This window comes from Microtus oregoni, unplaced genomic scaffold (assembly GCF_018167655.1).
Source record: "Microtus oregoni isolate MIOR12 unplaced genomic scaffold, Mior012 000020F_ref0000438, whole genome shotgun sequence".
In the NCBI taxonomy this organism is placed as follows: Eukaryota; Metazoa; Chordata; class Mammalia; order Rodentia; family Cricetidae; genus Microtus; species Microtus oregoni.
In genome coordinates this window covers 34,442,699-34,514,787 of record NW_024543079.1, presented here as the reverse complement: position 1 = coordinate 34,514,787, position 72,089 = coordinate 34,442,699, and the positions used below count along the sequence as shown (strand labels likewise).

The 72,089-nt window shown below is 44.1% G+C and overlaps 1 protein-coding gene and 1 pseudogene across 1 annotated transcript; one reads left to right on the top strand and one right to left on the bottom strand.

The window, feature by feature from the left end:
* The first annotated feature begins 6,288 nt into the window (after nt 1–6,288).
* On the top strand, nt 6,289–6,432 carry LOC121460567 (annotated as a pseudogene).
* A 9,052-nt stretch (nt 6,433–15,484) lies between these two features.
* On the bottom strand, nt 15,485–54,217 carry Fermt1 (FERM domain containing kindlin 1). The gene is made up of 15 exons (XM_041670433.1): nt 54,079–54,217; nt 50,966–51,137; nt 48,676–48,909; nt 45,210–45,356; nt 43,610–43,823; nt 42,500–42,602; nt 32,297–32,404; nt 31,317–31,448; nt 29,545–29,594; nt 24,937–25,061; nt 23,993–24,099; nt 22,433–22,654; nt 21,740–21,864; nt 20,471–20,612; nt 15,485–18,188 (listed from the first exon to the last, which is right to left on the bottom strand). The coding sequence occupies exons 2-15, from the start codon at nt 51,117–51,119 to the stop codon at nt 18,015–18,017; spliced, it is 2,037 nt and encodes a 678-aa protein (XP_041526367.1). The 5' UTR covers nt 51,120–51,137; nt 54,079–54,217; the 3' UTR covers nt 15,485–18,014.
* Between the last annotated feature and the right edge of the window lie 17,872 nt (nt 54,218–72,089).

The window sequence follows — 72,089 nt, the reverse complement described above, 5'->3', positions numbered from 1 at the left end:
CAGGCTTGCAGATGACTGCTCTATAGGACCCATGGGCATCCCTCATGGATACTGAAGAACCCTCTGGCAGTCCTTTCTCCTCTTCTAGCATTTTGAAAACATAGGAAAAGATGGCATAAATGTTTTACTCCACCAGAAAGGATGCTAGAATTCTGTGACAAAATCTTGGGACAAAGAAGTTCATGATTTTCAAATCCCTACTACATCCTTCCCCCGACGTGGCACCTCCTGAACTCTTCCCCTACTGGGGTGTCTCTCCTTTGACCGACTCAGTCTCTTAACAACCTTCTCTATACCTAGAGTTTCCCTCCGGAGACCTTTAACTCGGGACTCGGGTGCAGGGAACTTATTTGGGAGATGATCTGAGGAAGCACAGAGAGTCTGACGGTAACGAGCTGCCTCTGCGGAGAGAACTAGAGGCTTAGTTGTGCGGCTCTCGGCGGACTGTGTCTATCAACTGTTGAGGAGGTACAGCGTTCATTCCCACCTTCTGTATCCTGCTGGCCCCAGGGTTCTGACTGCTGCTGCAGCTCCCAGACATACCTGGCTTTCCCTGAGCATGGGCGGAGTCACTCCAAGGAGGCCCACTTGCTATGGGTGAGCGCCAAGAGCATTACTCTAGCTCCTTGCTCTAAGTTGTATTAAATGCCCTTCCTGGGTGCTCATTCCCAGGTGGCACAGCCTGCATGCCAGAGATGACTGATAGAGTACCTCTATCTGTAAGACTGAATGTCCTGAGAATTAGCCACGTTGGCAGCTCTAGAGTGCGGGGCAGAATCTGGCACCTGGGGAAAATGCTTGACAAATGAACAGGGAAAGGCATGCCGGGATCATAGTGGGTCCTGGTGTTGAGATTGCTAAAGAGAGGTAGAGATTGGGGGAGGAAACTGAAGCAGAAATAGAAATTGAATCACCATGGGGCTGGAGAGCTTGCTCAGTGATTAAGAGCACGTATTGTTCTTGCAGAGGACCTGGGTTTGGCTCCTCACGTCTGTATGATGCCCCAAGACCATAACTCCAATTCCAAGGGATCTGTTGCTGTCTTCTGACTTTTCTGGGTTCCTAAAGGCAAAAGAGGCACATACATACACTTAGGCACACATATAGATCAAATATTTTTAACAAAATTTAAATCAAGGATTTTGCAATCCCAGGTTTCCAACACATTCTAGGGATTTGGGGTGGGGGAATTTCTCCTGGAAGATCCCGTGATTAGAGGGTTAGATCATGGCCCCGGGTGTGGGGGAACAACGAGTAATTATACTTTTTCTCTGGTGGTGTGTAAAAGTCAGGGTCAAAGATCATTGCTTTGAGAGAGGGCTTGCTCATTGTCTGGCCCTCCCTGCACCCTGCTCATTTTGGAGGTAGAAAACAGTTCCAGAGAGGACAAAGGTGTGGCTGGGGTCACAGAGGTGTGAGTTTCTGTTTAGTAAGGGAAAGGGTGACCTTACTCTCATAAATCCTCCCGGGCCATTTGTTCACAGTCCACTAGGTCTCTCCTGCCCTGGTGTAGGAGTGATAACCTGACCTGCACAGACGGCTCAGTCACTCACTTCCCGAATGCCAAGCATGGGGGAGAGCTCGGGGGTTTTGACCTGTGCGGTTCCGTCCCATTCCCAGGCGTGTCAGAATATATACCTCAGATACAGGTTGCCCCAGAGATCTCCCGAGGGGGTCTTGTCTGGCGGTGTTCACAGCTCTGGCAGCCTGGTTGATAGGGACTGGCCAGGTGACTGACTGCTCAGCCGATGGGTCAGCCTGGCTTTCCAGATGTCAGCTGACTCTGTTGTGGACTTCCCCTCCAGTTGCTGGAGTTGGAATGTCCAAGAGCAAAGCTTCATTCTTCTCTGACACCTGAGATAAGCTTCTGGGACAGGAGGGTGAGTGTGGGAGGGCGCGGTACCAGGTTGTCAAGTCTCCGGAAAGGGCCTGCTCTCATGGAATGGTATGCGGCACAAAGGCTTCCAGAGCTCACGGCCTCCCTGTGAACTCACTGACGACCTGCCAGTGAGTAAGTGGTCTTAAGGAATAAGAGAGTGGCTGCCGAAAGCCAGGCTTAACTACTCAGTGTCAGTGAGACTTCAACACAGGGATCTGTGGGAGGCTTGGGAAGGAAAAACACACCACTTAAGAAACAAATCCATCATGGAAAAGATTCAGACTTAACCGAGGAGCCAGGCACAAATGTGTGTAGATATAGGAAATGAGATGAAGACATAGGCTGTATTATAGACTGATTTCTAGAGTTCTCCACAGCTAGGGATACACTAGAAAGCAAAGAACTTTAAAGTGGGACGTAGGATGTGGATTGTCATCTTAGAGCGGCTCCCGCCTTACTGAGGACAATGTGAAGCCCTGGAGGAGATAGAGCTATGTCACGTAGAGGGTCACAGGCGTTGTGATCTATGGGATGGTGAGAAAGATCCTTCTGTGCCTGAGTCACAGGTCTTTGTAGCTAGCAGATAGTGAGTGAAGAGAGACGTGGGCAGGGATGCTATCATGGGAGTAAGATGGACAGGACATGCATCAGGTGTTCAAAGGCCAAAGATTGCCATGGTGACTGAAGGAAAGAGCAAAGGTAAACATGTTGTGAATGTCCTGGGTCAACACGCTGCTGCTGGCCCGAGAGGGATGAGAGCAAAGAGAACACAAATAATCTCGAAGTGTTTGGCAATTAGAATGGACAAGAGTTGTTAATAGTTTGGAATTGAGTGTGGTGGGCTGAATAATAGTCTGAGAGATGCTTATTGCTTACTTCCAGAAGGGGTAAGTGTTACCTTATTTAGCAAAGAGAACATGGCACCCTCTCCAGTGGCAAATCTTCTCGAGGCATTTTCCTACCTGAGCCCTTCTTCCCAAATGACTCTAGATTATGTTAAGTTGACATAAAACTAACCAACACTACACCTAAAGCACTTTCATCAATTCCAACAAACCCTGCATCCATTAGACAATAGCTCCCTCTGCCCCTTCTACCCAGCTCCTAATAGCTTCTACTATATTTTCTTTTCCTTCATTGGCCTATTTAAAGTACTTCATGTAAATGGAATTATATGCATTTGTCCTTTGTTCTGAATTATTTCATTAAACACAAATTTTCAAGGCCCACTCACATTAGAGTGGGTATTAAAATTTAATCCCCTTTTGCGAGTGGATAGCATTGCTTGTTATTTTAAGCAACCAAATCTGTGTACTTCTTTACAGTTGCCATGGGAAAGTAACTGATGTGATGAGGGAAAAGAAGGTGTCAAGGTGACTTGGTGTTTGGCGGAGAGTTGGACAGACCTAGACAGGAATCTACAAACACAGCAAATTAGGAGCAGGCTCCTTTCTGGGCCATGTTAAATTTCAAATGGCTGTTCTGCCTTCCTTCAAAGGACATGCTGAGGAGGCAATTGACTGAGTAACTCTGGAATTCTCCCTTGTGCTGGGGAGTTGCATTTGGGAGGGAGGCATCAGCAGATAAATGATTCTTAGGGAAAATTGATGGGTTGTGTCCACCCAAGGAATGTGAGTATGCAGAGAAGAGGAAAAGGTCAAGCCAGCATTGAAAGCAGAATAAGTCAGAGTGGCTGGGAAGGAGCAATTAGGGAGGTGGCAGAAAACTCAGGGAAACCTGGCTCAGGAAATTGAGAACACTTTCACCTAGAAAAGCGTGGCCAGTCAGGTTTTGAGCAAAGAGAAGACCAGAAGAGGTTGTTGGATTCCCTGGGACTGGAGTTACAGGTGGTTGTGAGCTGCAGTGTAGGTGTTAGGAATTGAACCCAGGTCCTTTGGAAGAACAGCCAGTGCTCTTACCACTCAACCAATTCCCCAGCCCCACTGGGGCAAGTTCTGGATAACCAGACCCCAAGCCTTAATATCGTTAGACAAGTCCTTGTGGTCTGTTCCACAATTTTCTGGTGAAGAATTTAGTCAGAGCTTGGCTATGTGGCTATTTACTTCAGGTAGTGTTGGCTGAGGGCATAGGTAAGATTCAGCTCTGAATGGGCTGCCCTTGAAAACTCAGGTGATTTCACTCAGTGATTGGCTCTGTCCTGAGGATGGCTAGAAGGTCTGTTCTATCGGATCAGTTCACCTGGCTGGGGCTCCTTAGGAGAATCTTCAGCCAATTAGACATGTCACATGGTCTGTTGTCATCTATGTCTGGAAGTTGCTGACATTACTTCTGCCGTGTTCCGAGGTCAATTCAACCACAAGCCCACCGGGATCTCTTAGGAGATGGTATTATCCCACCTCTTAATGGGAACACTATTAAATAATTTACAGCCATGATTAATATCCCTACTGAGGCAGAATACATTTACCAGCTGGGTGGGAATGAGCCAAGAAGCTGGGAAAATCCAGTCATACTTAGGGGAGAGGAGCTTGCAGGAGTGAAGCCCTCCAGAAGCCTTAAGGGGACACTCAGAAGGCTGGAGATGGGTACTCTTCTCACTGAGACAAGAGGGAAGAAAATCAAAGAGAGGGCAGACACAGTGGCAGGATGATGCCACGCCACACTGCTCAACACAAAACGTCCAAATGACACTGGCCGAGGTCACCTGATGAGAGCCAAGGAGGCACGGCCTGGAAACTCAGGGCTGGGGTGCCAGATTTTTTTTTTAAAGCAGATTTAAATAGGGATGGCATTCTGTCATTACTGAAAATAACATCAATTAGAAATACGTAATTACTAATCCCCAAATAACATATTGGTAATCCTGCAACTTTGTGGCTAATTATTACTTTCCTAAAGTCTTTACAGAACCTGTGAGAGATAGCCCATATTTTAGGAGTTGCTGCTGCGTGTCCGTCAGCTTGACACAAACTAGAGTCACCTGGGAAGAGGGACCCTAAACCGAGGAATTGATTCCATCAGATTGACCTGTGGCACACAGACACAAAGACATATATACACACATGAATTTTTTTAAAAAATTCAAAATCATTAAAAGTTGTTCATTTTATATGTATGAGAATTTTGCCTGTGTATTGTAGGGGCCAGCCATGATAAGCTCAATAGGAACAGACCACCCAAAAGAAGTACTTAACTTCCAACCATTACCACCTGCCAGTGTAGGACCTAGCCAAGATAAGCTTAATGGAGGCCTGAGTCTCAGTAGTTTACCCTGAAGCAATACCTGGTTGCAGGAAGAACCACAAACTGACATTATCCAGGCACCCCAAAACAGACCATCCAAAGGAAATTCCTAAAGTTCCAACCTTTGTAGATAGGATCACCTGCCAGCTCACATTCACCAGGACACCCCTAGACAAATGTCAGCCAATCAGGGATCCTGAACCTCAGAAACCCCTCACCCCCACCTTTACTACTATAAAAACCCAACTCTAACTGAGCTCGGAGCTTTCCGATTATTCCAATCTATTGGACCCATGGAGAGACCAAGTTTGCAAACTTGTATAAAATAAAGGCTCTTTGCTTTTACATACGGGACTCGGTCTCCTTTTTGGTTTTTGGGGTGTTGGACCCTAGTGTCCAATCACCGAGGAGGAGGAGTTGCCCCAAGAGACCATCTCTCATATCACAGCTGATGTAAAAGCATGAGGATTTTATTAATTCTGTCATGACAGGGTCTTCCAGCAGTCGGGAGGCTAGAAGACCCTGAATGTCTGGTACAGGCTATTTTTAAAGGGAAAAACCACAGAAGGAAGGGGTGTCTGGGGGTTGTTCTTTAACTATTATGATTGGCTTATTCAAAACAGCTATTACCAATAATTGGCTGGAGAGTGGTTGCCAGATCAGATGAGGTCAAGGGAAACTTCTGAGGGTCACTTTGCCCCTTCCCAGGGACTAAGTCAAAACATCAGCCATTGAGTCAACACCCAAGGGTTATCATGCCCCTATTCAGGGAGATGGAAAGTTTTCAACATTTCAGTACGTACATGCATAGCTCTTATGTCCTTGGCTCCCAGGGGAGGAGGGGAAGTACTGAGAGTTGTCAGAAATGACTTTAGAATTGTCTTAAAGTTCTATAGGGGGACTTTGTGGATCTGGGCATAATATGTATGTGTGTGTGTGTGTGTGTGTGTGTGTGTGTGTGTGTCTGTGGTGTGTGTGTGTCTGTGGTGTGTGTGTGTGTGTGTGTACCATGGCTATACATGTGTGACTGATGTGTATGGAGGTTAGAAGAGGATGTCAGATCTCCTGGAACTGGAATTACAGATGGTTGTGAATCAGCATGTGGGTGTTAGGAACCAAACCCAGGTCTTCTGAAACAGTGTCAAGTGCCCTTAACCACTGAGCATCTGTGGTCACAATAAAAATTCTTTTTAAACAAGTCTGGCATTGCTTCTCAGCCCTTTGGCTAAGATCAAGTGTAGTATCCATTCTTATCAGTTTAAAAAATCAGGCAAGAATTAGTCTTCAGAAATTTACTTTATAGGCAATGTCTTTTTGCAAGTGATGCAAAACCATGCTTATAATTCTTTTTTTTACATGTATATATTTATGTGAGGTGGGGAGTGGGGCACTATGGTATGTACGTGGAAATCAGAGGACATCTTTTAGTGATCAGACTCAGGTCATCAGACTTAGTGACAAGCACCCACTGAGCCATCCTGCTGACTATGTACTTGTAATTGTTGCTCTGAAATTTCCTTCAGGAGTCTCTCTCTCTCTGTCTCTCTCTGTCTCTCTCTGTCTCTCTCTGTCTCTCTCTCTCTCTCTCTCTCTCTCTCTCTCTCACACACACACACACACACACACACAGAGTCTTTTTCAATCACCCATTAAAACTACTTTATCGTAATCTCATTTCTCACCTTTGTCTTGGGTATTTCCAAAGACTGGGTCATCATGCTAATGATACGATTTTGCTGACGGTGAGGACATTCTAACAGTAGATAAGACATTGCTGAGGCTTCCCCAGGGGAATTCCAAGAATGTTTTGGGCAGCACCAGTGTAAAAGTTCACAGCGTCCATAGCATTGCGTCATGATTGTCACGAGTGGGTTCTGATCCCCACACCAGCAGCACACTGGGGGCTCATTGACTGTGTATGGGACCCTTGGTGGCTGTTTACTGGGTTTCCACCTACTCAGCTCACCAAGCAAGAAATTTTAGGTTCAAGCTTGACTCTGTTTCCCTTCATTGAGCAAATTCACGCGATCAGTGTTCGAACAATCAGGAGTGTGTTGAGTCATAGGTTCAAGAACACCTACTTAATAATGGCAGCAATTCATGGCTGTATAATGAAGCCCCTAGAAATAGCCTCTCTCCCTTGCCAGTCCAAACTGACAGAAATGAATGGCATCACAAACGTACAAGCAGGTGCGAGCTACTGTTTTCCCTTCAGCTGTTCCATGTTGCCACAGGAGTTTTCTGGGTGAGAGGTGTGTTGTCTCAGCGTTTGTCTCATTTTTGTGCTTATTGCTCATCCCTCTGGCAGCAGGTGACTGCGGGGCTTCCAGCATTGCATCCAAATTCCAGACAGGATGAACTAGAAAGGTGAAGTTTAGACAAGCGGCATTGTCTTTTCATCGAGATAGGAGATGCTCACAGGCATCTGCACAGCACACTCAAGCCTCACTGGTCAGAACTAGGTCATATGTGCACCCTTCTCTGCAAAACAAGATGGGAGGTTGGGAAATAGGATCGTCATGGTTGGTTTGGTATAGAGCAGTAAACATCCACCACCGGGGCCGGACACGTTGACTCCGCCAAAAACCAAGTTCTGTTACAGAGGAAGAGAGGAAAATGTTCATAGATAATAGTCTGGGCCACAGCAGCAAAGTCTGTTTGGCTCTGGGATGGCTTGCCAGTGTGCTCCTGCCCCGTGTGCTGGCTTAACTCTGCCTGCCCCTGTACCCTCCAGTGTGGCCTGCCTTCCCTTGCTCCACCATCAGCGGCCACACTTGCATTTCTGCACGCCAAGCTGACGGTGGGCCATCGTGGAGATGAGCATTGCTGAGTTTTCTCCACGGACAATGTCTGCCAAGCTTGACTGAATTCCTGTCCCTCTTTCTACTTGGCAAACCTCTTGTTGACCTTTAAGGCCGGGTCTAAAATACTCGCCCTGGAGAAACTTCTTTGACAGGCCCTTGACTCCACTGTCACAAACTATCCTCTCCTTGGTTTTGTGTGTTTTTATTGATTGTGTTAACATGTCTTACACTGTCTTGCTTTGCCTTATCGTCTGTCTCCCACTTGTTTGTGCACGTTGTGTAACCTGAGCAGCTAGCACAGTTCCTGGCACCTCATACGTGCCCACGGAGAGGCAGTCGCTTGTCTCCTAATATCCATTCTCACCATTTTTATCAGTAAAATAACCTTGATTTCTGGTTCAGTTTGTGGCCACTTTGAATAAAGAGCAAATACTCCAAACTCCCTTGAGGACAAGGCCATGTGACATGCCTGGAGCTGGAGCTGCCTTGTTGGATCAAGGGTTGTCTTTGGACCTACAAGCTGAATATGGCAGAGTAAAAAGATGCAGGTATGTGGACTTCCTGGCTTGTATCATGATTTGTAGTCTAGCCTTGCCTGCCTGAGGAGGGTTATGAGGAAGAAGGAAGTTTCCCCAAACAGGGATTTGTTGTGGAATATTAGTTTAAGATGTGTTCCATTTGTTTATGCTGTGGAACATTTGTTTAATGATGCAAAGATGTGTCACATTCTTTTATGTTGCATTTGTTTAATTCTGTGAAGCTGTGTTACATTGCCTGCCTAAAATACATGATTGGTCTAATAAAAAGTTGAAGAGTCAATAGCTAGGCAGGAGAGCAATAGGCAGGGCTGCCAGGCAGAGAAAAAATAGGAGGAGAAATCTAGGTTTGAGAGAAGAAGAAAAGGGAGGAGTGAGAAAGTGGTGTAGGAGGTCCTTCTGTATTTGTGTTGCTTTCATTGTTAATAAAGAAACTGCTTTGGGCCTGGTGATAGGGCAGAGCTTAGGTAGGTGAGGAGACAGAACTGAATTCTGGGAGAAAGAAAGCAGAGTCAGAGAGCCACCATGAAGCTGCCAGGTCAGACATGCTGAATCTTTCCGGGTAAGCCACGACCTTGTGGTGAAGACAGATTATTAGAAATGGGTTAAATTAAGATGTGAGAGTTAACCAATAGGAGGCTAGAGCTAAGGGCTAAACAGTGTTTAAATGAATACAGTTTCTGTGTAATTATTTCGGGTGTAAGCTAGCTGGGCGGCCGGGATGAAAAGCAGGCCCGCTCGTTCCTGTTACAAAAAAGGGAGGAGAGGAGGATGCCAGGGCCAGCACCCAGCCACACAGACAGCCACAGAGTAAGAAGGAAAGAAAGATATATAGAATAAAGACAGGTGAAAAACCCAAAGGCAATATGTAGTCAAAGAGAAATGGGATAATTTAATTTAGAAAAGCTGGCTAGAAACAAGTCAGACATTCATAAGCAAGAATACATCTCTGGATATTTATTTGGGTGCTGGGTGGCAGGCCCCAAAGAGTTAAAAATACAAACAAACAACTACAGGGATTTAACTGAGAAAATTTTCTGATAGGAAAAAGTCCATATGTATGCTTTAAAATAAAATGATTTAGACCAGACATGGTGTTGTGTATCAGTTACCGCAGCACTCAAGAGGCTCAGGCAGGAGGATCTTGAGTTTGATGCCAGCTTGGGTGGAACAGTAAGAGTCGGAAAATGAAAAAGGGCCGGGAGGCTGAGGCTGGGGGATACATTTGGTGATGGTTTTCCTCCACAAGCAAAGCCTAGGTTCCACCTTCAGCACTGCTAGAGGCAAAACTGATTTGGTTGAATTATAATAGCCGAGACCTGCCCCAGGTTGAAAATGATTGTTTGCTAGATGCATTAGGTCCTGACATATTTGTCATGTGGTATTTAAAAAATAAAGATTCAAAAATTTTTTTAATTATGTATTTTTATGTGTCTCTGAAGCACGAATCTACTTAGTCTTAATAAAAACCCAGAGTCAGATGTCGAGGTAAATGCTGAAAGATCAGAGACGCAAAGAGCAGCCACAGTTACTTCTTACCTCTAGGAATTCCCAGATTGAATGAGTCCTCCTGTCTCTATGAATGCTCAGACTGAATGGGGGTGATACCCTGTCTCTTCCCACCTTATATTTCTGTCTCCATTTCCACTTTGCTGGGTTCAAAGGCTTGAGCCTCCTAAGTACTGGGATCAAAGGCTTGAGATCCCAAGTGCTTGAGTCTTTAAAGTGGAATTTTGTTCAGAGAGCTGGCCATCTGAGAGGACAGTGGATTAACATGCACATCTTGCATCTCACTGCCAGAAGGCACATTATATGTAGGGATCGGGAAGTCAGTCTGGTCAGGAGGTCAGCCTTGTTTTTGAGAGTTATGATGGCTAAACTCTCATTACCATTCCTTGCCCTCTTTCTTCCTCCTGTGGACGTTTGGGCCCAGGCACTTCTCAAAATGCTGAGTCTAGTTAATTTAATGTCTGTGGTGACAACTTTGTACTTTTCCAGAGTCATCTGGACTAGAGGTAGCAGTAACTCAAAACACATAGACCGTTAACACAGGCTAAGCTACTACTAACATGTGCAGATTCTTTTTTTATGATATGTAGTATGAAAGCATCTTTAAAACAGAATACAAATGTATCTCCCTCAGTCCCTCTTCTCCTCTATAAATAGGAGGCAGGGGATGGCTCACAGATGGCCTCATATCTGACTGACCACACACCTGTTCATTTCCTGCCTCCCAGTGATTTTGTGTCTGTGATTCTATTTTACTGGTTATAGGAGGGGGTTATTTAACAGCCCTTTCCCAAGCATCCCACTGGTCATTTGTCTTCCTTGATTTCCAAAGTCAGCTATAGAGGGAGGAAAAGGTTAGAACAACATCATTCCCCAAAGGGGCTTGGTCCCCGAGGGAGAGCTGTTGCTCTCTGGTGTGATTTGGCATCAACCCTTTGCAAGCAACAGCCAGGTTTGGGCCAACCAAGGGTTTGTTGTAGGTCTCTGGTTGGGGTTTGGTATCCCTTCCCCCATGAGCCAGGCTTGCAAATGAGCGCCGTGCTGGACAAGTGCAGTGATCCTTGGCGTCTGAGGAGTTGTTTAGTAGAAAATTTGGCATTTTAAGTCTAATATAATGTAACTGGAGGGGGAAATTCCATGACTTTATGAATTTCATCTCAATGTATGCCGCAAAAAAAAAAAATTAACTCAAGTATTCCCTAGCCGTGGTCAGTGCCTGAGTTAGGTGTTTTCAGGTGACTTATGGGTTCCTATTGCTGTGAGAAAGACCGTGACAGCCTTAGTTACAGTTATTATTACAGTGATGAAACACCATGACCAAAAGTAACTTGGAAAGGAAGTAGTTTATTGGGCTTACACATCCACAACACTGTTCATCATTGAAGGAAGTCAGGTCAGGAGCTCAAAGGGGGCAGGAACCTTGAGGCAGGAATTGATGCAGAGGCTATGGAGGGGTGCTGCTTTCTTATAGCATACAGGACCACCAGCCCAGAGATGGCACCATCCACAGTGGACTGGGACCTTCCCTATCAATCACTAATAAGAAAGTGATCTACAGCAGATCTTATGGAAGCATTTCTCAACTGAAGCTCCCTCCTCTCTGATGATTCTAGCTTATGTCAAGCGGACAGAAAGTTAGCCAACACAATGACCATGAGCAACTTGGGAGGAAAGAGTTTATTTCATCTTACAGGACGGAAGGCAGGGCAGAAAGGACTCTACCGTCAGGATTGACAGCAAATCATGACGACTGACAATACTCGAGGTCCCTGACTAGTGTTTGGGGCTTCCTTTTATGGAGTTCAAGAGGAGAAGGCATTGGTTGCTGAGAAGCATAGAGTGGGCGGGCTCTCTGTTTTAAGGAATAGATTTGGATTATGGAAGCCTTTGCATGGTGCCCAGTGCCTTTCCATAGTGCACCTGCTATAAACACGTGCTTCCAACTATACTGAGGCATAAGATAATAAGAAGGAAATTTCCCCTACAACTTCATATGAGGACATATGTTGAAATAGGAGCGGCGGGGCTGCGTCCCTGGCACCCGGCCGCCCATAGCTCTAGCTTATGCCCCGAAATAATTACACGGAAACTGTATTCTTTTAAACACCGCTTGGCCCATTAGTTTCAGTTTCTTATTGGCTAGCTCTTACATATCGATCTAACCCATTTCTATTAATCTGTGTAGCCCACGAGCTGGCTTACCAGGACTGATCTTAACCTGCGTCTGCCTGGAGTGGGAGAATCATGGTGACTCCTGATTCAGCTTCTTTCTCCCAACATTCTGTTCTGTTTACTCCACCCACCTATGTTTTAACCTATGAGGGCCAAGCAGTTTCTTTATTGCTTAACCAATGAAATCAACAGATTGATATATGACACTCCCACATCAGACATAGTTATGCTTATTATTCATGTACCCTCGAATAGTTCAACCTGGGCTGGACCCTGCCTCCTGTACCCAGACATAACTGGGAACATATTTGAATAGAACCTGGTCGATAGGGGAGGAGAAGACCGTGCGTGCAGCTCAACACAGGTTTGGGGCTGTAGGTTGCTAACAGGCTTCCAAGGGCACTATTAGAAAAGGTTTCTCTCTCTCTCTCTCTCTCTCTCTCTCTCTCTCTCTCTCTCTGTGTGTGTGTGTGTGTGTGTGTGTTTGTGTGTATGTATGTGTGTTGCCCAAACCAAGTAGAGTCCCAGGTAACAGAACTATTCTCTACTTTTCCCTGCCCCACAAAGATGCTATTATGAATAAATACACCTAGGATTCCTGGCATAGGAGCCTTAAATTCACACTGAGAATCAAGATCAGTGTTCAGTTCAGAAGACAAGGACTCAAAGCCTTGTTTCCTCTATATTAGCTTGTAACCAAGACAAGTGGCTTGACTTCTATGCACAATCCCATTGTGTACTGGAGCTGGATTATTTTAGCTGGGTCACCTGATGGTTACATCTCCTTCCAAGCTTGGGTCCACTATTGTCGCATTAGCTGTGGCATGAGTCTTGACATCAGAGGAATCAGCAAATCTGCATTTCCCCCCGACCAGAGTTTCTAAGCCTTTACCAGCACACTGATACTATATTTGTGCAGTGGGGCTTGTATACATCCTTGACTGAGGGGATGAATGGAGAGAGCTTGTGGGAGGCACAAAGTACAAGTGACAGCCCTTACTATATCGGCATCTCTCCGTCATTCTCTCAAAATCAGTCTCTCTCTGTTGTAACTGGAGGTTTCTCTCCCGTACAATAGTTCCTGAATATCCACTTTGAGGCTTAATATTAATTACAAATTGTTTGGCCTATTAGCTCAGGCTTATTATTAATTGGCTTTTACAACTTAAATAAACCCATTTCTATTATTCTATGTTTTACTACGAGGTTCACGGCTTGTTACCTCACACCTTGCTTTCCTTTTGGCTGCTGGCGTCTCCCAGACCCCACCTTCTTTTTCCCTTTATGTTTGTCTGTCCTGCCATAGGCCAAAGCAGCTTCTTTATGAACCAATGGTCATAAAACATATTCATAGCAGAGAGAAGGATATACCACATCACTCTGTGATGTCCTGCGAGTTATATTGTTGAGATTGCTCTTTGTAGAAGCTGGTTTCATCCACTGTCACGGAGCTTTGCATAGCTACTTATCCTCCTGGTATCTTTCCTGCTCCAGGGCATATCTGGCAACAATGCGCCTGTCTTCTTAGCCAGCTGAGCTGGCCCAGATGAGAAGGCTGTGTTGGCATTTGCACAACCTCCTTCTGTGTGCCTTATAGTGCCTTGCTGACTCTGTCCTGGTTTGGGTCTTGTGTTTCTGACAGATGTGCTGGTCGAGGACTACCTTTTGAGTAGCAAGGCCTCAGCTTGAAATCTTTGGGGGTTTAATACTTTACAAATGGCCTTTAACAGCAGTGAGAAAATCCTCGTTGAAAGTATGTATCTTTGGGAAAAGAAACACTGGTTTGGCTTTCTCAAAAAATGTAGCTGTGATTGTCAAAAGTTGGCCTGATTTCTAATCCTGATTCTTTGAGGGCAGCCAGAAGATTGAGTGACAACACAGAGATCTAGTCCCTTTTGTAAAGACCCCAGCCCTCTTCAGTTCCAAGAATACTCCACCGTTACAGTGCTATGATGCTGGGAGCAGTGCCCTTGCTCTCTCCTGATAGCCATATGGCACACTTGGGATCCAGCCAGGCACTGCACTCAAACTGCCTCCCCCACTGCCAGCACAGTGCCTTCCCCATTACAGCCTGCATGGGGGCCACCAACGCCTCATGATGACACATTGTTTGGATCATACCCCATAGACTTTGGGACCTTTCTCAGAAGTCCTCTGCTTCCTCACAAAGGACCCTGCCTCCTCCTTAGGGCCCAGTTTTTCATGTCATGTGATCATAAAATGTTGGAGGTGGCATTAAGACTGGGTTTCATGTGATTCTGGGCTTAGGGATGGTTTAATTATTAGGGTCCCATTCTTCATTGAGCAAGATAGTTTCCTTTGCAAAGAAGTCTGGGAAGTTACCACGCACTCTTAGGTTTAGATTTTTACGGGTAAATTTTGAAGTTGTGCTTCATGCTCACTAGATATGAAGCATACTAACCGAGATACATCCTCAGGCCAATTAGATGGTTTTCCCATTGCTTCAGGAAATAACTGTTGCAAAACGCCCTGGATTCTAAGGCCACTGACTCAAGGACTAGCTTTCAAATGAAAAGACTCATTCCCTTACATTTTAGGATTCAAAACCCATTTTGTTTTTTTTAAAAAAAGAAACTTTTTAAGTGAGTTATTTGTCTCTCAGACCTCCTTGGTTCATCTCTACTCGCCCATCTAACTTCGACTCCTTGGTTCACCTCTACCCGCCTGTCTAACTCTGAGACGGCCACTTTCCCAAGGCTGGTGACACTTTCCTAGCAGTATCAGTCTGACGTGGGGATGTTGACTTGGTGACTGGGAGTGGTGGACACTGAGTCACAGTGGCCCTGTGAGTGGGGGACACGTGGCAGGTGGCTGGTGCCTCAAGGCTGAGCAGGGTGGGAGAAGGTTGACCAACTTGACTTTGAATCCTGGTTCCACTGCCTTTCAGCCATGTGACCTCAGGGTAGCTCCCCCCCTGAGCTTTCTTCTGTCAGCAGAACAGTAAAACAAGCTCTACTTGTCCCGCTGCCCCATGGACTGATGTGAGAATTTCATGGGCGGAGCCTCTAAAGCACAGGTTTTACCTATGTGGGACCGTTATCCATCAAATAAAGAGGTACCCTCAGCATCCATCTAGGGAAAGCGGAGGCCTTGGCTCTTCCTTTCTCTGGATATGCATGTCTTAGTTTTCTGGTGGTTTATCAAGATCTAGAAAGGGACATGCAGGCCACAGTAAGGATGGGACAGGAAACCTAATGCTCGTCAGTGAGAGAAGAGCTGAAAACACAGGTTAAGAAAGCCCAGGTTCTAGTGCCTGGAGGAGCTAGAACATTGGTGTGCAGATGTCCAGGCTCGACCAGCCTGGATTCTTCTTCCATAGCAGAGAGAATGTTCACTTTTAAACAGACAGAAGGCCAGATAAGACACAACTGGACTATATTCAAACCCATATAAAACTCAATTTTAAAAGTCACATAAATAATACAATACAGATTTCAATATCCATGGCAGATAATACAGCAAATGGTGGTGGGGGGCACACATTAATTTAAAGTTTCACTGAGGACAATGACCTGACCTTTTGTACCCACATGTTAAAGGGAAGGGAAGGAGGAAGAACAAAGTTGTTTCTTGGAGCAGTGGCCTTTAAAGTTTGCTTCTCACACCAATTTATTCCTTTGAGATGTTGCCGTGGAGCCACAGGAGAAACACTACTCAAAACTGCATGAAGTTTGGATAGAATGTAGCCAGTTCCTCTGAGGATTTCATGGAAATGTCAGCCAACCATGAAAAGTTAAGGAGGGACTGACCTGAAGGCCTGGGTTTGGGTAAACTAGGCAAGTAGAGCTGACATTGGTGACATCAGGTGACATGGAGTCAATGAGGTCGTTGTGACCAGGGCCTGAAAGATCTGTCTAGACGCTTGCATGCACATGGTTTATGTTTGGGAGACGGTCTCATTATGGTGCCCTGACTGGCCTCGGACTCATAGAGATCTGCCTGCTTCTGCCTCCTGAGTGCTGGGATTCAAGTGTGTGGGCTACACCCAGCCTCCCATCTAGGCTCCAAACAGTAGAGTCCAGGACAGCAGAGGAATAACCACCGCCGTGCTCACTGCGTTCATTTAACAATGGTGTCTGCATACAACTTTCCAAACTAAGTTCTTTGTGATGGGAGCCAGAACTTCCAAATGCCTAGAGCATTTCTGAGCTAAGTTGAGTCTCAGAAACTGAGTGGACGCCTGAAGGCTCATGAATACACATCTCTAAGGAGAGGCTGAAAGAAACCTCCAGAAGGTTCTTCTGGCTCAGGTCTGTGGCCTCCAGCCAGGATTGTCTCCTGACTCCTGGGATTGCAGAACTCTCACTTCCCAGGTGGCTTGGTTGGGAAACAAAGCAACAGCTGAGGCTTAAAGCGCGCTGGGTTCCAGCCAGGTCCCTGGAGAGGGCCGCCTAGGAGGTTGGCAGTGTTCATGCAGAGCCCTTCCTCTGTCTGTGTGGTTTGAATTCATGTGGAAGGAGAAAGGCTGTGCATGAACAGAAGAAAACATCTCTCTTCGCTCTGGTGCTGCGTCCCACCTACTCAGAACCCACTCATTCCCTCTTGCTGGAAAACCAGACTGTGACATTCAGGCAGCTGCCAAGGACTGTAGCAGGGCAAGGATGACTAGCAAAAAAGCAACCCCCAAGAAGCTGTTGTCGGCTTGGGATTTGCAAAGCTGAAGCTGCTGAGGGAAAAACGCCCAGAATTGGTAGACACAGACTCCACACCCAGAGCTCCGCTGAGGGGACGGGACGGCCACTTCTCATTGCGCAGACCAACCAGGGCTCTAGAGGCAGCCAGTCATTAGTTCTCAGAGCTTCAGCATGGTGGGCTCCAGGAACAGGTCTGCCCTCCTTTCCTTACCCCGGTTGGGATGGAGGCCTGAGATTGGATTCTGAATCCTGTCAGGGGTGCTTTTGTCTTTCTGAGTCATTTTAAATTACATGTGTGTGTGTTGTGTGGCATGCGCATGACAATACAGGTGCACACAGTTTGGTAGAAGGAATCGGATCCCGAGAGCTAGGGCACTGGGAACTCAGTTAAGGTCCCCTGGAAGAGCAGCAAGCCCTCTTGCCTGCTGAGCCACCTTTCCAGCTCCATGGAAGGTGGTTTTCATTAACAGAGAACTGGGCCCGTTTTCTCGAGGCCCAGAAGAGAAGTCATTGAGCCATAGATGTCAGCTAAGAATGGGCTTCCCTTCAGTGCACGTCTTTAAGAAGGACTTCAATGTGTCTATGGGATTCCCTAGGAAAGGGGCTTCTAGTATCGGCAATAATGTGAGGACCAATGATTAACCAGATGGCCCATGGTCATCTTGACAGATGTGACAGTCCCTGTAGACTGATGATGCTGAAGACCGCTGTAACCCTGATCCGCCCCACTCCTCTCATTGACTTCCAGAGAAAAGGCATGTCTAGACTCCATTTGCCATCTTGGCCAGATGAGAGTCGCAATCGCTTTTGTCAAGGAAGGACCCGAGTTTTCAGAATGAGATGTGGACTTGCGACAGACACATCGCTGTGACCCTTCTGTTCTCACCACTCACTTACCGCGAGGCAACTAAGCAGAAGGTCAACTGCTAATTACATACAGGTGCTTGCAAAGCCACAGAACTGGAGAACCAATCGTGTTGGGCCTTAGAGCAGTCAGAGTAGCAACCCCCTCTCTCCCCACCCAGTATATAGGAAAAGCAGCAGGAGCCCAGTCTACTGCTGGGAGTTCCAGGCAAAGTCAGGCCAGCGGTGTGCTCCCCGCGCTCGCAGTGAGTTCGGATGAGGCAAGGAGCTGGGCATCTGGTGGTAAGCGTACGTTGTTTAAGTCTGGAGTCTACACACTGGGAAAGGCGCAGGTCCTATCCATCCTGGAAGGTCTCCTAGATCCACAGAAGCCAAGTAGACCTGCTTCACTTCAGTCCTGACCGCCAGTCAGTTTGTGAAAGAGGTCCTCATCGAGCGTTTCATTTTGGTCCTTGGATCGCGTGGACAGGAAAATGTAGCCCCCGATGTACTCGTGCACAATCTTGCAATCTGCACTTAGGCAAGTGAACGCGATGGAGACATTTTGGTCAAACTCGATTGCCACCTGGAAAAGTAAGCCACGAATAACCTTAAATCCTGACAAGGAAGGCCAAGAAAGCAAGCGGCTGTTAGGCTGGAGATAGTCCCCAAAACACCGTGCAGAAAACGGGCTTTCTAGCCGGGCAGTGGTGGCGCACGCCTTTAATCCCAGCACTCGGGAGGCAGAGGCAGGCGGATCTCTGTGAGTTCGAGACCAGCCTGGTCTACAGAGCTAGTTCCAGGACAGGCTCCAAAGACACAGAGAAACCCTGTCTCGAAAAACCAAAAAAAAAAAAAAAAAAAAAAAAAAAAAAAAGAAAACGGGCTTTCTGAAGAATGCCTTGCCTCCTTGCGCCCCCTTGTGGTATTAGCGCTGATGCGCGTCTTTGCTCTTTTAGAGGTAAGAAAGTCCCAGTCACTCTCTGTGTGGAGGGGAAAGAAGCATTGTGGACTCTCTTTTTTTGTTGTTTGTTCATTTGCTTTTTAGAGACAGACAGGGTTTCTCTGTGTAGCCTGGAACTCACTCTGTAGACTAGGCTAGCCTCAAACTCAGAAATCTGCTTGCCTCTGCCTTCCGAATGCTGGGATGAAGGGTGTGCGCTAGCTAGATTTAACCACCGCTGGCTAGCTTTGTGGACACTCTAAGACGAGGTCTCACTGTGTGTAGCCTAGGCTGGAAGTCCTGAACTTGCAGCGATGCTCCAGTCTCAGCCTCCTGAGTTCTAGGATTATAGGTGTGAGCCACCATTGTGGAGTGCAGATTCTTTAATGGAGAACAGAAGGCCTGCCTTAGTTGTCGTCCAGCAGCGGCTGCCCGTTAGCCTTTCCTCCACAGATGTTATAAGTTCTAAAACTAGAAGACGTAGAGAATGGCCCATTCCCATCCTGGGAATTCCCTGCAGAACTTTAAAAATGAATGACGCTCAGTTCCTGCTCCTGGGCAGTAATATTAAAATGCTTTAAGATCTAGTTTCTGACCTCCATTCTATGCATGCGTGACCAGGCAGGTAATCTTGCTGAGGGGAATCCAGCATTCTGAAAAGTAGTGTGGGTCTCTCACTGCTCTGTCACGCTGCTGGTTCTCACTTAGGGAAATGAGACTGGAAAAGGAGCAACGGAAGATCGAGGCTTATGGGTTTATTTTGGTGTGTGTTGAGGTGTGTGTTGGTATGTGCGTACCCCTGTGTGCACCCCATGGAGGCCAGAGGACAGGGTCAGGTGCTTTCCTCTATTACTCTCTACTATTCCTTTAAGACGGGGTCCCTCGTGGAACAAAAGCTCCATGTTTGAGCTAGCTTGGCTGTGCAGCTAGCTCCTGGCATGTCCTGACTTCACCCCTCAATGCTGGGGTTACGTGTGTTTATAGTCAGCCTAATGGTTTCCATGGATGCTCAGGATTGAAACCCAGGTCCCTTGTGCATGTACGGCATCCGCTCTTAACCACTGAGTCACCCCACCATCCCCAAGACGGACTTTTATATCAGCAACAGCAAACTCTTCTGCATTATCAGCAGGATTCTAAGGCACTTCTAACTTTATCTAGAATTTTCTATGATGTATGCTTGGCATTGGCCTAAATATAGTTTCTAGGATGTAAAGTGATGGCAGCCATTACACAGCTGTGGGCTCAAGAGCTCATCTTATGAGACAAGGCTTTTTGGCCATCTCTGGGTATCTCTATTGCTTTCAGTAGGCAACTGAGCTGCTGGGTCCACAGGCAGTCCTAGCTCTTGACAGTTTTTTTTTAAAGTTTTCTTTATTATTTATTATGTATACAGTATTCTGTCTGCATGTACACCTGCAGGCCAGAGAGGGCATCAGATCTCATTACAGATGGTTGTGAGCCACCATATGGTTGCTGGGAATTGAACTCAGGACCTTCAGAAGAACAGTTAGTGATCTTAGCCTCTGAGCAATCTCTCCAGGCCTAGTGGAGGCTTTTTCGGCTTTGTTTTGTGTAGGGTTTCATCTAAGGTGGTTTCTGCTAAGCAAAGATTGTGCTCAACCATATATAATCCTAGGGTGAGTTTATGAAAATGGAACGAACTGTACAGCGATTCTACAATCTGCCTGCAGGAGAAGTCTTCACAGAGCTACGTCAGTTGGTAGTGTTAAGTGAATAACTTTGGGCCTATATTTGTTAGGAGATGGCTCAGAAATGTATGGTAGCATTTTAATAGGCTGTTACCACATGTTTCTGGCTCATGAGCTCTCAACGCAAAGGCAACTTAAAGAAAAAGAGTAGCGAGAATCTCCGAGAATGTATGTTTGTGGGTCAGCCTGTATTATCGGAAGCTCCCGCCTTACCTGCCGGATCTCCCAGTTGACGTTCCACTGCTTCATGTTGGCGAATCTCCACGTTGTAACCGGAATCCCGGTGACGGCATCGATTCTAATCAACCTGTTGTAGGAAACTCCCAGAATGTCATCTTTCTTGCTCCCTTTAAATCTGGAAATGACAGTATTAAGAGAGCAACTGTTACTCATATGTAACTTCTTTAAAATAACTTCTCCTTGTTGTTTGTACACGTGATGTATGTGTGTGGGTGAAGATCAGAGGACACTTTCTGGAGTCCCTCTGTCCTTCCACCTTTATGTGGGTTCCAGGGAACTCAGGCCACCAGGCCTGGACAGCGTTTACCTGCTGGGGCCAGCTCTCTGCCCCCACACACAGTTTCTCAAAGGTGACCTCATGACATTTCTGAATTATCTCAGAAGAAAAGACAGTAAGCAATCTGCGTCTAGAGGAGGACACTTTAGCTGATGCTCAGTTCCCGCTCCTGGGCAATAATATTAAAATACTTTAAGATGTTAGATCTAGTTTCTGACCTTCATTCTATGCATGTGTGCCCAGATGGTTAATATTGATGAGGGGAATCCAGCATTCTGAAAAGCAGTGTGGGTCTCTCACTGCTCTGTCTATGGACACATTTTGGAGAACCATACTTTATACACTAGACAGAGTCATTGTACCAGTGCAGATTACCGATGTTGGTGTCCCTGACTCTCGGGCTGAACGTGGACAAATTACATAACTCTGTTTTCTCATCTGTAAACTATAAGAAGGTAATAATAGATGAGCCCTACATGAGACATTCAGAACCAGAAATCTTCAGTGATCCACAGGAACAGTGTCTTGTCTGGAAAGGCTGGGGGACACGATAGATCTGTTTGCTAGGGCATCTGTCTGGAAACCCAAAACTCTATAAAGCCACACATGGGTCACACCATGAGACACGTAGCAGAGAGAGAAAGGACATGGAGGGAGGTCGCAGGTACACAGACGCAAGAGCTGAGATTCTCCTTTTGGTTTGGCACAGGTGGTTAGCCTAAAAGAACAAAACTTCTTTACAAAATCTCAACATTTCCTTCCCTATATGTAGCTGAGTTTCAGGGAGGGTTTACTCACTAGCAGAAGGTATGGAAGATTCTCAAGGGCAGCCAGAGTACCGGGGCCCTTTGTGAAATGGAAACATGCTAAACAAGAAGAACTTGACATTCTGAGAACAGAGTAGGCTTCCAGGAAGCCTTCGATGGCTGAAGGGAAAGTGAAAGGCACGCAGACCCTGGAATTACCTGACCAGGTAGTAGGTGAGGCCGAACTCCGGTAAGGACTGCCATGCCTGGATGAACTGCAGTTTGGCTTCCACCAGAGGCATCTGGGCCACGTTATGGTGAGCTTCCAGGATCCGGGCTGCCAGCTAAGCAGAAACGGGAGGCGTCAGACCGGCTTCACACTTGCTGATTGCTTTCTAATCATTCGCCTTGCTCTAGATCCCCAGTGAGAGCGGAAAGTTACAGGGCTCCACTGAACTCTGCGCAGGTGGCCCATCCTATCAATTCTAACTAGGTAGTTAATTCGCTTTCTCCCTTTTGCAGAGTTGTGAAAGTCATTGAGTAGAGGAGGGCCAAGCTCAATCAACACACCCACCCTTCTAAGGTTCGTGCATCTGGCTCTCACTTTTCATTGTGATTCCACTGGAATAGGTTCACCTGTGCAACCTCTAACCCATTCTATGGGAGCATAATTTTGTTCTTAATGGTTTTATCCTTAATTAAGTTAAATGCCATACTATTACTATATTCAGTCAGCAGTAAAATAATCTCTAACAAAATCAACAGTAATTCTGCCCCATCATCTACTTCCCAGGGCACTGTCAAATTTCTCCCTTAGCCTAATTTTCATGATGATGGCCTTAATTGAATGGAGTTCCTCCTTTTATTTTAGAGTGTTAATTCCTGTATACAAACAACCAAGCGGGTGAGAACCTGTTTAGACTTGTGCTTTTTTGCACAGCGAGGCGATACTAGACATTCCGGGTTCATATCCATGCTTTCGACACTGGAAGCCACCGGAAGCGATGTATTCCGGTTTTTCATCTTCAGAAACGAAAGGATGCTGAAGACCTCTGGCTGATAGGAGCTGTCTGCCATGGTTTTACCCTTTGATGCCAGGACGCAGGCTGCCATCCATCGGGCATATTGATCCTCCTGAAACAAAGGCAGAGAGGGCTTAGAAGCAAGTTCACCAGGGGAGCTGCCTTGTTGTCACAGACCAGCAGAGACTGGCTCCGTAGTCGATCTTAGCCAAAGGGGTGAGAGGCAACAGAGGCCTCGGGCTATGATACAAAACTATTGTTCTCAATCAAGGAAAGATGTGCTGTGGAACTCGCTCTGAGTGACCGCCACCCACGGAGGGGAACACCCAGTAAGAGGTTTTGAAACGTATCCTGTCATTTTTTTTCTTTTTTGCACAAGGAACTTTGTGTGCAAAAATGATGTGAGGAGACAAAGAAGTCTGAGCAGTGCAGACAAACGAGGCCCCACATTTCCCAAGAACTTCCTAGGTGTTACTTCCGCCTTCATAACATGGTGACATACACGATGAAGAACACCCCTCCCAGCCTTATGTATTATTTGTATCCCCATCTATCCTAGGTAAAGATTCTAACTCTAAGGAGGCAATCAGGGTCTTGGACGGGATTGGAACCAGTGAATGGCAGTTTCTATTACTCTTGAACGCTTGCACCAGGCATCCTGAGACCCAGAAGGAAGTCAGCTCAGACTGAAACAAGGAGCCAAGCTTAGGTAGACCTGTAGTTCAGTAAGATGCAGCCAGCTACTATCAACCTGGAACATCAGACTCCCCGAATGGACATTCACACGCTTTCAGAACATCGGGGCAACACTACTTACCTACTACCTCTAGGGGGCTGCTCTTTCCTGCAGTTCTATAGAGGAGCCTTCGATTTTGCTGTGAGGTGAAAACATGGTTCACAACCATTCTTTTTCCCTTTCAGTACAGAACTCAGTACATCACATAGAGTATTTAGTACTTACTATAGTATAGGTGTTGGGTTCGGCGATTTAGCCTATGTGTAGGCTACTGTATGTTCTGACCATGCCTGAGGTAGGTTTAGCTGGGATGTTTGTAGGTTAGGTGTTTAAAGTGCAATTTTGACTGAACGGTAATTTTAATTTGTGATGTGTTTATGGGATCGAGTCCATTAGATGTACATCAACAAGCATCTGTGTGTTTTGCTCTTAGGATTCAATTTTTTTATGTATTCATTTAGTGTGTGTGTGTGTGTGTGTGTGTGTGTGTGTGTGTGTGTTAGGGGTGGGTGCGTGTGTATCCTGGTGTATGAGTGGAGGAGATCAAAAGACGACCTAGGGGAGTCAGCATTTTCCTTCCGCTGTTGAGTCCTGGGGATCGAACTCAGATCATCCCATTTGGCAGCAGGCACCTTTCCTCACTGAGCCATCTCGCCAACCCCTGCTCTCTGTCTTAATCCAGAGGAATTGATGAGATTTCGTGGCTGTACTTACATGGTCACATCTCAAATACACTTCGTTCATCCCATCGGCGACGGGGATTAGTAACTTGATTCCGAATTTTCTTCCCGCCACATTCACATCTGGTGCAATCTCACAGCCTGACGAACAAAAAGCAGGGGGAAACTGAGGGCTGGGAAATCTGTTGTAACAAATACCCGCGTACATCTGCAGCAAAGACATGACCATAAGCCAAAGCCAGAGGAGCAGCCAATAACAATAATTAAAGGAAAATTAAATAGGTTTATAAACAACATGGACAGAGAAGATGATTTTATTATTTTGTTTAAAAATTCAATTGGCTTCATTTTTAGGATGATATGTATGTATGCATGTATATATGTATGTATGTATGTATGTATGTATGTATTTTGAGACAAGATCTCAACGTGTCCCAGGCTGGCTTTGAATTTGCTGTGTAGCTTAGACTCGCCTAGAATCCATCATCCTCCTGCCTCAGGAGGTTAACCCCTCTCCTTGTATAAATAAAAAATTTAAGAGGGAGCAAAGAAGAAGCGATTCTCTGCTGCAGCGACGGCAGAGCCGAGGTCATTGACTGATCAGATAACCAAGGAAGCAGAGACACCAATATGCTCCTAGTCACTTCCAGCAGTTAGAATGCGCGCTGAAGTAACTAAGAATGAAACGTAACATTTCTTGGCATTTCCTGCCCCGCCCCCCCCCCCCCCCCCATCTCTAATGCTTAGGATTGAATCAGGGATCTTGCACAAAAGTCCACACTCTACCACCGAGTCAAGCCCCAGCCTGGACACAACTGTTTCTGAATGAGAAACAGGCTGGGTGACAAGGGAGAGCACAGCACGGACCCCACGCGATGCGCATGCTCTGTAATGTGGAGGAGCCGCTGCGGCAAGGAGCGGGCACAGAGTTCTCCTGGATCCCGCTGGATGCCACAGCGAGGTGCGAAAAGCTCTTACCTCTAATGTTTAGTTTTTCTATTGGCTCTCCTTGTTCAAGTTCCTTATTTTTAAAGTAGGCTATAGACGTGTCCTTAAAGACAAACCAGTATTGCTTGAAAGCTTTTAACATTAGCTTCTTGGGCCTGCAAATTAAAATACAGCAAATGTTTAAACACCGGTCAGAACTGCAGAACACACTGCAAATTTCCAGTGGAGTAAGGCCTTGGGATAACATAGTCTTTATATGTTAGCAGACATATAAAGATCATATGGATCAGACCCAGGGCTTTGGGCATGCTCAGTGCTGTACCACTGAACTGCACACCAGCCCACTAACAAACAAAAGCGAGAAGGGAAATGTTGGTGTGTGTTGCACAAATTAATGCAAAGGCCCAGAAGTCATAAGTCAGACCTCTTTATTTTTTTTATTTTTATTTTTTGGTGTTTTGAGACAGGGTTTCTCTGTGGCTTTCAAGCCTGTCCTGGAACTAGCTCTGTAGACCAGGCTGGTCTCGAACTCACAGAGATCCACCTGCCTCTGCCTCCCGAGTGCTGGGATTAAAGGCGTGTGCCACCATCGCCCAGCTATAAGTCAGACCTCTTGAGTCCATGTTCTTCCTCCGCCACTGTGGGACTCCTAACAGTGGGAGCAGGGGCTGTCTTTGACTCTTTTTTTCTGGCTTTTGGGGCCCTATTTCTCTTATTAGGTCGCCTTGTGCAGCCTTAATACAAAGGGGAGATGCTTAGTTTTACTGCAGCTTGATATGCCATGTTTTGTTGGTATCCATGGGTGGCCTGCCCTTTTCTGAATAGAGAGGATGGGGTGGAGGAAAGGGAAGATTGAGGGAGGGCTTTGAGGAGGAAGAAGAAACTGAAGTCTGAATGTAAAATTAAAAAAAAAAACAAAAAAAAAAAACAAAAGATCTGCCTTGTGGTGGCAGTGTGCGCCTTTAATCTCAGCACTCAGGAGGCAGAGGCAGAGGCAGGTGGACCTCTGTGAGTTCAAAGCCAGGCTGGTCTACAGAGAGTTCCAGGACAGCCAGGGCTGTTTAGTGAAAACCTGCCTTAAAAAAGCAGAAAAAAACTAAGCCAACCAACCAACCAACCAACCAACCAACAACAAAAACCCATGAAGCTATTTTGAATACCTGCCTCCCTTATGAACATGTAAGTATTTCCAGGCAGTAACACTGTACTACTAAAAACATTATTAGCTCTACACAAAAATATGAAGTGAGTGAAACATTAAGCCCATTTCAAGAGAGGAAAGCAGTTGCTTTCTCAAAGCCCAGTGGGTTTACCTTGGCTGTATTACCGAATCGTGACGCTAGAGCCCTACCTGTGCAAGGGTTTGTTGAGACAGAACTTCTAAATCCCAGCTTCACGGAAGCCAGTCACTCGCTTAGAAAAGTTAAGTAGAATATACAGAATTTTAATATTTTTAATAAGTACACTTCAAACTCACTGTAGCTCTTGAATTAGGCAATATCCAACACGGAAATATATGTTACCATGTTTTAAAAGCGTCCAGACCTTTTCTTTTCTTTTATGATTTTGAGGACTGAACCAGGACCTGGCACACTGGACAGACACTCTACCACTGAACTCGATCCTCAGCCATTAATGAGTTTGTAAAACTATCTTAGGGGGTGGGTGGGTGGGGGGATGAATGAGAAGAAAGTATAATGACACTTATGTAGGAAGACAGCACAATGCATCATTTTGTATGCCAGCTGTGGGTGGTTTGAAGGAAAATGGCCACCAAAGGGAGAGGCACTATTAGGCTTTATTGGAATGGGCGTGGCCTTGTCAGAGGAAGTGTGTCACTGTGAAGGTGGGCTTTGAGATCTCTTATATGCTCAAGCCACACCAGCGTCTCAGACCACTTCTGTTGACCACAGATCAAGGTGGAGGAATCTCGCTCAGCTCCTTCTCCAGCACCATGATTGCCTGCACTCTGCCTTGCTTCCGGCCATGACAATGGACTGAACCTCTGAACTGTTAAGTGAGCCACCCAGCTAATGTTTTCCTCCTTAAGAGTTGACATGGTCATGGTGTCTCTTCACAGCAACAGAAACTCCAACAAGACAACAGCCTAAAAATTACTATTTTAGTACTGTAATCAGGAATGGTTGTCATTGAGGAGTTTTGAATTTTATTTTTTTTGACATGTAAAGAGTTTTATGCACTTAATATACAAGTCTGGATGAGTTTTGGGGTACCAGTGTGAAATCATCGCCCTTAACGCCACCTGTATATTAGAAACCTGTCAGAGTTTCCTTGGGTTTTCCTTGTTACCATTCTCTTCAGGGCAAGAGCAGTTAATTTTCTTAGCAAATTCCTCTTTGCCATGGAGACCTCCAGGACTTGCTTATCTTCCACATAAGCTCTGTATCCCCCAGGCCTCACCCATTTCCTTCTTACTCCAGACCCTCATGCTACTTCTGCCTTCCACTTCTCTAAATTTGATCTTGCAGAGCTATGACAGTTGTCATGGTTTGGGTTTTTTGAGACAGGGTTTCTCTGTGTAACAGTCCTAGCTGTCCTGGGACTGGCTTTGTAGACTAGGCTGGCCTTGAACTCACAGAGATCCGCCTGCCTCTGTCTCCTGAGTGCTGGGATTAAAGGCGTGCACCACCACCCTCAGCATTTGTCTCTTTAATACATGGCATGATTATTGGTAGCAAGGTAGCCATGGAAACATTGCAGATTATTTTTAAAATGCTGTCTTTGGGGGATGGAGAGTTGGCTCAGCAGTTAAGAACACTTACTGCACCCACATGGTAGCTCACAATCACCGGTAACTCTATTTCCTCGGACTCGGACGCCTCTTCTGGCCTCTGCGTGCACCAGGTATGCACATGATGCATACACACACACACACACACATGCACGCGCACACACACACACACACACCAATGCAGTCAAAACACTCATATACATAAAATACAAAAATAAAATTTAAGAAATGCTGTTGTGGGAGGTCCTTCCACTCCTCCAGCCAATAGCCGCTGAGATACCAGCCTATTGGGGCGTGGTCTCTCTCTTTAAAAAAGCAGCCACTTCCCTCCTTGCTCTCTCTTACTTCCTGCTCCACTTCCGGTGACTAGACTCCCTTCCTGATTGTGCAGAGGGCTGTTGTCTGTGATCTGTAAGTTTTTTCCCCTTTAAATAAATAACCATTCTATTAATCTTAATTCCAAACTGGTGTGGGATTGTTTGTGACTTATGCCTCCGCCTTCATTTGGTGCCCAATGTGGGGCTCGAACCCACAACCCTGAGATTAAGAGTCTCGTGCTCTACCGACTGAGCTAGCTGGGCGGCCAGGAGCCGGGCTGTGGGAAGAGGCCCGCAGCTCCTACAACAAAATGCCATCTTCACAACATTGCTATCTTTCAAAACCTGGTCATTCTATCACTATTGCACAATCACTGGTCCCTCCAGAGAGAAACTATGTAAACTGTTTTGGTGGTGGCTTACAAGTGATGGTAAGTGTAGGATACTTGTTTTTGAAAAGTAAAGCCACCAGGCAGCAGAACACAGGTCATTTTTAACACATCATCCCTTTGTAAAACACTAGCACACCTACAAGAAGGGGTCGCCTTCATTTGTTTCATGATGTGCTAGCTATACTGTCTTCAGAGGCTATGAAAACTAAATTTCTTTGTGAGATAATTTTACATATTTTCTAAGGCTATAATTTGCCACATCAAAGTATTCTTTTCCCTGAAGCTCTGAGTATCATCAGACTGGCCAATTGTAGTTACAGCTTCTTGTGCCACAGAAGAGACCTGAGACCATACCCTGTCAACATAACAAAAGACCAAACAAACCAACCCTAGTCACCCAGTGACAAATGACATCTTTGGACCCTTGCTTCTCATGGAGACACCATTCACCAGTCAGTCTTTGCAAGGCCTTTGCCTCTTGTGTGGTCAAAAGCAACTTGCATTTCTCTCAAGGCCAGGTGCCCCAGTGAAGTTTTGGTTTGTTAAGAGAAGTCAATAAACCATAATGCAACACAGTGACTGCTTTGTTTCTTTCAGCTTAGCACTCCTTGGCACTATCACAAGGGTGGCAATCATCCATTAAAACAAACAGAGACCGCAGAAGGTTGACCAACACTGAGCAGGTGAATGGAGGCCCAGGAACGAACAGAAACAGACCGTGATTACACTGCCAAACAGCTCTCTGATGGTGTCAGGGTCCTGAGCCCCCTGAGCAGACCCTAGCAGAAAGGCTGTTGTGATACAGATGCTCATTCTTGCTGACCTGCTCGTGTTTATACCACTGGTCTGCGAGCATCTCTGTGCCAGGCACCAGGCTACATTCGTCAAATGCCCCATTTGATCCAGCGCTCCCAACAAGCTCAAGAAGAGGTATACCCCTCACTTTACAGCTTGGGAAACTAAAGCTCAGAGTCATAAAATCCCCGCTCAAGGCGGCCAGTGCATGGGGCGGGGGTTAAGGTTCAACTCATTCAACAACTCTTGTGACAAAGCCCATAAGTCAGAGCCCACCTTTGACCCGTGAACCTGCCCGCTGGTTATACAATTACGCCCAACCCCAGGCCCTACTTGTGGGGGTCTGCTACAAGGCATTCTTTTGCCCTTTCAACTTACTTACCTAAATAACTTGAGATAATCTGAAAGTTTCGGGATATCGGTAATGTCCTCCTAAAGAGAAATGCAAGGATGACCAGCAGGAACCTTACAGACGGCATTTCCACCCACTCCTGCCTCACGCAGCACGGCAATCACTTGCCACAGAGCTGCTTTAAAATCTGAGTTAATGAAAATGAAATGGCACGAGAGACTGAGTTCCTTAGTTAGATGAACCAGTAGTTATCTCCTGGGAGGGGAGGAGAAGGGTGGAAACTGAATAAGGAACATGCAGGGGCGTCTGGGTAGGTGACAAAGTCCTCTTTCCCAATCCTGGATGGTGACTTGGTTAGCAATATTAGTTTGTTACTATGTATGTTTGTATATATATAAATACACGTATTTAAACATACAAACATACATATTAAAAAGTAATATATATATATATGCATACATAAAAACACTTTTCTTTGTGAGCATAAAGATGTGAAGAGAAGTAAAACCAATGGGTACTTCTTATACTTACACATCATTCAAGTTAAAAATTTGAGTTACGAATGCAGACCTTTATGTATGAACAGATCTTCTATAATTTCTAAGTTAAAGCTGGCTACTATGGTAGGCCTGGTCACTGATTAAACTTGGCAGGAAACTGGTTCAAAGTTCATTCTGAGGTGGCCATTGAAGGCTGGCTGCCGCACATAAAACTCCCGGGGGGAAGGAGGGAATTTCTCATTTGTCCAAGCAGGATTAACTTCCTGTTACACACTCAGTGTAGGTGGCAGGCGGAAAGGAACTCCAGTGTCTGCTCCGGTAGGCACGGGCCTTGTGTGGGAAGCGTTTGCTCCCCCTTTGAAGCCAGTTACTGGTAAGAGGACTCAATGAAAGCACAAAAATGCTGTGACTCCTTCTTAGCGCTCAGCACAGCTCCAGCAGCCCCACTGCTTGGATTCAGTGCGGTTACACCAGCAATTGTTCCCTTGGTTGAAGAAGTTAAAACAAAAGAGCAAAGCCCAGGGAAAGGATCCAGCCAGAGGGGCGTTCCAATGACAAAGCTGCCATTCATGCCCCTACTGGGAGAGGCAAGGGGTGCCTAACTGCTTTTCTTTCTTAGGGATGACTGGAGGGGTTTAGCTCCTGAAATCCAAATTGTTTGGGAGTGTTCGATTCTATTCTAGATCAGTAGTTCTCAACCTTCCTAATACTGTCCTTCACACAGCATTAATGCCGTTCCTCATGTTGTGGTGATCCCCAGCCATAAAATTATTTTCTTTTACTACATCATAACTGTAATCTTGTTATGGTTATGAATGGTAAGGAAATATCTGATAGGTGACTCCTGCGATAGGGTCATTCAACCCCCAAGGGGTCACGACCCACAGGTTGAGAACTGCTGTCCTAGCCACAGGCCTTCCCCTCAGTCAGCCTTGCTCAGTGACAACGTCTGACCAGATGCCAAGGCTTACCTGTTTCTTCATCCTCAGCTGCCCTAGGCTGTACAGCTCTTTCTAAACTTAAAAGATCAAGGGCATGTTCCGTGCCAGTGTAGGGAAGCCCATTGTAGTTTCCCCACATACTCTGCCAGCTGGTCCCCCAAAAGAAACGCAATACAAAAACTTTCATGGGTGGTGGTGAAATTATCTCGCAATCCCTTGTCCCGCTAGCCTGAGAAAAGCCAGTTCTTGTTAAATTTAAGCGGGTCATGCGAGCGACGTATTTTTCTTTTTGCAAGAAATGTTCTTCCGGTTCCAGTCTGCATTTGTCAGCACAAATTCTGAGTTACCGGAAGGTTCATACCAAAGTGTTGTCCGCCTTCCCGCCTTCGAGGGTCACTTCCAAACTAGAGAGTGCCGCTTCCACCTCATCAACCTCAGACTTGGCGGCAAAGTCCTGGATTTCTGCACACAGTGACAGTTTGCTGATGTGGTACTAAAACATAAAAAGAGGTTTTAGTTTTCTTTAGTTAAATTAATATATATGTATATATTTTAAAGATTTATTTATTTATTATGTATTCAGTGTTCTGCCTGCATATATCCCTGCAGGCCAGAAGAGGGCACCAAATCTCATTACAGATGGTTGTGAGCCACCATGTGGTTGCTGGGAATTGAACTCAGGACCTTTGGAAGAGCAGGCAAAGCTCTTAACCACTGAGCCATCTCTCCAACCCTAATATATGTTTTTGAGACAGGATCTTGCCTGTTTGTTCAGGCTAGTCTCAAACTTTCTAGGTAGCCTAAGCAGCCCTTGAATTTATGATCCTCCTGCCTCAGTCTCTCACATGCTGGAGTTACAGGCCTGCTCTACCTCACCTGGCTCAAGACCAGAGGCTTTAGAAATGTTACATCCACAAGCACTCCGAGGAGAGTTTCCCTGGAATCCCGAACATCTGGAAGGAGGTCTGTCTATGCAGGAAAATGACATCCAAGTGGGCTAATTTTGAGATTTTGATAGTTGGGGGTCAAACTTTGTTCTGCCTTGTCTCTGTGTATGTGAGGGGCAAGCAACGGGAATTGCAGAATAGACGCCTTATATAGCGTGTGCACACGCATAGATTGTGAGGAACATTTTACACGGAAAGTTACTCTCTTAATTTTCATTTCCGTCATCACAGAAACAACTAGAAGGGTTTAACCAGAACAAACTAAAATTGTCTCCCCCACCCCCGAGGAGAGCTATAGACATCCCCACCCCCGAGGAGAGCAGCAGACCCCCACCCCTGAGAAAAGCTGCAGCCAGCCCCCACCCCCTTGGAGAGCTGCAAACATCCCCACAACCTGCAGCGCTGCAAAGATTAACATTTCTTCTTCTGTGCAGTCGATTTCTTCCAAGAGAACAGCCCACCTGGCTTGCTCGTAGAGTTGGTTTATTCGGACAGCGTCATACTAGAGAAAGAAACACATGTATGTATGCATGTGGGCATTTGTTTATTCTTGCGTAACCGGGACCATTCTTTGTGAATCCCACTCTCGAGTCTAGCTCAGGCCACTTCCTGTTGCTCTGCTCCTTTGACTTCTGTGGTATCTCCCAGAGTTTCTTCAAGCAGTCAAATTAGTCCATCATCGGTGCCATGATTTTTGCTCTCCGTACCATGTTTCTATTGAAAGTAAAAACACGCACTACACGATCGATAAAGAAAGACGAGGCTGATCTCCAAACGCTGCCATTTCAAGAAGAACCTGACGGGGACGTTTAAAATGGAACTTTATACCTATTCATAGGTGAACCAGAAGATATAACACTCAAGTGTTGACAAGACAACTTTGAAAAAGAATCACATTGAAAGAGACCCTTGTACCACCAGACACCAAACACAGTAATCAGAATAGCAGGTTCCTGGTTTACGATGGACACCAGTTACTACTACACATGTATGTACATTTACTAGAAAGTAAAAACATGATATGTAGCAATGAAAATTCATGAATATTCAGGGAACAAAAATCCAAAACAAGAAAAAATAACATCACTCCAAATTAGCTGACCCGTGGACTAAGGAATTTAAACATACCAAACCTCAGTGGGGTTCCACCTCACATCAGTATGATCGTGCTAACATGAAAACCAGACAATAACCAGGGGTGGTGAGGATGGGGGACGGTCAGAACGAGAGCACACAGCTGGCTCTAACATGGGGCAGACAAAGCACTAAACACAGTCTAGGAGCCAGCCATTCCTCTCCCTTAAAAAAGGGGGAAGTAAAAACTCGGATACTTGGCAACTCTTCACAGCAGTATTATCCACAGCAGGCAGAGTTGAAGCAGCGTGAATGTCCATCAATGGACATCAACGGACAAGTCAATGAGCAAAAGACGGTATGTGCACACAGTGGTATGTGCACATATTCCATGTGGTGGTTTGAACGAGAATGGTCCCCATAGGCTCGTATGTTTGAGTACTTACTCCCCAGTTGGTGGAACTGTTTGGGAAGGGTTAAGAAGGGGTCACCTCACTGAGGGTAGGCTTTGACGTTTCAAAGCCCATGCCACTCCCAGCTACCTCTCTCTCCCCTCTGCCTTCTGCTTATGTACCAGGACATAAGAGCCCAGCTGCTGCTCCAGCACCATGCCTGCTAGCCTGCTGCTACTCTTCCCAGCACGGTGGGCACAATTCCTCCTCAAATAGTACAGTTCCTAACAAACTCTTTCTGCAATAAAATGCTTTGGTCATGGTGTTTTGTCATAGAAATCAAAAAATAACTAAGATATCTGGTTTTTAAATGGAAGAAAATCCTGTTTCCATGTTGTAACATGGATGATTCCCAAAGATGAAAACCTTGAAATGAGCAATGAGGAAAACTATTACATGATGCCTCTACTATGCACGACCTAGAGTAGGTAGACTCATCCATCCAGAAAGTCAGAAGTAAAGTGTTCTGACCTCTCTGGGCCTGGGGGAGGAGAAGAGAGTGACTGTTCAATGGTGGTAGTCTGGGATGCTGAAAGAGTAAGGGAAATGGACATGGATAACACTTGCATTATGAATGTTCAGGAACACTGAGCTACCACTTACAACAAGACGGCAAATGAATAATATGTGCACTATAAAGAATTAAAAAAGCCCAAATGTGCATGAGTATTCATAGCATTATAGCAATATTAATGACAGTCAAATGTGGAAATAATTTAGATATTCTTTGATGAGATGAATTAATGAGTAGACATAGTATATCACACAATGGGACATTATTTGGTAATAAAATGAAATACTTGTATATACTAAAATATAGATGAACTTGGAAAACATGTTATATGAAAGAGATTAGTCACAAAGTCCTGCATGCTCTATAATTCTATGTATTACTTTATTTTATTTTATTTTTTTTGAGACAGGATCTCATGTGGCTCAGGTTAGCCTCCAACTTAACATGTAGCTGAGGATGACCCTGAACTTCTGATCCTCCTGCTTCCATCTCCTAAGCGTGAGAGTTAGAATTATAGGCACAGTGGTTCAGGCAATTGAACTCAGAGCTAGATGAGAACTCTATCAAATGAACTAGGTCCTCAGCCACAATAGGCAAATCCATAAAAACATTGGTTTGTTGTTCTTGCCTGGGGCTGGCAGGATTAAAGGGCAATCAGAATTGTGGCATAGGGCTTCTTCCTATGGGGTCACAGAAGGTTGTGAAAATAGACAGCAGATACATTTGAACAATTCTGTGAATACATAAAACCATCGATCCGTGCATATTCCGTAGGTAAATGCAAGGTCTTTAAATGGGTGAAGGAAGCCTTCCGTTCCCCTTCTGTTCTCCCCTTTCCACCTTTCCCTCTTCCTAGAATCTGGAGCATGCTAAGCACATGCTCTACTAATGAACCCCACTCCCTGGCCTGCAGATGAGGTTCTATGTAAGACAAGATACCTAAACGTTATGATATATAAAGTAGACTTGACAACATAGAATTAAACATTTACAGTGAAAAATACATTCAAGAGGTCATACATTCATCAGATAAAGATCGAAAGAATGTATTTCATTAAATAGAAGAGACAATATTCATTAATACAAACCATTCCTATGAATGAATATAAAAATTAGAAAATCTAAGAGGAGGTAGAACAAACATAAACAGGTGTTCCACAGAGAAAACCAAATAGCCATTTAAACACCAGAAAAGATGCCCAACCTTACCAAAAAAATTTAGAGGATTCAAACTCAAACAAGACGGCAGAATTTCTGTCCTATCGGATTGGCTTGTGAGGCATTGTTAGTATCCGATGTTGTGGGAGGAGGTGCATCTGGTTCGCTTTGCAGCTGTGGTTATAGGAATGCTATCTAGACACATCTCTTAATATTCTCTTGCACTTGATGAGTATCTAGACAGAAATGCTGGCACTCATCAGACACTCTTGTAAGATGCTTGCCACACATGGTTCCCAACAGTATGTGTTAGCCTTTCTTTGACTACAGTTCAGTTGATAAAAGAGGAAACTGGACTTTAGATACTGATGTGAAAGATGGCTCTGTGAGATAAAAAGCTGCAAGCGCAGAGCATGCAAACGCTCCCATCTATACAGGGAACACACGGTCCTGGAAACCTGGTAAATACAGCCTAGAAAAAGTGTGGAAAATCTGCAAGGATGTTAGTCATGAAGTTGTGGCTGCCTTTAAGAGAAAGGTCATAGCCAAGGGTGGTTCTCTTTGTTCTTTTGGAATGAGTTTACTGGGTATATTTATTGCGTATATTTAGGGTTTGCAACATGGAATATAGAAATAATATTATCGATAGTAATATTAGCAATAAAATAATAATAAGAAATATAAGAATAATAATATGGAAAGTAAAATGGTTTTGTTTATGAAAAGAGCAACCAACTCACCAAAATCATGAGGTAAGAAAAGCTTGTAATACATACATGTCTACTGTCCGTGGTCCTCATGTCCTACATAAACACTCTAGAATTACTCATTCTGTGTGTCTGCTACTTTCTATCCTTTGACCTGTGTCTCTCTATTGTCTATTTACCTGACCAGTGCTGCCCTCACTAATACTGTATCTTGGTGTGTTCATGACTTTTTCTTCTATGTCTTCTCTTTTTGGAGTCTACGTACAAGTGTTCTGCTCTATTTTACTTGGCATATGTGTCCTCCAGACTCATTTGTGCTGTGGCAAATGGCAAAATCTCTTTTAAAGTCATTCGTATCTATGCACCCAAAACTTCACAGACGCTATGCATTTAGGTTAAACACTATTTTTTATTCTAAATAATCCCTCTTTACATTTATCTTAAAAACAGCCTCAACTGTGGTAGAATATGTCTAACAAAATTAATCTTGACCTTTAAAATGTATGGTTTAGTGGCACAGGTACATCCACAATGTCGCACAAGCACCCACTTTCCAAAGTCTTCGTCTTGTATGACCAAGAGTCTATTCTATTCTATTCTATTCTATTCTATTCTATTCTATTCTATTCTATTCTTCTATTCTATTCTATCTATTCTATTCTTCTATTCTCATTAAATCATAGTTTCCATGTTAGCATTTGTTCTGTTTTTAGGAAATGATTTCAAATCTCTCTCTCTCTCTCTCTCTCTCTCTCTCTCTCTCTCTCTCTCTCTCTCTCTGTGTGTGTGTGTGTGTGTGTGTGTGTGAATTTGGTATGTGCTTGTGTGCTGTATGGACATGTGTCTGTTAGGTGTGTGAAGAGGAACAGAGGGGTGTGTTGATATCCTCATCTATCACCCTCTGCCTATGACTTTGAAGCAGGCCTCTCGTTGGAGTTCATGGTTTTTTCAGTTAGTTTGGCACCCTGAAAGCCCCAGTATCCGCCTCAGCCTGCCCATCTCAGCGCCAGGGTTACAGACACATATGAGACCATGCAGAGTTAGCTCCTCAGGTGCTAGGATCTGGTGGAGCAAGCACTCTTAATCACTGAATGATTTCTCCAGGCCCATTTGAAATTTTTTTATAATGAGTACATATTATATTGTATATTTTGAAAAAAATTAATAAAGAAAACATGAAGAAAACTTGAAAAATATCCCAGAGCACCTCAGTAGACTCATCATGACTTGATTAACACTGGCTTTATTTATTTATTTACATTAATCTCATGTCTGTGAAGAAAAGAGGCGATAGGGAATGTCTAAATATGAAGCAAGTCCAAACCAGCAAAGACCTCTGATAATGGTGAGTGGGAAAGATGACATGCTTTGTTGACATGTTCTTTCTCTGCATTTCTAAAGTTTCTGGGAAAAGAAGACAATGCAGAGCCAAGAGGGTGTGACTTTCACATCCTAAATGTGGTGATGTGCTCAGACCTTCAGGAAAGTCTGCCTCTGTTCTGTGATCTACAAAGGTATCTCCTATAGCTGGCCTTGGACCCCACCTCCTCATCTCTCCAGACAAACGGAAACAAATACACTTGAGAACAAGCATCACGTCGTCGTTCACATCAGGCCTGAGCAAACAATCAAAGCACCCTCAGTGAGCTGGAACATGGATCAACAAACTGTACTGGGTGTTAGGAATATTTCTTAATAGTAGCTTTCTGCCAATGCAAAAATTCCAATCAAGCCAAATCAAAACAAACCAAATTAAGAAATATCCAGGTTTAATGGGAGATCTGCGCTCTCGGTGGAACCGGGAAGTTGTGAACATGCGACCCCCGGGAGAAAGAAAGTGGGGATTACTTAAATACCCTGGGGAGTGATCCTGACCCCACCTCCAGGGAGGGGTCAGGACTGGCATGCTGGGATTTGGAGTCCAGACCAGGCCTGGGGGCTGGGATAGATGCAAGGGGCTGGGGCCTACACTCCCAACTTGACACAAACCACCAAACAAAAGAATCATTGTACTGTACACTTACAGTATACATACTATTTTTAATTTACTTTTTTATTTTGTTTTTGAAAGAAAGGGCCTCATGCAAATTGTTTTTCAATCCAGGCTTGAACTCTTGATCCCACTGCCTTGGCTTCTTGAGTGCTGGAATTATAGGTGTGTGCCATGATGCCTGAATTCCAGTGAATGACTTTTTTATGGTACATAAATTATAGTTCAGTCAAGACTTAACAACTAAAAGAAATTCACATGAACAGTGTACATTGTAGGCCCATATTTCTATTTGGTATGGCAGCCAGGCTCTAAAGCCATAGTCGGTATCTGAGGATGGTCACGTAGCCTACCAGACAGGCCGTCACTACCTAACAAAAGGTCAGGATGTGGTTTTGCTCCTTTCTTTGTAATTTGGAGAATGCCTGATTGAGATGTTAATTTAAGTCTACATGACAGCTAACATACAGAGCAGACAGGTAGCTGTGGACATGACAAAAAGCCATTCACCTGGTTACCTAGGAGACAGAATGCTAATCTATTTCCCCTAAATTAAGTTTTGGTATAAAGGCTGTTTGGAAAATAAAGCAGGAGGAATTCTTCAGGATATAAACTCAGGACTTCATGAGGGACCACGGAGACTCTCTTTCCCGATGAAACCAGGTGAGTCGTGTCTTTATTTTCATCTCCTCCACACCGGTCCAGAGAGAGATAGTTTATGTTGGCGTCTGGTTGACAGAAATAATTTAGAGTCCGGGCTAGCACCAGACCCTGACAGTACACGGATCCAGGCATGGTGGCACATGCTTATCATTTCAGATACAAGGGATCTTGAAGCAGGGGGATCATTTGATCACAGGAGTTAGAACCAGTCTCCTGTTAAAAAGACAATCAAAACTCCTAGGCAGTGGCAGCACACACCTTTAATCCCAGAACTCAGGAGGCAGAAGCAGGCAAATCTGAGTTTGAGGCCAGCCTGGTCTACAGAGCGAGTTCCAGGACACAACCGTGTGGTATGGATGCATCTTGATATAGCCACACAATTCTCTACTGATAGTTTCCAATCTTTTCGTAAAAGCATTTATGCAGTCATAACCTATAGTAGTAATGTATAAAGTTACATAAATATTACTCTTCTATAAAGAGTAGATTTTCAGGTCAAAGCAGAGTTGTAATTCTGATAGATATTGCTACACTGCTTTCTACAGAGGCTAGATTAATTTATATTTTGACTTACAATCACTGTGTAGGACCTACCCTGGATTTTTATTATTTATTCAATTAACTAAGAAATACACATATTACTATGTCCAGTTTGAAAAAGATTTTGCTCACTATAGTTCATTGTTTCATGTGGTAGACTTATGCATTTTAATTCATTGGCTTTAATGTTTGATGGGTTTGGACTCCCTGTGTGCAACCTAGTTCTTGGATAATAATAGTTGCTTTATAAATGTGTGAATAAACAAACAGATGGGAAAACATTTGAATAGACAAAATGGGGCCAGGATATTGACTTAGCAATTAAAACTGACTGAATGTAGTTTCTACTAACATTTATCTAGTTTTATGACCAATTTCAGTTAGGTAATTAAAACAGAAAGCACAGAACAACATAGGTTAGTTGGGAACTAAGTGAAGAAAGACTCGTGTTGAACCAGGGATCAGGCTTAAAAATGAAATCACAAAATCTCCAGCAACAGGAATGAGAAAACTCCTTTTGACTTGTTGGTCTGGGGAGTTCAAGAGACTCATAAAATAATATAGGCTATAGATGTCACCCTTGGTTGCTTCCCAGAAGTTGAAGGTAAGTCCTTGTTGATGACACTACAAATTTCAGCCACAGGACTCAGAGGGTTATGAACTAGATATGACCTGAAAACCTCTCTCCTGGGGCACAGCACCAGAAGGTGCTATGCAAAATGTCAAGGAAGAAAAACAATTAAAACTCCTACCCAGTTCTGACATCTAGGAACCACGACAATGACCAGCATGGCGAGATATTCCTAATGGGGCAATAGTGGCACTCTTATCTTGGCAGTAAACAACAGCTCTCTAAAGAGACTTGAGTCTCAACTGGAGAGAAATCATGCCTGGTACTGGAAACTCAAGAGAACCTACTTCTGACACCTTCTTAAACAGTATAATCCCTTACAGTCTAAATATCCCTACACCCACAGATATTTCTCATTCCTCATCAAGGAAGATTCTTTTTTGCCACAAATGGAGACCACAACTGGTCAAAATGTAGAGAACAATTAACTACGGGGTGTCAGACCCAACTGATACATCTACAACACATCTCTACACCTAAGGCCCAGAACACTCTGGAAGATTGTAAGAGCCAGATGACCAGAAAGTCTGCTATGAGATTGTGTCTTCCAGATATGACAGAGAAGTCATACCCACCAAATCTCAACAATATAGCTGCCCAAACAAGATCTGTACAACTCAATTAAAAGTTGATATCTCAGCCCCTGGATGGGTGAAGTCTCATGGTGCCTCAACCATAGATGATGAGCAACAAACCATCAGTGACTGCTGGGACAGAGAGAATTAGCCTCCCTCATGGATGAGTTTCCATCCTAAACATCCCCCAACACCATAAATGGACCTAGCAGATTGACTTACATATTTATATATGTGTCATAATAATAGTGGAAAAAAGAAAAATATTTTACTTTAAGCTAAAATACTAGTTTTTTACTTTTTGTATGATAGAAATGTTTTACAATTTATAAAGTACTTTTAAAACAACAAAAATGAAATCACAGAAATGTATAATTTGTATTTAGTAGACAGTGCAAAAAAGAAACCACAAATAGTGTTCATTAAGAAACTTAAAAAACAAAGCAAAGCAAAACAGTTGCTTAGGAGAGTGACATGTTCATCATCCCAGAATACTTTTACTGAGAAGCCAAAATTTCCTGTTTTGTCACAATTCACTGGGAGTCATGCACTTCATACACAGGACAGACCCATCAGCTTTCACCTGGGTCCAAACCAATGCCTAGGTAGAGTTTCCCATAGAAACGACAGCAATAGGGCTTAGGGGAGGTGGTCCAGTCAGCAAAGTGCTTGCTGAGCAAGCATGGGGACCTGAGATCAGATCCCTAGCACTCAGCATGGTTAGTGGTTCTCTCTGTAGTCCCAGAGATGGACAGGAGTAGACAGGAGGTCCCAGAGGCTTTCTGCTAAACAGTCTAACTAAACTTGGCGAGTTCAGCATTTAGTTAGGGACCTTGTCTCAAAAATAAGGAAGCTGAGAGTAGTAGAAGATGACACCTAATGGTGACTTTGGCGACTATATGTGCACACACATGAACACAGACACATACATGTACATGTAAGCACACACACATACACACACACACACACACACACACACACACACACACACACACACACACTCATGCACCCCTAAAAAGAAATAAGGAGTGAGGAGATTTTTTGTTTTTTGGAAGAAGTTAAGTAAGGAAGTTAGGGAACTGAGATGGGCTTTTGAAAGACCGACACAAATCAACCAAGAAGGCAGAGATGTGGCTGCAGGGGGAAGAGTGTAGAGAAAGGTTGAAGCAAGTTCCTCATACAAATGCTCAGAACGAAATGAAGATGAGCAGTAGGCACAGACCCCGGGTGGGGCTGCTGCAGCAAGGTTGTCTGGCCACCCAGAGATTATAGTGTTTCATTTTGTATTTTCTACAAGGGGTTATTCAGCTGCAGATGCTCAGCTCCACAGAATGGCTGGCTAGAAGGAGGAAAGCCGTAGAAGTCCAAAGGACTCATCACATCCCTCATTAATTTTCCTTATAAGCTTTGGAGATTTGCCTTAAAATTGGAGTTGGTAACAAGCAGGGCTATTAGACAGATGATCCATTTTCCTTAAGATCATTTTAACACTGCAGTGGGGAGTCTTGTGTGAATCACCTTGTGGTCCTGGTTTGCTCTTAAGAACATGTCTTCAACCTAGCACTGATACTTCCTTTCCTTCCTAAGCCATGGCAGATTCTAGCTATGTGGGCGCCTCACTCCCTTCTTGTTCCTGTGAATGTTGAGAGGCTGTGCGCACCATGCTGGTTATGAAGACCCCAGGTGGTGTGGGACAATTTTGTTTTCTGTCAATTATGTTTTAAACAAATGCTGATTGGCCAGTAGCCAGGCAGGAAGTACAGGCAGGACAACCAGACAGGAAGTAGAGGCGGGACAATGAGAACAGGAGTATTCTGGGAAGAAGGAAGCTCTTTCTGCAGTCCTGCCCAGACACTGAAGAAGGAAGATGTGACCTGCCCCGCTGAAAAAGGTACAGAGCCATGTGGCTAACATATACTAGAATAATGGGCTAATGTAAGGTATAAGAGTTAATAAGAAGCCAGAACTAATGGGCCAATCAGTTTATCATTAATATAGACTCTCTGTGTGATTTTCTTTGGGATTTACAAACTGTAGGAACTGAGCAGGACAGAAACCCCAATAAGCAGGCCCACATGTTACACCCAGGCAACTCCTGCTAATGCTGCTTAGCCTGCCCTAGGAGGCAGAGAGGAAAGTTCAGAAGCAGGTACACCTGCTTCAGTCCAACCTGCAGGGAAGAAGAGCTCACACAAATCAGCTCTGGCCTTGATAACAAAATGTAAGGTATAGAACTTCCACACACATACAACTCAAAAGGAAAACAAAATGAAACAAAAGAACAATTTCTTACTTTGGGATTCAAGTCAAAGAAGGTGTAGTATTTAAATCTTAACAGCAGTTGCTCATCCTCTTGAATGTTTTGTTCCATAAGGGATCTGGAGGAATCCAGCCAACTAGGAAACAAGAGGGTAGGATTTAAAAGCCAGCCCACTTTTCCCGTCTACGCACCACAGTGTTTCAGATTGCATCTTACTTACATAAATCCAAGGACATGGACAGAGTAAACCATATCAACAAAGCCAGTGAGCACATAATAGCTTATATTTGCTCTTTACCTTACAGTCCCCCCCACCTCTCCCAACAGGGTTTCTCTGTGTAACAGCCCTAACTGTCCTGGAACTTGCTTTGTAGATCAGGCTGGCTTCAGACTCACAGAGATCACCTGCCTCTGCCTCCCATGTTCTGGGATTAAAGGCATACGCCACCACACCTAGCTATGTTACAATTTTTAAGATAAAAAGTTTTCTCATTGACGTATGAAAATGAAGGAGCTAGAAGTGTTGTTTGATAGTGTTTCCTTCCTCCCTCCTTCCTTCCTTCTCTCCCTCTCCCTCTTCCTTCCTGAATCTTACTATGTAGTCCAAGCTGGCTTTGGACCTGTGATCCTCTTGCCTCAGCTTTCTGAGGATTATAGACATGTACCACTATACACACACACACGTGCGCGCACACACACACACACACGTGCGCGCGCGCACACACACACATATATATGTATATATAGCGAGTTCCAGGACAGTTAGGGCTGTTACACAGAGAAGCCCTGTCTGGAGAGGTGGGGGGACTGTAAGGTAAAGAACAAATATAAATGTGTGTGTGCGTGCGCGTGTGTATATGTATTCACCACTCTGCATCACCCAGCAGTCTTTTCACACCTGCAACAGCATTGAGAGTTACAGTCATGGATGGAAAGCTATCAAGTTATTTGAAGACAATTTTCTCACACTTTTAAGGCACTGAGACCACTATAGTCTGTGTATATCCCTTTTTCCTTTTAAAGTTAGCTATGCTAGGGAAAGATAATGCCATGCCTATTAATTAAAAAAATTAGATAGCCCCCATCTCTTTAATTTCTCTTAGTGTATGAACACCAGTTCAGATAGGAGATGGTCCCCCTTACCCTGCATTCATCTTGGCTTTGTCTACCAAAGATCGAGGCTGGAACATGTCGGCGAGCACATCTGGTGATGGAGGAGGTTGGCTGAAGGCCAGAACATTGCAGTTTTGCTCTGTCAAAGGGCTGTCACCGAACCAAGTCATAGTGGATAAGGCTGGCGTCCCGTTGATGGGGTCATACATGGGTGTCATGGTCTTACTGTACAAGCCAGGGCTTACTGTGAGGCAGGCAAATGATAGGTGATCCGGGTTAGGAATCTTTAGAAGAAGATTATACTAAGATGAATTTTGATTTTAAAGGTATCAGGAGTCAGGATAGTAGCAGATCAGGTGCACAGGTAAAGATCTTGTCTGGTCTTTCCAGTCCTGGAATCTGGAATCCCAAAGATGTAAAAGTTTCCAAGAATCAACACAGATAAATGCTGGTAAGTAAGTCCTTTATAATCATCCAAACTTTTCTATTTCTTGGTGTTATGAGCAAACCGAGAACACAGGCACAACATGTCTCAGATAGCAAAGAGCTACATCTGCTACTTTTAAGAACCCAATAGCTGGTTCTTATCAATAACTGGCCATTACCTCTGAACACCGCTCAGATCCCTCTTTGTTCTTTGTGTCCGAATAGACTATATAAGAAAGCCTGTGATAATGCAAGAAAGTAAGGGACAGTTGTTTTGATACAGGTATACCTTTTAAAAATCTTTACCTGCCTTTCCTTCACAAGCCAAATGAAAGCATGTTTAAGAAAAAGCTTGCTAGGCAGTGGTGCACACCTTTAATTCCAGCACTCGGGAGGCAGAGGCAGGTGGATCTCTGTGAGTTTGAGGCTAGCCTGGTCTACAGAGCGAGTTCCAGGAGAGGCTCCAAAGCTACAGAGAAACCCTGTCTTGAAAAACCAAAAGAATAAGAATAAGAAGAGGGGGAGGAGGAGGAGGAGGAGAAGGAGGAGGAGGAGGAGGAAGAGGAGAAGAAGAAGAAGAAGAAGAAGAAGAAGAAGAAGAAGAAGAAGAAGAAAGAGCCGCACAAAGTAAACTAGGAAAAGAGAAATATACTGAAATTACCCAAATTACCTTCTTTCTAAAATGTACTTTATCATCCACAATTCATGGCTGGACGTGCTAGTATTTTACAGCATAAGATATCCAATTAAAATTGTGAGTTACTAAGCATACCTAAGGTAAAAGTCTAAGTATAAAATAATTCAAAACGTAACTATATATCTCCTTCTCAACTTGTTAGTTAATCCTTCAGCAACATTGATCCCTCTTTGTTTGGAGAGAAAGTGGGGGGACGGAGGGAGGAAGAGAAAGGAAGAGAGGGAAGACATAGACCCCCTTTGCTGCTTTAAGGGTTCTAGGGAGGCTTTCTTAGATCCACTTATGGGGTCAGTTCATAAACTGCTCTATATATGGAAAGAAAGGGGCAGAGGGAGGGAGGGAAGGAGGGAGGGAGAGAAGAAAGGAGAGAGAAAGAAAAGGAAAGAGCGAAAAGGAGGGAGGGAGGGAGGGAGAGAGAGTGAAGTGGGGGAGAGAAAAAGAGAGAGAGGGAAGTATTTATTGATTTTTCCTTTGGGGTCTACAGTCACATTTGAAAGAGCCCCGTACCTGGGGAACCCGAACTTGTTGAAGAGCTGTCCAGGCTCAGGACGTCATCAATCATAGGATCCTTACTACTTTTGTCTTTCTTCTTTTTCTTCTTAGAATAGTCACCAGCAGGCTTTAACAGTGAAAGTTCTTCGGGTCTTCTAATATCTAAAATAAAACAAAGTAAGAACTAATACAAACAAAAAGGGAGAAAACTGAAAAGAAAAAGGATTCCTCCTGAGACTCAGCTGCTCTGTGTATTTGACGGGTCTTAGGGGGCTGTGGCTGCAAACGGAAGCCGCTGTATCCCCGTTTGAGGGGACAAAGACCCTCTAACTGGCTAAGGACAAATAGTGGCAGAAGGTTCAGTCTAGTGTGGTTTCTAGTTTGTGTTTTAATTTGTGCTGAAGATATTTTAAATACACCCGGAGCAAAGGGAATGGTGTAACGCCCTCTCTGTGTGTAATGCCCTCTCTGTGTGTAACGCCCCCTCTGTGTGTTTGCTATCCAGCTCAACCACCGTCAGCGCTGTGCGGCTCGTGTGCCTGCCATGGACAGGCAGTGTTTCTCTTTTCCTTTGCTTCTATCTCTGTCTCTCTCTTTGGTTTTGTTAAAAAACCACAAAGGGCCCCATATCCTTTTTTTCTTTGTGGACAACTGACTCTACAATATTTTTCCCCCTATACAATGCCCATCATTTCCTGCCATCCCTGTAGAGGTATCCTCACATCCTACCTTGCCTTCTGGGTCTCTGTCATTTCATTGTGTGCCAACCTGACTTACAGTAGTTTGAGAGCATTTGTGTGTCTGTTAGGAGCTATTGCTGGCTGTTAGCCACGTTCTGTGGTGGCTAGCCCCATCCATGTGAGAGGATTTGTGCTCTCCAAAAAGGTGCTTTTGGTGGTAGGGTCCTTCTTTGGTACCTTCACCCTCCTGGGACAGCCCAGAGGCTGTGTCTACACATTGCCTCCCAGAGGTCCTGTCTGCCCTCACTGCGACACTCTTAGTGGAAGCCAGATGTCTCCAATCTCTCTTCCTGTATCTGGATTCCACACAGCATCTCCAGGTATCAGGACCTCAGCTCTCGACTCCTTATCTCAGAGTCTGGTTCTGAAGAAATCCAGCTGCGATAACCCTTCCTGAGTCATCCAAGAGTGCAACTGTGACCAGAACTTCCGATAACCCATGGAGCAGCTTTAATCCAAGGAAGCGGCTGTTTTAATGGTACCACTCCCTTAGATCTTATCGAGGCAGTTCATGAACTCGAGGCGCCCAGAGGCAAGAGCAACACGGCTGACTCTCTCTATCATCCAGGAAGTCTGACTCTCAGGCTCCAGCACACCTGGAGCCATCCCAAATGTCTATTTTGTGCACACCTGACAACTTACATATTATAGTGTATGCATTAAACGATCAACAAAGTGAAACTCCTCGGCTCCGAATCTGTGCCTCTTCCGTTCTTCAGGGAAGACCGCCATACTGCTAAATCTGAGTTAGCGCTGATTGATTAGATTTAAGAGCCACGATTTGAGATGCTGAGCAGAGATCTCTCTGCATGTGTCTTCAAAGCCACAGTTAGAGAAGAGAGCACCTGACTGCTTGGCCTTAGCGGTGACATGCCACCTAGTCCCCGTGGGGTAGGGACAAGGCCTTTCTGTGGGGTGGCTTACGTGGTGTTCAGCTCCTCACTAGAGTACTGCTAACAACAACATGGCTTTGCGCTTCACAATGTCCCATCCCACGTCAGGGACACTTCAGGAATGTGTGCTTTGCAATGGACTGTTTTTTTTTAAAAAAATATTTATTTATTTATTATCTATACAATATTCTGTCTGTGTGTATGCCTGCAGGCCAGAAGAGGGCACCAGACCTCATTACAGATGGTTGTGAGCCACCATGTGGTTGCTGGGAATTGAACTCAGGACCTTTGGAAGAGCAGGCAATGCTCTTAGCCTCTGAGCCATCTCTCCAACCCCCGCAATGGACTGTTTTTACTGTTCCCAGGTATTGGTTGGTTCACTAAACAGCCACTGGGCAGACATTGATACGCTGAGGTGGTGATTTCCGTCCTAATCCCATTTCAGGCTCTCAAACCCCTTAATATCTCCCATGGGCATTCCTAAATCTGTGGATACTTCCCTCCATTTGCTCTACCGCCCATCCCACTTCAACATTCTTTGTTCTTTTCCTTGCTTATTTCTTGGCTATCCATCTCTGCCTGTTTCGAAGTGCAAGACCTCAGTGACCTTCATCACACTGTCTACCATTCACCGACTACCGGCTGCACAGTAGTGCTCAATGAGCATTTGTTGGGTGAACGAATAAAGCAGATTATGGTTTAATGGAGGACAGCGACTACTTAGTGATGTGTAATATTCTGCGTTCACGTGCTGGGTGGTGATGCCACCAATATTCTTGGTGTCAAAGAAGGCACCCACACATTTTCAAAAACTAGGAAATAAGAACCACTCATGGCCTAAGGGTCCCTCTTTCTACAGTATACCATAAAGAGAGAACTAATTGGGTAGTGTTGTCTCTGTGCTACTATACCATGAGACACTAATTCAGCAGGTGAGCCTGGTGGCACATGCCAGTGATCCCAGTGTTTTTGAGGCTAAGGCAGGAGGATCACAAGTTTGATGTAAGCCTTGACCACATAATAAGATCATATTTTAAAACCCAACAAAAAAAAGATTAGGATTCTATCCACAAATAATTTTTTATGTGTGTGTGTGTGTGGTGTGTACGCAGATATTTGTGTGCATACAGGTCCACGTACGCCTGTGTGCATGTGTGTGTGAGGCCAGCAGACATCCTTGGGGTCATTCCCCAGAAGTCCATCCACCTTGTCTTTTTTGAGACAGGGTGTCCCACTGGCTTGGACCTTGCCAAGTAGGCCAGGCTGGTTGGCCAGTGGATCCCAGGGATCTGTGTGCCTTTGCCTTTTCATTGCTGAGATTCCAAGTGTGTGCCGTTGTGCCCATCTTTTTAAAAACATGGGTTCTGGGGGTTGGCAAGGCAAGCCCTGTACTGATAAGCTCTCGTCCTGATGACTTCTGTAGATAGAGTTATTTACAGGAGCCAAGTACTAAGGAAGGAATTGAATTATGAAGTACCACCATCCCAAAGATGGAGATGTGTCATGAAGGATTCAACAAAACTCCCATTCTTTGGTTTGTCTTAAACATCTGAGTGTGTTTTGGAGAAATGAGCTTGGAGAAGAACCCTCAACATGACCACTTCTACTTACAAGTGTATTTTAAACATTTGCAAGCGCTTGGAAATGGCTCTGACTTATGCAAATAGTGTTCCTTTCATTTCATTCCACCTGAACGGTTGCAGTGCTCTGCACTGGGCTCGGGGAGTTTGCTTCCTTGTAAAGGAGGGTTCTCCAGCCAGTGCGCAAGGCAGGCGGAAAGCACAGGTAATTTTCCTGTTCTCCTTTGCCAAGAGTCTAAAGGGCACAGAGGCCCCGCAGGGAACTCACTCAGCACTTTGCAGATATCGGCAACGGCCTTAAACACCACAGCTGAAAAGCTGACCCGCAGTCGCACAGTCTTGGTGTTGGGTAGGCGAAGGCGAAGCATTTTATGCTGCGGGGTGAAGAGGAGCTTGGCGTCAGCCTGGACTCCACACTTGTCCAGGGTCCAGTGGGTTTTCAGAAGCCAGCAGCGCTTCTGCTCCCACCACAGAGCGAAGTCTGACCAGTCTTGGGCTATGTCTGCAAAAGCGGAAAACACAGTTAAGCGTATGAGGGGAGGTTGAGCACGCGGCCTCCAGACACCCCGTGTATTCACCGGTAAAGCACTAAGAGCTTGCAATCTCTTTTTATGGTTCAAGGCTCCATAGCTGTTAGATTCCTTCCAAAGTCTCCCAGGAGGGCAGAGAACAAATGGCGTGTGAACTCTACCTTCATTTACATTTGAGTATCATAAAAACAACGCAAAGTAAATTTTCTGTTCTGATGAACTCTAAACCACTCCGCCAATTACTCTGTGCATCATTCTTGATTGTTTATCATAACCTCTGCTAGAAATGAGTCCTCTCATTACGGATCGCAAGGGAGCACGCTGGTCTCCACAGGCCGCACAGAATCACGGAGAGCTGACAGTTTCCCCTGCTCAGCCATGTCCAGCTCCTCTAGCAGCCTGTACTCACAGTTCGCAAAGTGGCAGAACTGACATCCGAGCTGCACATTCTCCCTTTCAGTGTGGCGTCTACACCCAGACTTGCCTTCGACATGATATCAAAGGTGGAATCTCCCTGCGCCAGTATGAAGTCGGTCCCATCCTTAAGAGACATCACCATTCTAACGTACTTGTTATTTTTCTCTCTGTGAGCTTTGCCTCTTCTGTAATTAGAAAGCCCTCCTCTCAATGCTCTTAGTGGAAGCACTGAATTATTTTGGAAGGTGATGAGTCAGTAATTGTTCTCTGTGGCATAGACTATATCTGTTGTGGTTGGGATATGGCTTGAGGGTCCCCCAAGACTTTATGAGTTGGGGTCTGATTCCCATTGTTAGGAAAGAAGAGGGTAGAAACTTGATCCGACCACTGTGTTCGGAGATGGAGCCTCTGGAAAGTATTTAAGATTAGGTAAGGCCATTAAAGCTCAGACCCTCTGGTCAAATCTAGTGGCTTTATAATAAGAGGCAGGAGAACCAGGCACACACATACACACAAACACACACACACATACACACAAACACACACACACTCCTTGCTTCAAACTATATGATGCCTTGTGCTGTTCTGGGAGTCTTTCAGGCTTCTATCATCAGATGGAGTCCCTAGACCTTTAGCCAAAACCATGTGCTAAAATAACCCTTATTTCTTTACAGTTACCTATACTCAGGTATTTTTGTTATAACAACAGAGAAAGGAATTAATGCAGTCTTCAACAGAAATATCTATCAAGAGATAACGATCATATATTTGACCATCTCAATGAAATGAAAATGGAAATAATTCAAAAGCTCATCAATGGACAAGTGGATAAAATGTGGTAGGTTCACACAATAGACTATTGTATAGCAACAAAATTAGATTAATCCAAACAGTACAGATTTCTCTCAATCATAATATTAAATAAAAACAAGCAGCTGTGTGAGAGTACATCCTGTCTGAATGCACTTACATGAAGTTCAAAGACAGTAAAAAGAGAGGACAGGATAGTGGTTGCCCTTAACGATTGGGGGAATGGGTGGGTAGCAGCCCGGGCTTGAGAGGGGAGCAGGTAATGTTCCTTCTTGATTTACATGACAGTCATGTGAATATGGACATAAGATGCACTTAGAAAATATCTTTATTTCAGTATAAATGAGAAGTCAGCATCCAAGACCTCAAACAAATATAAAATAAAACATTAAATTCTAAGGCCAGAAGTAGATTTCTCTGTCTTTGTTGGTGGGCAAGTGTGGAAGGACACGGTGAGGGCGAGCTGAGTTTAGCATGAAGTCATCAAGTATTAGAGAATGGTATTCCAGTGCCATGTTACCTACGATTACCATGACGACACTGGTCGGACAGCCCTTGACCTTGCAGGGGCATAGCTTTCCACCCTTCTTGAGAGCTTCAGTGTGCCACCAAAGACTCAAGCTTTTACAAAGGTGGTTGGATTCCACTGGAAGCTCTCACAGGGTCCCTCTCCTCTTTTTGGGAGAAACCAGGGGTGAGGAAGAGGAATATGCTCTCAGGAAATCTAGGGCCAGCCACGGAATGGTGAAGTAACAGAGAGGGGGTCAAAAGCAGAAAAACCACGGAGAATGAACGACTTACTCATCTCTTCCACCAGCTTGAGCATCACTCCTCCGATATGCAGGTCCCCCGACACCCTCAGCCTGATTTCTGTCTGCGGCTGCTCTTCCGTGGCACGGTCAACTAGGACCACAAGCTCCCAAGAAGCAGATGCGAAGTCACTGGATGACATCATTGTGGCACAGGCAGGTGTCTTTAGGGACAAGGACAAGCACAGGTCAGATGGCAGTGGAGAGTGGAAGGTGCCAGCAGGTTGTCAGAGAAAGGCCATTGCTTCTTTTATATTTTGTTTTAGATTCTTGTTCAAAAATTTCTGCAAGGTTTCTGGTACCTAGATACTAAATTAGGATCATAAATGTATATACAAAACTTCTAAAAAAATCCCAACTCTTTAGAGTTCTGTGTTTTCTTTTCTCCATTGAGGGATGTTTTTTCTTTGCCCACGTAATGTATCAAGCTTCATTTTCCCTTTCTCCTAGTTTTTCTTGACTTTCTCTGAACTATTTTGATAAAACAAAGAAACGATGGCAGTCTTCAAGCGATCTCCATCTTTACCGAGATTACGATTTGCATGTGATAAAGTGTACAGATGTCGATGTAACAGTTCAACACATTTTGTCATATGCAAATTATACTTCAATAAAGTCAACTCAAAAATCTTTTCCCTAAAACCATTTCCCACTAAAATCCTCTTTTTTAGCATCTCTAATACATCTGTGTCATCGTATTCCTCCCATTAATATTGGCATCTTCTGGTATGAGAACCCCCCAAATAAAAACTCAGCAAAGTAACCACATATGAGTCATTATCTGACCTAATGCGCATGATGGCATAGGCGTGCGACCATAATCACTGCTGTACAGTAGATTTACTTAAGCTACTGTTTTCCTTCTATAGCGCTGGGTGTCTAACCTAGGGCCTTATGCACTTTAATCAAAGGATCTATAGCCCCCAAAGCAAGTTACTGCTTTAAAGCACACAATAATCGATGCACAAATTACATTGATTAAGATTTTTCCTTGGAATCCTCTTGCTTCAGGTTTCTCAAGTGCTGACATGGCAGGTGTGCCACCTTGACTCCATAGCGTTTTTTTTTTTTAATACATTTTTGGCAAAAGATTAAAAATCATGAGTGACAGGCACAACTTTAGTCTTGAAGATAGGGTAGGATAGGAAGCTCAAACCCGTGGTTTCCTCCTAACTGGAGGCGCTAGAAGGACAGAAAACAAGGAGAACCCAGACCCAGATGCCCTGGTGGTTTCAGGAACATCAGAATCCAAAGCAGGCAGGGACTTCAACAAAACTTGAGAAGTTGCCTCAAATGACACCGCTAATTTGGACTTTTGAAAAGCTTTATACAAAGGCTGGAGAGGTGACTCAGTGATTAAGAGCACTGGCTGTTCTTCAGAGGTCCAGAGTTCAATTCCCAGCACCCACATGGTGGCTCACAAAAGCTTTAAATAAACGTCATTTAAATGACTGTAAGGAATCCTTTGCACGCGGCTGCGTAAGGTGGCTCACAAGAGGCCAGCCCAAGCTTCTCAAGGCCTATCTTGAGGGACCCACTGCACTCCTGACCGTGACCGAGGTCTTAGGGGATCTTAGGTGTGGGGTAGAGCCAGAGACTCTGAGGCCCGTCCAGCGTCTGTGGCTTACACTCTGCGTCTCAACAGGCAAGAGGAAAAATAGATGTAGGATCAGTACCCCTTCTGCCTACCAGACCAGTATGAAGCTGGGTTGGTGATGACGTCTGAGGGGCACTGTTTTTATAATAATTGGTGGATAATTAAGCCACCAATGTCACACCACATATTTATTCATCTCACATGGTGTATAATGTAAGCACTAAGCAAATCTCAAAAATACACCAGATACATTAACTACCACAAATCCATAGATGGACGACTGCAATCTGAACACGCAGTACAGACCGAAGGTGTTTGAATCATATTCAAGAACTCAGGAGTGTTTCATAACTGGAAGTATCCCCGGGGCGCAGTGCAAGGATGCAGTGGTGTGCCCCTCAATACAGAGGCCCTCAGGGCAACTTCTAAGCATCCAGCGGTTGACCCAGTCTGAATGCTTGCTCCCCTCATCAGCCTGCGGGAGCATTTCTTGTGTGCATCAGATACCATCCCAGCATCAGGTCCTCCACTCTCACCAACACTCATCTGAAAACGGGGAAAACTTGGGCGGAAGGAAGGTAGGCCACTTGCTGTAAATCACATTCAATCCGATGCGGGAACCCAAACATGAATCCACCCCCTTTCTATACTCAAAACTTAACCATCGCTCTGAGAAATGTCCTGGGTAACAGGAGGAAACCACATGAATGAAATTCTCGCTTTTACTAACATAGATCATTTCTACAAACAGATCAGCAATGAAGAGACAATGAAAACCCCCTCTTGGCGGTCAATCTATCATGGGAGGGCTTGAAGACCCTTATGGTCTCCAAAATGCTATTTTCCGAGGCTGGGTTTTTAAATAACGTTTTGCACATGCGTAAATAAGTTTGGTCTTAAAAAAGATGGTTTCTTGCTGCTCATTTCCTGGGTCTCCAGACACAGAGTCCTTAGTTTTCCTGACTGGAGTGATTAAAACGTTTGCGTAGACAATGGACAGATCCTTTACAACGGAAATTCCTCCTAAAATGAAGGCGATCTGGTTTCCCCACATTCCTTTCCTATCTCTCCGTGCCTTCATTTTGCCCTGAAGTTCTCGTCCTCAACAAGCTGTTACTTGTGCAGTAAACTTCAGCCAGTGGAAGCGCACCCAAGGAGACCAAAACAGGAGGTAAAAGGCGCCTTAAGATCACCCTCGCCCCGGTTCAAAGAGAATGCGGGGAAGAAAAGAGGCTCCGTTTTGGAGAGTGTCGCGGGGCGCTTGGCTTATACTGGTGGCCAGCCACCTGCCCCTCGCCCATTAACGACCACAGCGGGAGCTGAACCGAAGTGTTAATTTGCGTGGCCAGATTACTGGGCCCGAGAAGGTGATCACATCCAGAAAAAATTATTTCAATTCAACGGTCATTTAACTTCACAGAGCTGCAGAAAAGAAGGGGACAGGGATTCCAAGTCTTCACGTTAGGATCACAGCCTGGCGGTCCTCACTCGGAAGCCCCAGATCTCACCTGCTATGGAGCCCGCGGCGTCCAGTCTGCAACCTGCACGTGGAGAGCTGCGTCCCCAGAGCCCGCCTTGGGCGAGCCGGGGTCTCGCGGGACGGCACAAGGCTGCGGTGGGCCGGGTGACGCTGCGGGGCCCTGGCGACAGCCAGTGAGTGCGCCGAGAGTCCGTCGCCCAGCACGGTCCTGGGACCGCAGCGTGGCGGCGCAGGCTAGTGCGGCGGCGGGCAGGCGGGGGCACGTCCAGCCCAGCCTGCTAGGTCTTGCTTGCGCGCGGAGCAGGCGAAGGCTGCAGAAGCAGTAGGGGTTGAAGGGAGCCGCAGGGCAGCTCCTGGCAGGAGCCAAGCAGCCTGGGACACACTCCACCCCTCCCGTCTCCACTTTTATATGGCTTCTCATGGACGCCTCCAGGGTTCTGGATACTCTGAAGCCCTCGCCACTGGTCTCCAAAGCCCAGTCGTTTCTCCTGCCTGTTAGGTAAATAGCATAGCCGGGGGGCCTGGGAGAATCCCTTCCTGTCTGCAACTTGTCTGTCTATGCAGAGTGAGGGAGTAAGCCTGACTAGACAGGTGGATTGCACAGAGGCGATTCACCTCTGAGTAAGAGGGTGATATCAGTCTTCCAAAAAGGTGAGGTGCCACAGGAGGAAGCCCCTCCGATCAGAGGAAACTCCAAGCCAAAAGCTGGACCACTTCGCGGTGGCTCATTCGACTTTCCTATTGTATTTACCAGACAGTTGCCTGCCCAAGAAGTGTGGGCGACTTTGGGTACACTTGACTGAATGTTTACTGTGCCAGGCCCAGGGTTGGGCTCTGAGGATACAGTGGTTAACAGAGCAATAGTTCTTCAACTGGAAATGAGTAGAAGGATGGGCTGGCAGCCACTCCTTGGGAAACTTTTATGCATCATGCCTCGAACCTCAGGTCTTTGCACCAACGAGGTAACTTCTTAAATCGAAAATAGCCTGAGATTTAAAGTCGAATCTTTGTTTTCATTTGAACATCACAATATTTAGGAATTGTTTTGATTTAAAAATATTTTGAATTAGAATAAAGAGCTGGGGGGATAGCTCAGTGGTATAGAGCTTTCACGATACACACAACACTCTACGACTTCTCTCCCTAATACCTGAATAAATAAATGTCACTTGAATTTTATTAACAAATGCAATATTCTAAGAGCAGAGGGTGCAGTCAGTGGTAGAGCGCTTGCCACTGAGTTCCTTCCCTAGCAGAAACAAAAGGTATTTTACAATTAAACTAATTAAGACATTAAGGGGTATATCAACTAGTTTTTTGTATCAACCACACAGGCTAGAGTCACTTGAAGAGGGAACTTCCCTCAATTAAGAAAATGCTTCCATAAGATCTGGCTGTAGACAAGCCTGTAGAGCATTTTCTTAATTAGTGATTGATGGGGGCCCATTGTATTTGGGGCCACCCCTGGACTAGTGGTCCAGGGTTCTGTAAGAAGACAAGCTAAGCTTCACTTCTCCAGGTTTCTGTGTGAAGGTAGGAGTGGGGTGGTGGGTGAAGTTGGTGGTGGGGTGGGGGTGTGATGATGTTTTGTTCTTGTCCTGACTTCCTTTGATGATGAACTGAGATATGGAAGTGTAAGCAAAATAAACCCTTTCTTCACCAACTTGTTTTTGGGCATGGTGTTTTATCACGGCAATAGTAACCCTAACTAAGACAGGGGATGTTCCTAAATTACTACAGCCAACTATAGGAATGGGGCTGTCCCCTTACTCTACCTTTTCCAGGTAAATATGCCCAGACTTTGGTTGGACAATAAACGTTTCCAGACCATCTTTCTGAAGATTGCTCCTGGCAGATTAGAAATGAGCTTGTATTCAAGGTTAGCAGTGTGACCTTGAAGGATTATTGGCTCCATTAGTACCCGTACAGATTTTTTTTTTTTATCCCACTCAAAACACCTGGATCGTACTAAAGAATTCAGCTGCCTTTGGGCTTTCTTCCTGGTGCTATTTTAAAAATTTATGCAGATCCTCCCTGACTCTGACAGGGTTACACCCCCAAATGCTCATGGTGAGTTGGAAGAACCTTGAGGTAAAAAATGAATTTACTGCACGTAACCTCCAAATATAGTTTGGTAGCAAAGTATGCCAGAGAGCAGTGGCTCTCTCCCCTGTGATGGTGTGACTGGCTGACTGCAGTGCCCTGCAATGAGGAAACATGTCCAGCCCCAAACTTACAGCAATGCTTGTGATTCTGAATCACTGAACACTGAATAGCGATAAATCAAAAAGTCTCAGGTGGGGTTTACCAGTCTTTGCACTTCATTTTAAAGAAATAGAATAATGTGTATTATTTAGTGTGTGTCTAGTGATATATTTGTGATTTTCGCCTGTAGAATGTATCCTAGACATGTGATTTAACATTTTACTTATCACTTGGTGGTTTTGAGTTTTCTGAAACAGGTATAATAAGATCATGAGTACAAAAGCAGATTAGAAGGTGCATTCTGGACTTCAACATTTCACACCCTTCCACACACCCCTGTACACATACACACACCCACATATATGCAAACATACGCATACCCACATATACACACACCCACACCCACACAATGCACACACCCCTTTCCCTCCTTTAGAATACAAGCAGAATCAACACTCGAGTCTTTTGCTTAATCGATTCATGCACGCTAATCAGCAGGGAATTTAATTTGACCCCTGGTTTCTTTAGTCACTGGATTAGGAAGATGCTGAAGCAGATCTGGCAGTACAAACTGACAACGCTCAGAGGCTTTTCTTCACATTTTAGGTGTGATGTGGACGAATAGAAAATAGAGATGCTCTACTCTGCCAGGTGTTCAGAGTGGTGGGCATGAGAACAGGCTTCAGGAAGAAGATGGCTTATTTGTTATTCTGTGACATGTGTGTACAATGTGTTTTGGTCACAATTACCTCTCCTATACCTCTCTCACCCCGGTCCCATTTCTACCAAACCCCTTCTTCTTCCCAGGAAGTTCCCCTACTATTTTCACATTTTTCCCCCTTGTCTCTCTTTCTGCTGTTGAGTTTACCTGGGGTTGCTTGCAGGCGCACAGGGAATCACAGCTGGTGGGGGTTCATGAGGGCAATGACTGAGCCAGGCTCAGGAGAAAGCATTCTACAGCACTCCTCCCCACCATCCAGCCCTTCCATTCTTTCTCCCCCCTCTCAGCCGTGTTTCTAGAAGCAAGGAGGCTATCGATGTCCCTTGTAGGGCTGATCACTCGACAGTCACTTATCCTCATCATTTTGACTCAGTACGGGTTTCTGCGTTAACCACTGCAAACAGAAGTGTCTTTGATCAAGTCCGAGCGCAGGACTAATCTCTGGGCACAAATATTTAGAAGACAACTTGGCAGTGTGTTTATTTAGCAAAACAGTGGCATGTTCCCTCGTAGACTCCTTAGTCACAGGCTTTTGATCAGGTTGACTGTACCAGATATGAATTACATCCTGTGGAGTAGGCTTCAAATCTAATCAGCAAGTGGATGGTTACCCCCATAATTATCGTGTATTATTATACCAGTGGGCACATCCTGCCTGGCTTCTTGGTACTGTAGCTAGCGTTCATGGTTTACAGCTGGACAAGACTGTTGCCAGCTTTCCTCCCCCAGAAGCCTGCCTTGCACCTTCCAGGACTGACTGTGTAAAGTAGCCAGCAGGGAAGACATTTCCAGGTCATTTTGTGACTTCTGCTTTGCAAGTACAGTGTGTGGTCTTTTCGACAATAGGGTTTTACCATGTAGTTCTGCTGGGCAACCAAGAACAATAGCAGATTGTATCTCTTTGGAGACTTCTGAGCCTCTGTTACTCACAGTGTATACAGAAGTATCCCTTGCTTGACACTGGGGTTTCCATTTAATGACCTCTGACTTCTCAGAGGAGCATTATCTACCCACGCGGAGTGCCTAAGGGAGATGATGCTGAGAGAGAATGTTAAGCTTCAGATGAGATTCTGACAGGTTTTTAAGAAAGATTTGTAGATTTGTACTCTCACTGTCTCCTGCATGTGTGTGTGTGTGTGGGGGGGCAGACAGACAGACAGACACATGCACGCACACACACACACACACACACACACACACACACAGAGAGAGAGAGAGAGAGAGAGAGAGAGAGAGAGAGAGAGAGAGAGAATGCGTATGTGTGGAGGTCAGAGCTCTGACACGGTTCCAGGACTCTGTTCTGCTTCACCTGTTTGTGAACACGGTTTCTCACGGTTTCTGCTGCTGTGCTTCCTATGTGCGCTTCTACCTGATTCTCCTTTCTCTGTCTCCCATCTTGATCTCGCCACAGGAGTTCTGCGACTACAGATGTGAGCCACCACATCCAGCTTTTCATGTGGGTTCTGGGGATCAAACTCAGGTCATGAGGTTTGTGTGGCAAGTGCCATCTCACTAGCCCAAGGTTTTTATAACCCTGGTGGCTCACCTTCCACTCCACTGGGTGTGTCCTGAACTGAAACTGCACATCGCTCTTGGTGGATTGAGAGGAAAGGAGGGGAGGCTCCATGCCCAGTTATTCCTGACTGATGGTTTTATTTGCCAAGATGAGCAGGATCTTACCCAATACACATTTTCTCATCAAGATTCTAGCTTAAATATGCTTATGTTTGGCAACTAAGTGAGAAATGTAGCAGGCACGGTTTTATTACGAAAGTTTTATTTTCATGGACCCTGGGATATGCACAAATGTGGTGTGGCCAGGTGTACAGAGTACAGGTTTTATTCTGAGTGAGATGCAGAATGTATGACCGGAGTCTTTCACTGGGTAAGTAGCCAACACATTTTATGCTCAGGCAAGTTCTAAAATGTTCTCCTTGCCACAGTGGAAAGGGCATGTCTCATGCATCTATAGACCCTGGATGAAGACCAGTGATAAAGGGAATAACAAGGCCTTGCACAGAGGCCATGCTGCAGCCACCCGCAGAAATAGGGCTGCTGTCTTCCTTTCCCTCACCTCTCTCTCTCTCTCTCTCTCTCTCTCTCTCTCTCTCTCTCTCTCTCTGTATGTGTGTGTGTCACTCTGTCTCTCCCAGGAGCTGTCTCTTACACCTTTTTGCACTGTATCTTAGTCAAAACATACAGTGATAATTAAGTCTTCTTACCCCTGATTATAAATTTTCCTTCCCTAGAGATAATAGTTACCTGGTTCTGCAGAAACTTCTTAAGCAAATGACAGGATTCCAGACGCACCATTATTATACCTTTTGCTTTTCTCCCTTCAGAATATCTTGTTGATTGTCGTAAATGTCAGATGTTTTCAGGGTTGCCCACCCCCATCTTTGAGAAATCTGATCTAATATTTGTGGACATTCCCAAGATTCTATCACAGTCTAGAAGCATCTAATGAGATGATGATGTGCTTTTGTTTTACAGTAGAATACATTGACAAATTTTTAGATGTTGAACCATCTCTGGGATGCAGCCTATTTGATCATGGTGGATGATGTCTTTGATGTGTTCTTGGATTCGGTTTGCCAGTATTTTATTGAGTATTTTTGAATTAATGTGATAACAGAAATTGTTCTGTAAGTCTTTGGATATCAGGGTAACTGTGGCCTCATTAAAAGAATTTGGCAGTGTTCCTTCTGTTTCTGTTTTGTGGAATAATTTAAGGACTACTGGTATTAGCTCTTCTTTGAAAGTCTGGTAGAATTACATGCTAAAACAGCTGGCCCTGGACTGTTTTTGGTTGGGAGACTCTTAATGACTGCTTCTATTTTCTTGCAGGTTATAGGTCTATTTAAATTGTTTATCTGATCTTGACTTAATTTTGGTATTTATCAAGAAATTTGTCTGTTCTTTTAGATTTTTCCAATTTTGTGGCGTACAGGTTTTTGAAGTATGACCTAATGATTCTCTGGATTTTCTCATGTCTATTGTTATGTCCCCCCCCCCTTTTTGTTTCTGATTGTTGATTTGGATATCTTCTCTCTGCATTTTAGTTGTTTGGATAAGGGTTTCCTTATCTTGTTGATTTTCTCAAAGAACCAACTCTTTGTTTCTTTGATTCTTTATATTATTTTCTTTGTTTCTATTTTAAGATTTCAAACTTAAATTTGATTATTTCCTGCCATCTATTCCTCCTGGGTGTGTTTACTTCTTTTTGTTCTAGAGCTTTCAGGTGTGCTGTTAAATTGCTAGTATGAGATTTCTTCAAATTCTTTGTGCAAGCACTTAATGCTATCAACTTTTCTCTTAGCACTGCTTTCATTGTGTCTCATAAGTTTGGACATGTTGTGCATTTGTTTTCATTGAATTCTAGGAAGTCTTTAATTTCTTTATTTCTTCTTTGACCCAGTGGTAATTTAGCTGAGAGTTGTTCAGTTTCCATGAGTTTGTAGCTTTTCTGTAGCTTCTGTTGTTGTTGAACTCCAGCTTAAATTCATGATGATCTGATAAGATGCAGGGGGTTATTTCAATTTTTCTTGTATCTGTTGACACTTGCTTCATGACTGAGTATATAGTCAATGTTGGAGAAGGTTGCATGAGGTGCTGAGAAGAAGGCATATTCTTTTGTGTTTGGGTGAAAGGGTCTGTAGATCTCTGGTAGGTCCATTTGAGTCATAACATCTGTTATTTCTGTTTAGTTTCTTTCTCACGAACCTGTCCATTGGCGAGAGAGGGGTGCTGAGGTCTCCCCTGTTAATATGTGGGATTCAATGTGTGATTTAAGCTTTAGTAATGTTTCTTTTACATAAGCAAATTCCCTTGCATTTGGGGTATAGATGTTCAGAATTGAGACATCATCTTGGTGCATTTTCTTCTTTGATGAGTATGAAATGTCCTCTATCTCTTTTGATTAACTTTGGTTTGAAGTCTATTTTTATTAGATATTAGGACAGGTGTAACATCTTAGATTCTTTTGATTGGAAAATCCTTTCCAACCCTTTACTCTGAGATAATGTCTATCTTTTATGTTGAGGTGTGTTTCTTGTATGTAGAAGAAGGATGGATCTTGTTTTCATATCCATTCTGTTAGCCTGTGTCTTTTTATTGGAGAATTGAGTCCATTGACATTGAGAGATATGAAGGACTAGTTGTTAATTCCTGCTTTCATTTTTTTTTTTTCAAGACAGGGTTTATCTGTGTAACAGCTCTAGCTATCCTGGAACTCACTATGTAGACCAGACTGGTCTTGAACTCACAGAGATCCACCTTCCTATGCCTCCTGAGTGCTGGGATTAAAGGTGGGCACCACTATGCCTGGCTTAATTGTTGTTATTTTTGTTCTTGTTGGTATTGTGTGTGTGTGTGTGTGTGTGTGTGTGTTTGTGTGTGCATGTGTGTTTTTCTTCTTTGATTTTGCTGGTGTGAGATAATCTATTGCCTATGCTTTTGTGAATGTAGTTAACTTTCTTGGGTTGGAATTTTCCTTCTAGCATCTTCTGTAGGGCTGGATTTGTGGAGATATTGTTTAAATTTGACTTTGACATGAAATATCTTGTTTTCTGTATTATGGTGATTTAAAATTTTGCTGTGTATAGTAGTCTGGGCTGGCAGACTACTGGTTTCTTAGAATCTGTAAAACATCCTTCTAGAATTTAGAGTCTCTATTGAGAAGTCAATGGTGTAATTCTGGTAGGTCTGCCTTTATATGTTACTTGGCCTTTTCCTTTGCAGCTTTTAATATTCTTTATTCTGTATGTTTAATATTTTAATTATTATGTGATGCAGGGTTGGTTTTTTTCCTGGTCCAGTCTATTTGGTGTTCTGTAAGTTTCTTGTATCTTTATTTATTCATATGCTGAGTCCCCTAGAACTGTAGTTACAGACAGTTGTGAGCTACCATGTGGGTGATGGGAATCAAACCCAGGTCGTCTAGAAGAGTATCCAGTGCTCTTAACTGCTGAGCTGTCTCTCCAGCCCCTTCTTGTATCTTTATAGGCATGTCCTTCTGCAGGTTGGAAAAATTTTCCTCTATGATTTTGTTGACTACATTTTCTGGGCCTTTGAGCAGGTACTCTTCTCCCTCTTCTAGTCTTATTATTCTTAGGTTTGTTTTTTCCATAGTGTCCCAGATGGTTGTGTTAGGAATTTTTTTAGTTTTAACATTTTCTTTGACTGATTAATCTATTTCCTCTAACATATTTTCAATGTCTGGGATTCTCTCTTCCATCTCTTGTATTCTGTTGGTGATGCTTGCATCTGTAGTTCCTGTTGTTTTACCCAGATTTGCATTTCCAGAATTCCCCCAGTTTGTGTTTTGTTTTTGCTTCTATTTCCATTTTCGGGTCATGAACCATTTCCTTCTCCTGTTTTTTTGTTTGTTTGTTTGTTTGTTTTTCTCCTTGGTTTTCTTGACATTTTTAAAAAGGGATTTATTGTTTTCCTCCAATTGTTTTTGTTTGTCTTTTCCTCAATTTCTTTAAGGGATTTTTTTTTTCATTTACTCTTTAAGTACCTTCATAATCTTCATACAGTTATTTTAAGACCCTTTTTCTTGTGTTCCAGCTGCATTGGATTGCTCAGGTCTTGCTGTCATTAGAGATCTGGGCTCTGGTGGTGCCATATTGTCCTTGCTGCTATCGATTGTGTCTTACACTGGTGTTTAGGCGCCTGGGTTTGGGATGGTTATAGGTCTAGGCATTGGTTTCTGCATTTGTCTTTGTTGGGTGCATGCTTTGTTGCTTGGTTTCTGTTTCCTCTCCGGTCTTCTGGCCTAAATGGCCAAGGATTCTGGTGACTAGCAAGTCTTCAGGTTTGGTAGGATGTACCCGCTGGGGTTTTTGGGGCCTTGGGTCCCTAGATCCGACCTGGTCTCTGGTAAAGCCTAAGTTTCCTTCTGCAGTTGTAGGCTAGAATATGGAACCCAGGGGAAGGAGTGCTGTTTGGGGATGTTGGGTGAATTTTAAGAAGTGTTAGCAGATGGTGGGCAATGTTTTATTTGGGGTTCCTTGATGATGGAAGTTATAAAATAATCCCACACCAGTTCAAAATTATGAATAATAAAAGGGTTATTTATTTAAGGGGAAAACTTACAGATCACTGTCCTAGATAACAGTCTTCTGCGTGAACAGGAACAGAGTCTAACAGCCAGAAGCAATAGAGCAGGTGCAGGCTTTACAACTTCTTTTAGAGTATCAGAGACCACACCCAAGTGGGCTGGTATCTTAAAGGCTATTGGCTGAAGGAGTGGAATATGCTCCCACAGCAGTCCCAAGGGCTAGCCTGGGCTGTGGGCTGGAGTATGGAAGCCAGGAGAGGGGGTAAATTTTATTTATTTATTTTTCATCTCAAGCTTTTTTATTTTATTTTTATTTTTTATTATTTAATTAAAAATTTCCACCTCCTCCCCTCTTCCCATTTCCCTCCCACTAAATTTTATTTTATTTTTTTACTGCTGAATAATATTCTATTATGTACATGTGGCGTATTTTCATTATCCACTGTTTGTTGATAGGCGTCTAGGCAGATTCCTTCCTCTGGCATATGTGATATTTGAGACAGATGCACATTGCAAGATGAATGAGGCAGCAATGTTAGTGAAAACGGTAAGGAATGTTTAGAACATTGGTTCATATCAATAACTTCTTACCTGTAGCAGCAGAGATGAATGTATTAGCGACTTTTTACATCTGTGGTAAAACAACATGACCAAGGAAACTTATAGAAGAAAGAGCTGATTTGGGGTTAAGTTTCCAGAGAGTTAGAATCCTTGATGGCAGAGCAAAGGTGGTGGGGGCAGGAAGTTGATGATTTTGATCTTCAACCATGAGCTGGAAAAAGAGTAAACTGGAGATGGCAGAATCTTTCAACTTTCAAAGCCACCTCCAGTGACACAGTTCCTCCAACAAGACCATGCCCCCTGAACCTCCCCAAACAGTGCCATCAACTGGGGACCAAATGTTCATCTGCCCACGACTGTGGGATGTCACATTCAAACCACCAGTTTGTAAAGAGAATATGTGAAGACCAGAGCCAACAGCTGACAAAAAGAGATGGCAGAAACTGCAGTTTGCCAGGAAGGCTTTTGCAGTGACTGGAGGTCCAAGTTCAATGTGAATCCTATAATTTGGGCTGAAAAGAAAAAGGAATTGTTGCTTTTTTATTTTTTTAAGTCAGAGTGGCATAAACGGCTGAAACACCTGGGAACAATGGTGAGGACAACTGTAAGAATCTGTGTGGCCAACGTATGTGTTCAAAGTGGCCCTGATCATGAAGGGAAACAACCTGTGCTCTCTGGTTGGGCATGTGGCTCTTGCCCAGCTGCCCCTGTCCCAGCATAGCAAGAGAGTACTGTGCTGTGTATTGTCAGCTGAGAGAGAAAAGAAATCAAAATACTGTTTCTGCCTTTGAATTATAGATAACATCTAAAATTTGTAAATTTGGAATCCATAGGACAAATGCTACATATGTTTAATTCTCATTTTCCATGACAAGTATATTCTGCAAAGTCATCAGAAGCATTGACTACTGACATCAGGGAAGCATGCATGTATGGGCACGCATGTCAGGACTCACATGTCAACAGATTGTAATCTTTAGTCCCAATGATAAGTCCTGATCCTACCTAAAATTTGCCCCAAGGATTGAAGTATAAATTGGCTAGCCTGAGGACACCACCATAATGGGAGGCTGAGTTAGGGCTTAAGATCATCCAAATGGCTTCTTGCGCTGAACTGCCCCATGGCCTCTACTCCCCCACGATCTCTTTTATGAACTGGGAAAGTAGAAGCATGGGGCTGCCTTGTCCCCCCTCACTGGGTGAGGAACACATTTGGGGTGACTCAATTTGGTTTTGGCTATCACGAACAAAAGTACCATGAATATTATTGATTTTGAAGTAACAAAGTTTAGCTAGTAGGCGAACTCACAGATAGCATTTTCTAGCAACGAGGATGGACTCCACAGAAATATGGATTTAAGACCCAGAAACAGTCATTTTAAATTCTTTCACCCTTGTTTCTGGAGCAATACTAGGAGGAAGGAAGAAGGAGACCCTTTCACTGCCCAGGCTGACATTTCATGATATGAAACTGGGCTGCCCCTTACCAAACAGACTGTTTCCAGTGAGCCCAAGCTTCTGGAACACTTTCCATGACAGAACAAAGACTGTATGTCTCACAAAAGCTTTCCCCACTTTCATCCACGAACAGGAAAACATGCCCCTTCTCCCCAGACCCCAGGATAGAAGGGTGAACAATAAAAGTATCTTTTTTTTTTTCTTAAAAACATGAGTCTTGCTTGTCTCACTGGTGGTAAAGACATTTTCATGTTGCTTAATGTGATTGTCAACCTTTGCACTGTTGGATATACCAAATTTATTTATTCATTGACTCTACTATTTTGAATAATTTCCATTTTTCTCTCAACATTAATCTGTGCCAACTTTTTTTGTATGTGCTTAAGTGCTTTTTTTATGATGAATTAATATACCTAGATTATGTCAAAGATTTTGGTGTGATTACTAACTTTCTTACCCAAAAGATTGTTCATATTTTAGTACCATGTCAGAGTTCCAAAAGATTATTGCTTATTGTTACAAAGTACTGTCTTATACCAAATATATGTACTCTTCCAAGTGCTCCACCAGGACCCGGGTGTACTGCATTGGAAACATAAATGAGACAGTGGGGAATGTACAACAATCAACTGCAAATATAATAAGGGCGTGTGTGCATTTATAGCCTTATATTTTACATTCTCAGATGCTTTTGCTCACAGATATTCAAATGTAACATGAATCTTAGGTATGTGGGGGATTTTGTTATAATGCAAACTCTGAGCCATTGAGTCTGGGTTAGAGCAGGGGATATTTTATTTTAGCAAGCTCTCAGCAGACTACATTTGACTAATCAGGATCAGTACATCTTAATTCCTGTAATACTATAACTTGGTAAGTTTTTAAAATCATCTATATTATTATTTCGAGTTTTTGAGATAGGATTTCACCATCTACTATGTGTTGCGAGATAATCCTTTTGTACACTGTGAAGATGTGTCTCTGCCAAGACACCCGATTGGTTTAAGAAAGAGCTGCATTGGCCAATAACTAGGCAGGAGAGTAAATATATAGGCATAATTTCTGGAAAGAGATAGGGGAGAGCTCTGGGAAAGCTCAGGGAGGCAGGGATTTGCCGGTAAAACTCAGAGGAAATAGGATGTAAGGTACTGAGGACAGGTTATGAGCCATGTGGTAAAATGTAGATTAATATAAATGGGTTAATTTAAGTTTTAAGAGCTAGTTGGGAACAAACCTAGCTAAGGCCAAGTTGTCATACTTAGTAAGAAGTCCCTGTGTCATTATTTGGGAGCTGGAGGTCCAAAGGAAAACCCATTACAGTTATGTAAGCATGCTGATAACCATTGATCTCAAATGGAGTGATACTTCTATGCCCATCTTTCCAGTGTGGGGAGGACAGGTGTGAGAAAACGTAGTTCCCACTAGATACGTTCAGTAAGGAAAACAAACGGTGCCAAGAGATGGTTGTAAACCAGAGGGCGTTCTGAATATGAAGTTTACTGTGTGGTCCTCCTCAACTATGGATATGGCTTCCAGTATTGCGAACACTTGGTGGTTCATGTTTAGCATGCACATCCCTCCCCGGCTTCATGCTCTCTTATAACCCTGTGGTAATTTCAGTGCAAAGATTCAACAAGGCCTAACAGGTGAAGAGCAAAGCATCCTGAGCTGAAGCATGGGGGGAAAGGCCCAGCTTCTTCTCTGTTGCTGTGTCAGGACACTGACAAAGGTGACCGAAAGGAGGAAGGGTTCGTTCTAGTTCACAGTTCCACATTACAGTCCATCACGGCAAGAAAGCCAACTTGAGGGAACTTGGTCTCGTTATGGCTGAAGTCAGAAGAATAAAAGCAACGAGTGAATGCTTGCCAATGCTCAGCTCACTCCTCTTCACTCCTACACAGTCCAGGGTCCCATCTCAATTCACATCTCAGTGCATGGAATCAGGGTAACATGGCTGACTAAAATTCACTTAAAACCTGAGAGAGTTTGGTAAGAAATTCTAGACACTCAAAACAGAGTTTAGCTGCATTTTTTTCTCAAATGGGCTATTCTTGCTGGCCACATGCTGCAGCTCCTTTAAGAGAGGTTTTCCTGACTCAGTGGTAGCAGAAAAAAAGGTATATGCCCTTTTGAAATGCCTCTTTCTGGGTCATGCTGCCAGTGCGACCTTTAGCTCTTTCAGGAGACGGAGCATTTAAATTGGGTTTGTAAGCAGCATGTTACAAACTGCTTAATGGCTTGATGTAGAGTCATTGCATACTTGGAACTGGGGTAATGTGCATGTCTTGCAGAGGCAATGAATGGACTTTCACCATGTTGGACTATGCGGAGCAAGCAGAAAGTACCGTATATACCCTAGTAATGCCTCAGCTTAAGTTTTTAAGAAGCGCTTAACATTTTAAGAAGCTGTTCTGGTCAGAAAAGGGTTACAGATATGCAATAAGAACAGATTTAGACATAAAAGAACTCTAAATGAGTCACAGTGTGTTTAATAAATGTACATAGGCTTGGGAGAGAGAAGAAAAGGAGTACAGAGAATTGTAAGAGGAAGTATATGGTATATAAAAAATAAAACAAAATCTTTAAAGAGACAAAGTACAGACAGTCATATTTAAAAGGAGGAAAGAAAAATAAGCTATGTAAAGATGGAAAATTCACAGAAACTCTGGATTATATATATTATTGTATCTTTGAATTTTTTGATTGTGAAGGAGCTAAGTACAGAGAGACATTTCATTAAACAGTTTGCTAAACTAAACCATCGTAAAGGTATTTTGACTTTAAAATATGAGTCTAAGGATATGCTGCTTTGGAAAAGAGGTTCTTCTTTTGTTTCCACAGAGGATGAGAACCTGTGGATTGCTTCCAGACTAATATGGTTCGATGCACCCAAGACCCCCTGAAAGGTTGCTGTGAACACCCCCCCCCCCAAATTACTTCACCTAACTGCTGAGATGAACCTAGCACACAGGATACACCATGAAATACCTGATTAACAGCACCCCCAATCAACAAGAAGTAGTCTAGAGAACTGTGACCAAATTTCCCAAATACTGTTTATAAATGTGTGTTTACATTTAAAGAGGGATATGCTATAGAGATGTGCATTGATAAGCATCTTGGTTTATTGATAGAAATTTAAGGTCGATTTTGTTTTATATATATATATATATATATATATATATATATATATATATATATATATGTCTGCTCTTGATGAAGGTATTGTGGTTGCACAGCTCATTTAAAAATATAGTGTATAATTAAGAAATATAGGTTAATAGATAGCCATCTATAATAGTCAAACTTCTAGTCACATTTTCTAGATATACAGAAATATGTTTCAGTTAGATGGGTATTTTTCAAACCTTTCAAAGACTACAGAATATGACATTCAAAATGTTTTAAGAATTTAGGACTTTTCTTGACAGCGAGACACATCTGCTCCTGGCAGAACCAATCTACTTCAAGAGGATGATGAACATTGAAGAGGCTCCTTATGGAGTTTGCTAGCCATTTGGGTAAGATACTGCTCTTGCCTGGACTGCTTGACCAACTGGACATGCAGGACCCACAGAGAAATGACTGCTGAACTTGCCTAAAGGTGAGCTGATCCTTCAGGGTTCCTGCTTCATGAAAGAGTCTGTGAGGCATTCTGCAGGACACAGAAGAAAGTGACTGACAAACTGCCAATATAGGCAGAGGAGATATTCAAATTTCCTGCTTCATGGAAAAGTCTTCTGGATACTATGAGCCTGTAGGTTGAAGATGGATGCCCCAACATTACAGAAAACCTTTGGGTGGATGTTCAGGCAGCGAGATGTCTCTGTCAGTTCTAGAGTTTTGGAAGTTGCTTGTTTGCACTTCCTGTTTACCTAGGTAATATTATATCCTGTGCAGTCTTTGATGGGCTTGAAGAATAGATATTATTATATTTTTCCTTAGTTATGATAAAAGATAAAGTAGATATAAATATTGTAACTGTAATTCTTGCTTGATAACTGTTTTGTTATATGTAATTTTACTATGTCAAAGTTAAAGCCTTTCTTCTTATTTAAACAGAAAAGGGGAGGTGATGTGAGATTCCTCTCTGTATGTTGTAAATACCATTGATTAATAAAGAAACTGTCTTGGGCCTGTACAGGGAATAGAGATAGGTGGGGAAAATTAAACTGAATTCTGGGAGGAAGAAGGCAGAGTCAGGGAGAAGTCATGGAGCCGCTGCTGGAGACAGATGTGCTGAAACTTTGCTGGTAGGCCATGTGCCTCATGGGAAAATATAAAATAATGGAGATGGGTTAATTCCAGATGTAAGAGCTAGCTATCAATACACTTAAGCTATTAGCCAAACAGTATTGCAAATAATATAGTTTCTGTGTGATTATTTCGGGGCTGAGCAGCCAGGAACCAACAAGTAGCCCTCTTCAACATCCTCACACTCCTACCCTGGAAGATGCAAACTCTGTCGAGGCTGGACCCTAACAGATGTCACCCCAAAATGTGGCTTATGACTCATGACTCTTCTATTCTGCATGATTGCAAAGTGGCACCAAGAACTTGATTACCAAGGTTTGTTGTCAGCTCAGTACACAGAGCTATATTCATTTAAACACTGCTTGGCCCATTAACTCTAGCCCTTACAGGCTAGTTCTCATATCCCGATCAACCCATCTCTAATAACTGTGTAGCATCAGTCTTACCGGGAAAGATTCTAGCCTATGTCCATCCTGGGTCTGAGCTTCATGCTTCTGCCTCAGAGAGCAGAGCTATTGCCTCTGTCCGGGAGAGGGGAGCATGGCGTCTTTCTGAGCTCACTTCCTCTTCCTCCCAGCATTCTGTTCTGTTTACTCCTCCCACCTATGTTTTAACCTATGAGGGCCAAGCAGTTTCTTTATTGCTTAACCAATGAAATCAACAGGTTGATATATGACACTCCCACAACAAAAACCAGACAGAATTATTTTCTTATTTACTTTGTGTCTGGGTGAGATGAATCCACTCACAGTGTGAATGGATGCAGAAGAGCCTGGGTCACTGTCCACAAGCCTGCCTTGATATTAACTTCTGTTAGGGTTTAACAGAGTCTTTTTTTATTTAAATGCAAATTTTTATTATTATTACTCCTTAAATTGCTGTAATAAGTTCATGAAAATAAGACACGTCTCAAGCTTAATGCATACATAAAGCCCAATAAAATATTTATGAGCCACATACCAGCAGTGGCCACATGCTCTGTGCCTCTGAAGCTTCATCCTAGGCACTAGTGTGGCTTTACCAATGTTGCCCACTAGATGTCACTATTGCTGTGTTTGCTAATTCTATCCCCCCTACCCTGGTTTGAAGTCCTTAGATTTATTACACAAATATGTCCACTTTGAGGGAAGATTTTTCCTCTGTAAATTCCTGGAATTTTGGCTCCATTTCCACATGGCCACAGACTTTCCATTACTGTTGTTGTTTTCCAGCCGAGGTTGGGCACGTGATGTTTTTGGTACACACTTGGTGCTTAATAGCCGATTAGAGTTGAACAGCGGAGATTTTGACATATTTTAACTTCATGAAATATAATGCTAAAAAGTCAAACAGTGCCTTTACGCCCCCAGGACTCTCCCTCATGTCTGCAGTCCAGCTCAGCGAGCCTGCAGGGAGCAGTCTGGAGCAGGAAGCTAGTCTCGCCTCGGCTTGTGCGTGTAGGTAGCAAACAACAGCAACGCCTGGGATAATGGCACGGCGGAAATGGAATTCTTTATACTTCAAGATCTGAAATGACAATGTCACATTAGCGTCCATTTTGAAATGAAAGAAGTTACTGGATCTACTGTTAGTTCTTTGTCATAAGAACTTTCCCTGTGGCTGTGGTAAACGCCACCAAAGGGAGAAAAGGATTCGTTTTGGTTCACAGTTCAGGATTAAAACCCAGCATGGTGCGATGTCAAGACAGCAGGGGCTATAAGCAGATGGCCCTGTTCCGTGCATAGTCAAGAAGCAGAGGGTAACGACTTCGGGGGGGGGGGGGGGGGGGGGGCTCAGCTCACCTTCTCCTTCTGCAGAGCAGGATCCCAGCCCCGGGGCTGGTGTCATCCACGGCAGGAGGGTCTTCCCACTTCGGTATCCTAATGGAAATCACCCCCTACAGGCATTCTCAGAGGCCTGTTTTCCAGGTGTTTCTAAGTCTCAGCAAGTTGATGATCAAGGTTAACTATCAACGCCTCTGCTTATAATCTGTTATCAGAGAATCGTGTTCTACTGCAACACCGATGTTTACAAGGAGTTTAATAACTGGTTTCAGGAGAATTAATTTCTTTTTCAGTCGTCTGTACAGTACTTTGTATACTTGAAAGCACAATTCTGAGACGTTCACAAATTCGTCTGACTGACTGTGGCAGGTAACCCTCAGACTATAAAATATTAATGTGTGGTTTGAAAGAAAATGGCCCCCCAAAGGGCGTGGCACTCTGCTGGAGGAGGTGTGGTCTTGCTGGAGGAGGTGTGGCCTTGCTGGAGGAGGTGTGGCCTTGCTGGAGGAGGTGTGGTCTTGCTGGAGGAGGTGTGGCCTTGCTGGAGGAGGTGTGGTCTTGCTGGAGGATGTGGGTCATTGTGGAGGCCGGCTTTGTGCTCAAGCCACAGCCAGTGTCTCAGACCCCTTCCCGCTGCCTGGAAGTCAAGATGAAGGACACTTCTGCAGCACCACGTCTGCCTGCACACCACCATATCACACCATGATGATAATGGACTAAACTTCTGGAAACGTAAGCCACCTCAGTCAGTGACATGTTTTTCCTTTACAAGAGTTGCCATGGTCATGACATTTCTTCATAGCGATAGAAACTCCGACTAAGACAAGGGCGTAGTTAAGGTTGAAGACAGAATTGAGGTGGCTAAACTGCCGATGCTAAGATGGGAAATGAGGGCAGGGAATCCAGGATCTTCCAAATGAAAGACAGAGGCGGTAGAGCTAGGGGTCTGTGTCAGAGACAAAGCTGTACTTAGGAGAGAAGAAGTGGGAGTCGCTGTACGATACTGACTTTGA

Bases quoted from the DNA above. Each gene is read 5' to 3' on its own strand.
- Fermt1 (XM_041670433.1), bottom strand. From the start codon at position 51,119: ATGATGTCATCCAGTGACTTCGCATCTGCTTCTTGGGAGCTTGTGGTC. The intron at 45,357-48,675 runs GTGAGTTCCCTG...GTTTTATTTTAG, and splicing joins CGATATCTGCAAAGTGCTGA to ATATTAGAAGACCCGAAGAA. The intron at 21,865-22,432 runs GTTCTCACCCGC...GTTTCTGCTTAG, and splicing joins AAAAGCACAAGTCTAAACAG to CTGGCAGCCCGGATCCTGGA.